This window comes from Oncorhynchus mykiss, chromosome 2 (assembly GCF_013265735.2).
Source record: "Oncorhynchus mykiss isolate Arlee chromosome 2, USDA_OmykA_1.1, whole genome shotgun sequence".
NCBI classification, from domain to species: domain Eukaryota; kingdom Metazoa; phylum Chordata; class Actinopteri; order Salmoniformes; family Salmonidae; genus Oncorhynchus; species Oncorhynchus mykiss.
The window spans coordinates 57,370,282-57,442,370 of record NC_048566.1 but is presented as its reverse complement, the minus strand read 5'-3'; the positions used below and the strand labels follow the sequence as shown (position 1 = coordinate 57,442,370).

At 41.7% G+C, this 72,089-nt stretch overlaps 3 protein-coding genes across 7 annotated transcripts in view; all 3 read right to left on the bottom strand.

The window, feature by feature from the left end:
• Nucleotides 1-1,728, bottom strand: part of LOC110492347 (zinc finger DHHC-type palmitoyltransferase 7) — an 8,622-nt gene extending 6,894 nt beyond the window's left edge. For 2 of the 4 annotated variants that reach the window (XR_005037332.1, XM_036951389.1), the window contains exons 1-3: nucleotides 1,456-1,728; nucleotides 474-583; nucleotides 19-324 (exon numbers count right to left, since the gene is read on the bottom strand). Coding sequence is in view for 3 of the 4 variants with exons in the window: in XM_036951389.1 (XP_036807284.1) it covers nucleotides 19-318 (300 nt within the window). In the remaining variant the exon portion in view is untranslated. The remainder of the gene's footprint in view (nucleotides 1-18; nucleotides 325-473; nucleotides 584-1,455) is intronic. The other 2 variants (XM_036951386.1, XM_036951388.1) reach the window with 2 other exon arrangements.
• An 8,535-nt stretch (nucleotides 1,729-10,263) lies between these two features.
• LOC110492386 (pro-adrenomedullin-like) lies at nucleotides 10,264-12,184 on the bottom strand. Of its 2 annotated transcripts, XM_036951419.1 has the most exons (5): nucleotides 12,042-12,184; nucleotides 11,672-11,752; nucleotides 11,434-11,549; nucleotides 11,164-11,286; nucleotides 10,264-10,989 (listed from the first exon to the last, which is right to left on the bottom strand). In XM_036951419.1, the coding sequence occupies exons 3-5, from the start codon at nucleotides 11,535-11,537 to the stop codon at nucleotides 10,620-10,622; spliced, it is 597 nt and encodes a 198-aa protein (XP_036807314.1). In that variant the 5' UTR covers nucleotides 11,538-11,549; nucleotides 11,672-11,752; nucleotides 12,042-12,184; the 3' UTR covers nucleotides 10,264-10,619. The 2 variants fall into 2 exon arrangements, with proteins under 2 accessions (XP_036807314.1, XP_021422334.2); XM_021566659.2 differs by lacking the exon at nucleotides 11,672-11,752.
• Nucleotides 12,185-44,184: 32,000 nt separating this feature from the next.
• swap70b (switching B cell complex subunit SWAP70b) lies at nucleotides 44,185-70,795 on the bottom strand. Its single transcript, XM_021566512.2, has 12 exons — nucleotides 70,608-70,795; nucleotides 66,433-66,573; nucleotides 62,349-62,522; nucleotides 59,717-59,944; nucleotides 59,191-59,337; nucleotides 58,930-59,038; nucleotides 58,310-58,491; nucleotides 51,492-51,599; nucleotides 50,473-50,639; nucleotides 49,749-49,947; nucleotides 49,279-49,375; nucleotides 44,185-49,063 (listed from the first exon to the last, which is right to left on the bottom strand). Exons 1-12 carry the CDS (start codon nucleotides 70,701-70,703, stop codon nucleotides 48,945-48,947), a joined length of 1,767 nt encoding a protein of 588 aa, XP_021422187.1. The 5' UTR covers nucleotides 70,704-70,795; the 3' UTR covers nucleotides 44,185-48,944.
• Nucleotides 70,796-72,089: the final 1,294 nt, after the last annotated feature.

The window sequence follows — 72,089 nt, the reverse complement described above, 5'->3', positions numbered from 1 at the left end:
AGTGGTCAGTTCACTCACCGGGTCGGTGAGCATGGTGCGCAGGTGCGAGCTGAGTGCCAGCACGGCCAGGCAGTTGAAGACCACGCCGTTGACCACAGCGTACCAGAAGCTCTTGGAGGGCAGCAGCATGACAAAGGTGACCACAAAGTCGGCGTAGAGCACCAGGAACCAGGTGATGAAGGCACAGACCATGCCACAGCCGTCCTGGATGAACCACACCCGTTCCGCCTCCCCTACTGCGGAACCCGCTGCAGCCTCCTCCCTGTCCAGCAGGGGGTGCTGTTGCTCTACATCTCGCAGCCGATGACCTGAAGACATGCTGCCCTGCAGGGAGAGACAGAAAATGGGAATATGAAAGCCCAGAAAGAAAAATGTAGTATTTGTTCAAATAAAACGCTTTGGTCTAATTGTGGACATAGGTTATTAAGCCCTACTTCGTGCCCATTGACTAATTAGGCGTGCTTTGTACTCACTTTTTGTTAGTGTCCTTTAGAGTGCCATTGTGTCCAATCTTCAGCACTACTGATGAGAGCATCCAGGGCCTGACTTCTCAGGCCACATAGTTGAAAGTGAAACAGCCTTGCTGTAACAGGGGTGTATTCATTACAGAAACCATTTACAGTTTAAGAATCAAAAGGTAGCAAACAGAGAAAATGGATCAAAAGGGCGAGTGCCCTACCTGGGGTGTATTCATTACAGAAACTGTTGACCGTTTAAGAACCATACGGAAACAAACAGCAAAAATAGAGTTTCTATTGGACACATTCAGGTAGGTCCCGCCCAGTTTCGGTTGCTTCTGTTTAAGCGGAATGAATACAACCCTGAATTTGTCCAATATAAACTATCGATTGCGTTTCCATTTGTAATCATTTCGCCAAACAGTTGCAAAACTAGCGTTTCTATTAGACAGATTCGGGTAGGTAACAGCCTGTTTGCGGAACCTGTCCAATAGAAACGGACATTTTGGTTCGATTGGCAACTGTTTTGTGTAATGATTACGGTGACAGTTCAACAATCCATATCTATAAATCAGAGGTCAACATCTGATCCAGTAACAAATGTTGTGTGCACAGCAGATGGAATACCATTTGCACATCCCTTTTAAACAAACACCTTTGAGAATATGGCATTGTGCAGCTTGCTAGCTAACGACGTCGTAAACACATATAAAGACAGCTAGCTATTAGCATGTCTAGCCCTCCGTGGTGGTTGACGTTAATAGGTTGTGCAGTAGCAAAGTTCACTCAACTACTTACTAAACAAACGATTAACATCCGACAGTAGTAAGCTAGTGGTGTCGTCAAACTTCTCTTTGACTGATAAACGTTAGCTAGATAACGTTAGCCGACAGCTGGCTAGAAGTGCTAACATTTACACCTGTCTAACATTAGTGAGCAGCTGTAGGCATTTGCGCTAGCATTATTAACGTTAAATATTAAGTAACTCAATTCTTACCCTCAGACAGTTTACAAGTTTCCTTCTGATGGAATAAGGCTTCGACTTCATTCATGACAGAGCCCCACTCAAGGCAAGTAGCTAGGCTAACGCTAGCTACACAACAATGTTTGGGAAGGTGCATTTCCGGTATGGTAGAATATTTTGAGAACTGTCCAATTTTGTTATGATCAGATTTCTATATGTTTTAAAATGTTTTAATCATTTAGCTACTTATTTACTTATTTACTTTATTAAATCAGAAGTTTTTGTGCAACAGGCAAACATAAACCTACCTGTGTACTGTAGGGTTTAGCCACTGGGCCCCTCCCATATTTATGTTACCTATGTTACTGCAGGCAGTACTAAATAAGGTGCCATACAATCTTGAATAAAGAACATTTGTCATTTTGGAGGATCATTCCTGTAAGAATGTGAGAATGCATAAAGCAATAACAAGTTTTGAAACAGGCCCTGAAAAAGTTGGAACATACAGTGCCTTGCGAAAGTATTTGGCCCCCTTGAACTTTGCGACCTTTTGCCACATTTCAGGCTTCAAACAAAGATATAAAACTGTATTTTTTTGTGAAGAATCAACAACAAGTGGGACACAATCATGAAGTGGAACGACATTTATTGGATATTTCAAACTTTTTTAACAAATCAAAAACTGAAAAATTGGGCGTGCAAAATTATTCAGCCCCCTTAAGTTAATACTTTGTAGCGCCACCTTTTGCTGCGATTACAGCTGTAAGTCGCTTGGGGTGTCTATCAGTTTTGCACATTGAGAGACTGACATTTTTTCCCATTCCTCCTTGCAGAACAGCTCGAGCTCAGTGAGGTTGGATGGAGAGCATTTGTGAACAGCAGTTTTCAGTTCTTTCCACAGATTCTCGATTGGATTCAGGTCTGGACTTTGACTTGGCCATTCTAACACCTGGATATGTTTATTTTTGAACCATTCCATTGTAGATTTTGCTTTATGTTTTGGATCATTGTCTTGTTGGAAGACAAATCTCCGTCCCAGTCTCAGGTCTTTTGCAGAATCCATCAGGTTTTCTTCCAGAATGGTCCTGTATTTGGCTCCATCCATATTCCCATCAATTTTAACCATCTTCCCTGTCCCTGCTGAAGAAAAGCAGGCCCAAACCATGATGCTGCCACCACCATGTTTGACAGTGGGGATGGTGTGTTCACGGTGATGAGCTGTGTTGCTTTTACGCCAAACATAACGTTTTGCATTGTTGCCAAAAAGTTCAATTTTGGTTTCATCTGACCAGAGCACCTTCTTCCACATGTTTGGTGTGTCTCCCAGGTGGCTTGTGGCAAACTTTAAACAACACTTTTTATGGATATCTTTAAGAAATGGCTTTCTTCTTGCCACTCTTCCATAAAGGCCAGATTTGTGCAATATACGACTGATTGTTGTCCTATGGACAGAGTCTCCCACCTCAGCTGTAGATCTCTGCAGTTCATCCAGAGTGATCATGGGCCTTCTTGGCTGCATCTCTGATCAGTCTTCTCCTTGTATGAGCTGAAAGTTTAGAGGGACGGCCAGGTCTTGGTAGATTTGCAGTGGTCTGATACGCCTTCCATTTCAATATTATCGCTTGCACAGTGCTCCTTGGGATGTTTAAAGCTTGGGAAATATTTTTGTATCCAAATCCGGCTTTAAACTTCTTCACAACAGTATCTCGGACCTGCCTGGTGTGTTCCTTGTTCTTCATAATGCTCTCTGCGCTTTTAATGGACCTCTGAGACTATCACAGTGCAGGTGCATTTATACGGAGACTTGATTACACACAGGTGGATTGTATTTATCATCATTAGTCATTTAGGTCAACATTGAATCATTCAGAGATCCTCACTGAACTTCTGGAGAGAGTTTGCTGCACTGAAAGTAAAGAGGCTGAATAATTTTGCACACCAAATTTTTCAGTTTTTGATTTGTTAAAAAAGTTTGAAATATCCAATAAATGTCATTCCACTTCATGATTGTGTCCCACTTGTTGTTGATTCTTCACAAAAAAATACAGTTTTATATCTTTATGTTTGAAGCCTGAAATGTGGCAAAAGGTCGCAAAGTTCAAGGGGGCCGAATACTTTCGCAAGGCACTGTATGTTCACATAATTTAATTACAACATGTGGGACTTTAATTCAATCATTCCTTGGTTATGGAAACCTAGTTCTAAAAACATGAAGTGATGATATTGTGTGGAAACTTCAGTTTTAGGCCAATACCTTGAATCTGTGTATGTATTTTTCTAGTCAGTAGATCCGTTATCACTGAATCTGATTGTGTGTCGAAACCTGCTTGGGATCTGCTTTTGTTCGGTCAGTGGCATTGGGATAGCATACATTTTTCACTGCCTGTAATTATTATCTTACATGATGTGTGCTCTGGCAGTGAGCTAGCTCGAAGGACAAGATTAATGTCCTAACGACAAGACCTATGTACTGCATGTATTGTAGCCTAATTTTCTTATAAATTGTTAAACAAATATGTGGCATTTCCTGTCTGAAATGTGCTAATTATTGTTTTCCTAAATTAGTGTCATCCCAAACTAATGCAATATGGTGTAATTACAGATCGCAATTCAGGGCATTTCTTGATGTGGTCGTCCCTTGGTATTAGGAAACACCCATTGGTGCTTGCCATTGGTCAGTTCCGGTGTTTTGAGGGTGATGGTTTCTCAACACTGATGATTTTTGTACATCGCCGGTTAGGATAATTAATGTGGCAGGTTAGGATAATTAACATTGCAGGTTAGGTGAATTAGGATGGCGGGTTAGGAGAATGAGGTTAAGGTTAGGAAAAGGGTTAGGCTTAGCTACAACGATACAGTTGTCCCCGATGCGAAAGCAATGACCACGGACCAATGGCCAGCATCAATGGGTGTAACTTTATATTAAGAAATGCCGATATCAGAAAATGCCCCTAATTGCAGTCTGTAATTACATCCTTCTCAACTAATGTGCTAACTTGGTTTGAAAGAATCAGACCTGGGTTCAAATACTATTTGAAATCATTTCAAATAATTTAGCTGGGATAGTTTGAGCTAGCCTGGTGCAATGGAACCAATAGAATAGTCTTCCCATCTGGGACTCCAGGCAGGAGTTAGTTAGGCAATCGCTTAAAGTATTAGAACATTTGTATTGAACACATTTCAACCCAGATCTGTTAAAAATAAATAGAAGGGAGTATGTCAATCACAGGAGGTTGGTGGCACCTTAATTGGGGAGGATGGGCTCATGGTAATGGCTGGAGCGGAATGGGTAGAATGGTATCAAATACATTCAATTAGCATCATTCCGTCCGTTATTATGAGCCGTCCTCCCCTCAGCAGCCTCCACTGAATTGTCAATGGGTAATATTAAAATCCTGATAAACTGGTAGTCATTTCATAACACAATGGCATAAGGGGACCACGCTGTTCTGTGTCAAAGGCCCAGCTATGTTGACTGACTAAAATCACAGTCTCTATCTGTCTCAAATTCCAATAAACTGGTAAAAGTCCTGCATAGTCAAAATCATGTTTTTCTTTAAATTCGATAATATTTGGATGAAACCAGATCAAAGTAGGATTACCAAAGTATGAAAAACGACTATTGCTGGTACATTGATAAAGTTTGATCATAAAGTTACTGGTCCCCTCCCCCTGTTAAAACCTTGAATTCAGGAGGCGGGATTATAGGGGCTTTATGTAACATCACATAAAGCCTCTCATTTTAGTTCACAAATGGTAACGTCTTATTCTCATACATAATTTAAATAAGTACCATCTTGTAACCAGAAGGTGTGTTGTAGGGTAAAACCTAGTCAGTTGTACAACTGAAATGTGTCTTCCGCATTTAAGACAACCCCTCTGAATCAAAGAGGTGCGGGGGGCTGCTACATCCATGTCTTCAGCACCCGGGGAACAGTGGGTTAACTGCCTTGCTCAGGGGGCAGATGACAGATTTTGACCTTGTCAGCTCGGGGATTCCATCCAGCAACTTTTCAGTTACTGGCTCAACGCTCGAACCACGAGGCTACCTGCCACACTGTGTTCACAGAGGGGCCCGGTTTACATAGCTAGGTAGCTAGTCTACTGGTTCCAAAAATGTACTTCAGAATATCAGCAATTAGAATTACAGATTTTTCTGTAATTTAAGGCATTTAAGGCAAGGATACTTATAGGTCTCCCCTTTGTCTGGTGAGTTACTGGTTAGCTAGGTCTTCAGCCAGCGTGGAACAAAAGAGGGGGAAGAGTCGCTCAAAACTCAGATACAGTTATGTCAATACATGAAGAGATGCCAAATGGAAGAAGTATAAAAGTTCTTGATATCATTGATAGTCATTGTTTATGAATATTGTCTGGCAGTCTATATAGTACCCAGACCTCATCCTGTCCAATTCTTACTGAAAAAGTCCCAGATTAAACATGGCTGACATTTCCATTTGGGCAAGCTAGCTATGTTAAACAGACAACATTGTGTCTATATTGATTATTTTATAATAACCAAACAGTTGCATAAACCAACACAAATAATTTGTGAAACCATGATGTGATGTGGATTTTGCATTCTAATTTCAATGTGCTTGAGATGACCTCAATGTGTCCATGTCACTTGTTGACATAGGTGTCTCAAAGAACTGTCAGTCAAGGTGAGCTCCCTGCCCACTCAGCTATTAGCTCCCCTCCCACTCAGCCTCTTTTCAGACTTCCTGATAGTTAGACATGAGAGAAAATTTACATTTTCTCAAATTCATAGAATTTGTATTGGGAAAAATGTTACGGGGGATGTTTTGGTCACTCAAAAGGCTATTTTACATAGAAATCAGGATGACTGTGCGGGACCTTTAAACCATATTAATCATCAATCAATGCAGATTAAGTAAATACATGCCATCTTGTATATAGAACTTGTTGTGATTGTCTCCAAGAGCTTGTTTTTTTTTTAAAGCAAAGATGGATGGTGGATTGATGGGGGTCAAGGTTTTTTCACAAAACACACAGGAACATGAGGATGGCTGAAGAAGCGCAATTACATTACTGTAAGTAGTCACAGAGGAAGATAGATGGCAGTAGAACACTTCTCAAAATCTCCCTTGCAAGCTGCCTTCCCTCATGCTTTACTGTGAGATAGCTACATAACAATGTAGCACCACAATTCCACTGGCTCCTAACCCAAATCTTCTGAGAACTGCCAAACAAAAAGGCTGCATTTACATAGGCAGCCCAATTCTAATATTTTTTTTCCATTAATTGGTTCATTGACTGGTATGTGATTGGTTCAGATCTTTTCACATCAGATCTTTTTTTTTAGAGCTGATCTGATTGGTCAAAATACCAATTAGTGAAAAAAATATCAGAATTGGGCTGCCTGTGTAAACGCAGCCTAATTGACCCCTTCTCTCCACTTGCGTTTTCAGTAACCATGTTTAGATTTGGTCAGCCAAACAAATGTCACCACTTTCCAAAGAGCAGGATCATCACAGTCTGTTTACCATGACTTAAAATATTCATAACGCCACTGAATGAAACCGCTGAAGCGAAGGGAAAAAAATGTATATAACTTTAGGTGTATGGATATTTTAATGTTTGACCGTGTTGCTTAGCTTCACATAAACATGATACATGACCAAGTACCTATTGACACATTAAACTGCAGTACTACACAACTGCTAATCGTACACGTTACAAAGCCGTTATACTCTATTTCATATCATACACAGAAAATTGGCCAGGGTTACCTAGTCTTGATTTTTCAGTGTAACATTTCTAGTGTTAATTCAGGTGTTCAATTATCACCGTAAGTGTTAAATTAATCAAATCAAATCAAAATCAAATTTATTTATATAGCCCTTCGTACATCAGCTGATATCTCAAAGTGCTGTACAGAAACCCAGCCTAAAACCCCAAACAGCAAGCAATGCAGGTGTAGAAGGTGTAGAAGCAAATTAACTTTTCATTGGTGTAAAAGAACCCCACTGTTGGTGTTAATAAACAGAGTTGAATGTTAGAGTGCGATTTTGTCAGTTTTACTCTGTGGGGAGTAAAATGTTCCCATCAAAACCACACCCATCATTATCATATTTCCCAGCATTTAGGTAGCTATATTTTTTGGATATATTTAATTTTCGTTTTTTGCATGTGCATGGTTTAATGATAAATCATATGCTATACACAGATAAATAACATACATTTTTCTGAAATGAATACAATCAGTTAATTAGATTTATTACACCTGTTACTGAAACGGTTGTTCCAGTTAGGTGGTTTCCTTTCTCAATGTTTTTAATTCTGATAGTAATTCTAAATTCAGGTTGCAGGTAAATCGGTTGGGATGGCTTAACTCTAGCTGGATTCCGATTGAAATTGCACATCACTTTGCAAGCCAAAATAATGTTGTTTAGCGGCCTGATGTAGCCTGTAAACAAGGAGTGTCAGGCCACTGTACTAGGGTAAAACTAGGCCTCAAAATAATTCCATATGAGATATGTAATGTACAGTGCATTCCGAAAATATTCAGATCCCTTGACCTTTTCCACATTTTCTTACGTTATAGCCTTATTCTAAAATGTACTAAATAATTTTTCCTCCTCATCAATCGACACATGATACCCCATGATGACAAAGTGAAAACAGGTTAAAAAAAAAACCTGACAGAAATGCCTTATTGACACAAGTATTCAGACCCTTTGCTATGAGACTCGAAGTTGAGCTCAGGTGCATTCTGTTTCCATTGATCATCCTTGAGATGTTTCTACAACTTGACTGGCTGGAGTCCACCTGTGGATAAGGGTACCAAAACAATTCTGTGGATCCAATAAGACTCTTCCTAGAGCTGGCCGCCCAGCCAAATTGAGCAATCGGGGAAGAAGGGCATTGGTCAGGGAGGTGACCAAGGACCTGATGGTCACTCTAACAGAGCTCCAGAGTTCCTCTGTGGAGATAGGAGAACCTTCCAGAAGGACAACCATCTCTGCAGTACTCAGTTAGAGTGGCCAGACGGAAGCCACTCCTTAGTAAAAGGCACATGACAGCCCGCTTGGAGTTTGCCAAAACGCACCTAAAGGACTCAGACCATGAGCAACAAGATTATCTGGCCTGATGAAACCAAGATTGATCTCTTAACCTGTATGCCAAGCGTCATGTCTGAAGGAAACCTGGCACCATCCATACGGTGAATCATGGTGGTGGCAGCAACATCATGCTGTGGGAATGTTTTTCAGCAGCAGGGACTGGGAGATTAGTCAGGATTGAGGGAAAGATGAACGGAGCAAAGTACAGAGATCCTTGATGAAAACCTGCTTTCGAGTGCTGAGGACCTCAGACCGGAGACAATGACCCTAAGCACAAGCCAAGACAATTCAGGAATGGCTTCGGGACAATACTCTGAACGTCCTTGAGTGGCCCAGCCAGAGCCCAGACTTGAATCCAATCGAACATCTCTGGAGAGACCTGAAAATAGCTGTGCCAACCTTGTAGCGTCATACCCAAGAAGACAAGGCTGTAATTGCTGCCAAAGGTGCTTCAACAAAGTAAAGGGTTTGAATAATTATGTAAATGTCCATTTTTTATTTTTAATACATTTGCAAAGATTTCTAAAAACCTGTTTTTGCTTTGTCGTTAAGGGGTATTGTGTGTAGATTGATTGTGGGGAAACAATTTAAACAATTTTAGAATAAGGCTGTAACTTAAAACATTTTGGAAAAAGTTAAGGGGTCTGAATACTTTCCGAATGCACTATGTACTTGTATTTAAATTGCATTTCTCTCGATATGTACACAAACTCAAGTTCAAGTACAGTATCAATGAGCACAAAATACAGAATCCAAGGCCTTGATAACCAAACATTGTAGATCTTTGTAGTCCCAAATACAGTATTTCTGGTACAACGCTTCTCTCACCACCATTGATTTAGTTTTGAACTGATATTGGTGGTATATGTTGAATTTGTAAGTCAATAGCATTTATATAGGTCCTCTTTTCCTGTTAGGCTCCAGTCCCAGCCCAAGTCCCAAGGTAAGAGAGGTCACTCTTTTACAGTAGTTGACATTAACAGGCTAACTACACCGCTCGCGTCGCGTGCGCTGAAAAATACATTTCGAAATCTGTTATTCAATTATTGCACCCACACTGCTCGCGCGTGCCAACTAGCGTCTGCGTTGCCAAGGGCTAAAATAGAAGTCAGTTCTATTTCTGTTGCAGTTCCATCTCCTCATTGGTTATACCCACGTGGGTGACTGAAAGACAAACAAAGTCGGTGGCGGTAATGCACCTAATTTATGAAAGTTGCCAATCGCAAAATAAAGTCAAGAGAAGAAAAAGCCTGGAAGGAGGAGAAATGACTAGGAACGATTCGGTTGACTGTTTATGTGGATTAATTGGCGGAGTAGAGGACCTTGTGCATTTCAGGTAAAATAACTCAAGGTTTATATCCCAGGACAAATTAGCTAGCAACAGCAAGCTAGCTAAAAGGTACAAACTAGCTAGCAAGTGCAAGCTAGCTAGCTTGCCATAAATGTTTACTGCTTTTCAACCTGTCCCCAAATTAATATAATTGGTTCAGAGTTTGTTTTGATGTTTTAACCTGCATGTCGTGATCGCGTTTGGTGTGGGGGGACAAAATACATTTATGCACGATGGCGCACGCGCGCAGCCGGTTTGGGTTCCATGTAATTCCAATTGGAATCCAGCTAGTGAGAATATCCAGCATTTGGAATTTTTATTCACCTGCAACCTGAATTAAAAATGACAGCTGGGTTGGGAAGATAAACATATGAAACAAGGAACAACCATTTCAGTAACAGGTGCAATAAGACCAAGTAACAGATTGGATTAGAAAAAATGTTATTTATATTTGAGAAGCATAAGATTAATTAATTAATGTACATGCAAAAACATAGCTATTGAAACAATAAAAAATGAACCTGCAATAGAGCATGCTAGGAAATATGATAATAATGGGCGTCGTTTTGGTTTAACTCTGGCTATTAAAATCAACACTTGGTGTTTTACACCAAAGAGTGTTAATTTATGGCCTGAATTAACACTAGAAATGTTGGACTGAAAAAAATCCAGACACTTCTTATCGCTTCCCTCTTTCACTGCTTTCTTTCATCCACAGTGGCATGAAATTCATTTCCTACTCCATTGACTATGTCCATCCTTTCCCCCACACAGGAAGGGAATGGTCAGGAATAGGACCTCAGCAGTATCTCAGCCAGCCAAAAAAAGCACCTGGCGTTCAGTAGATTGACACTCCTCTTCTCTGCCTGACTCAAGTTTGTCTGAACAGGGTGGCCTGTAGATGGATTCCTTAGCGGCTCTCGCTGCTCCAGCCCAATCTCAATCTCCCCGCTTGGAGAGTTAGCAAAGCATGGAGCTGTGGGAGACCTGCGGCGGCGGCGACCGTAACCCTGCGAGCTGATCTTATCCTCCGGGGCTCTGTTGACCTTTAACCTGTTGTTGAGGATGTGCAGCCGATGGACCAGGTTTTGCAGGGTGCATGTTCCCAGAGAACAGCCAGGTCTTTTCACTGAGGTCACAATGGATCTTCTGGACCTGAAAGAGATCGAAGGAGATGAGACAAGAAATCAGAGATTTACGAAGATTTCTAAAGATGACTGAAATGTAAATGGGCTTGACCAAAAAAAAAAAAAAAAGTTGAATGTGACATTTATAGCAGTAAAACCAAAACAAGCAACAGTGACCATTATTTAAATAAAATGTGATTACCTGGAATTAAATACAGAGGAGTCTGTCTCCTCTCTCTGCCCTGGTCCACTGAGGATCCCTGAGTCTAAGGCAGAGCTGCTGTGGAGAGCTGCTCTCAAGCGACTCGGTAGCCAGCCTCTAAATCTACCAAACGAGAAGGCATGGTTAATGCAGAACTAACCCAGTTCTCCCGAGACATATCAAAGACAGAGCACACACCCTATCCAATAATCCTGTACACTCTATTGAATTAGATGGTGGCCACTGTTTGTCTTTCGTCAATCAGCTTACCTCTTTTTCAAATTGGAGTTGAGGCCAACTTTGGTGCCTTTCACCAGAGGTAAAATTGTGGCTAGAACACACAAGCAGATGGTGGTTTGAAGAGCCACTTTCATATTGGCTAGAACCTGTGAATAACAATGGAATGAATTAGCATGATTTCCAGAACAGTACAATTCTCACCTTTCCCCACAAGTAGTTGAGACAATCTCCTGGCTCCAAAAGTATACCTGGATTATACCATGCTTACATAAGAGGGTCCAAAAGGCAGGTTCCCTCCAGCCCCTGGTCATTCCTTTATTGCAGGGTTACATTTTGCCTAATGTAATAGCTGGACAAAAACTGTATTAGCTAGAATTCCTCTGTGTTCAGGAATGCCATACATTCTAAATGGATGAGACTGGGTTATTTCCTTCAGTAAGAACAATATATTAAGAAAGCTGCACCTCTGTACACACACACACACACACACAAAACTGCTTATCTTGGACAACAAAGACAGCACCCCTGTCTATACATTCCTGCCGTGACATCAGCAACAACAAAAAATATATGTTTTACCTAATACAAGTCAGAAACAAAAGATACATTCACAAGTTCAAATGACAGAGGTGACTTACCTCAGTCTCAAAACAATTTTACTTCACCGGGAGGTTGTGAGGAAAAAGAGTAGTATGTATCCCAATGGCTCCCAGTTGCATACATTCAATCTATCCAGTTGGCTAGGTGTCTTTTTCAAGGCTATAGAGTTACCTATTAGTCTGAGTGTACACAGCCAAATGAGAGGCTTTATAGGGGGGATGGGAGGGACTTATACCTGAGTGACAGTCAATGTGGGAGGGGCTTGTGTATGTGAAAGGTTCTCTCATCCCATTCTCCAGCAGACAGCGGGATAAGCCATTGTCAGGCTCGTGAGGCCCATGTAATGTAGCACAGCTATACACTGAGTGCACAAAACATTATGGACACCTGCTCTTTCCGTGACATAGACTGACCAGGTGAATCCAGGTGAAAGCTATGACCTCTTATTGATGTTACTTGTTAAATCCCTGTAGGAAATTAGGGTTAAGTGCCTTTTCACCTTGCCGGCTAGGGTATACAAACCAGTGTTTTTTTTTGCCCAAGCATCAGCTGTAACTCATTGCTGATCAGACTCCACACTTGTCCTCACTCTCCTTAATCACCACTGCCACCCTACTTGACCAAACTAACCTGACCAAACTAACATTCCTCCTCTTTGTTCTGCAGTGCATGTCACATTGCACAACGCTGCGGTGCTAGCCGTATCAAGTTTTGCATCTCCATTTTTGTGCATATGGAATATTTTTTTCCGATTTTTTATTTCAGCTCATGAAACGAACACTTTACATGTTGAGTTTATATTTTTGTTCAGTGTAGTTTTGTCCCGTGGAATAGATATTGTCGATCTACAGTTAATGTTTCTCCTTATAATCCTGGACCATGGGACCACCATTTTATTACATTTGCAATCGCAAAATAAATGATTTGCTTAGATTCCAACCAAAGATGATCAAAAGCCGCGCTATAAATTGTTGGACGACCCAAAGATTCCTTGATGCCCTTCCAGACTCCCTGACTCCCTCCCGACCAAGAACCCGATGATCACTCTGACAGTGCTCCAAAGTTAATCTGTGGAGATGGGAGAACCTTCCAGAAGGAAAACCATCTATGCAGCACTCCACCAATCAGGCCTTTATGGTAGAGTGGCCAGACGGAAGCCACTCCTCAGTAAAAGGCACATGACAGCCCACGTGGAGTTTGCCAAAAGGCACCTAAACACTCTCAGGATTCTATGATGTGATGAAACCAAGATTGAACTCTTTGGCCTGAATGCCAAGCGTCACGTCTGGAGGAAACCTGGCACCATCCCTACGGTGAAGCATGGCGGAGGCTGCATCATGCTGTGGGGATGTTTTTCAGCGGCAGGGACTGGGAGACTAGTCAGGATGGATGCAAAGATGAACGGAGCAAAGTACAGAGAGATCCTTGATGAAAACCTGCTTGAACCCGATCGAACATCTCTGGAGAGAATTGAATATAGCTGTGCAGCAACGCTCCTCATCCAACCTGACAGAGCTTGAGAGGATCAGCAGAGAAGAATGGGAGAAACTCCCCAAATACAGTTGTGCCAAGCTTGTAGCATCATACCCAAGACTCTAGGCTGTGATCACTGCCAAAGGTGCTTCAACAAAGTACTGAGTAAAGTGTCTGAATACTTATGTAAATGTGATATTTCAGTTTTAATTTGATAAATTTTTATAAATTATCAAACATTTATAAGAACCTGTTTTTGCTTTGTCTTGATGGGGTATTTTGTGTAGATTGATGAGGGGCGAAAAACGATGTAATCAATTTTAGAATAAGGTTGTAACGTAACAAAATGTGGAAAAAGTCAAGAGGTCTGAATACTTTCCGAAGGCACTGTATACAGTGGCGCAACTAGAGTTCTCTACATGGGGTGGCCAGGGGGTGGTCAAGGCTACTTCATGGGGTCCATAGACCATGACAGAACATTTGTGTGTAACCCTAACCTGGCATCTGAGGAGCATGAATTAATCCTATGATTGCTGATTAGAGGTAGAAGTGATAATTCACTTAACCCGGAGTTCTTCAATGTGACAGATAGGGTGGTCCAAAAGGGTTCACTAGAATTCTTTAACATACTATGAATAGTCAGTGTCTACCTTGGAACTGCAGCTCTCACTCTCACACACACACACACACACACACACACACACACACACACACACACACACACACACACACACACACACACACACACACACACACACACACACACACACACACGGGTCACTCTCTATTCTTGAATATATAATCTGGTGTTGGGCATCCAAAGTATTTTTTTTGGTGCCCATCAATATTACAAACTAACAGAATTATATTTACGCTCATATATATTATGTTTTGGAATTGGCCTAATCAAGACCAAATTAAATCTGTGTGACATGACACGTTTTGGATTTATATTTTTAGAATGTCAGTGTACCAGTTAGTACACAGTGCAGGTTTTTAATCATGACCAGAGGGAGTGCCTAAGTGCCAAATTATCCTAGGTCAATTTAAAACAGCATAATTATGCGGTTCTGGTGAGAACTGGCAAAATGTTTCACAAACTCAATCATGTTGAGGGATTGTGCCAGCCTTGACTCAACACTGAGAATTCCGAGGTGACTTAACTTGTCATCAACCATTGTTGTCCTAAGGTGGGTTTTAAATCAGTTTTAAAGCTGAGAAGCTTCTCTCGCAAGAAGCACTGCTGACTGGTGTAACAACAGAAACCTTACAAAGTCGAAATAGCTCATGGAAGACCTCTTTATAAAGGGTCTGGAAACACAACAACGTCAAGGAGAGTATACGGTCTGTTCCTTCCACTTCCCTCTCTCCTATCAAGAAGCTGCTTGGTTTGATGAACCTCATGTTTGAGGTCCTCTAAATCTGCCTTAAAGGTCTGAGCAACGGCAAACAGAGGCTCTTCGTTCAAGAATGTTGTACACTTTTTGTTGGGAGACAGGACCCCTTGCATTATCTCGCAATTCTTCTTTGAAAAACGCTTCTGCAGCTCAGCTGTTAGACTGTCAAGAACCTGATAAAAGACAGCTCTTTGGAAGCTCTCACCATCACTTTGGTCACTATTTTTCTATCCTCAATGAGTCGTGAAATCTTAAGCTTGTTTTAGGCTGTCTTTTACACACTGTTTGTACACTTATTTTGCAATGCTCTGCAATCTCTTCAACCTCTTTCCATAGTTCTCCATAGTAACCCTCACTTCTGTAGTCCTGTGGTGTGTCTGTAAGGGCACCTACTAGATCCACAGCCCTTGCTAGATCAAGAGAGCTTGATTGGAGCAAGTCAGAAAGACATTTGGCATCCCCAAGCACATTACAAAAGGTAACCAAAAGCCCTATGAAGTGAAAATCTATCTGAGAAAGAAGGCCCCTTGACTCCACTGATCTATCACCACTATTTTCAAGTGTGATTTTCTGTAGCACTCTCAGAACTGCTGGAAGCCTGTCCCTCAGATCACAGCATGCCATGTATCTGCATGCCCTCCTTACGTAAGTCTCTGTCATTCCCTGGGCTGCTGCTGTGGATACAGCTCTTTCTGAACTGCAAGCCACTTGAGATGAACGTACGAGCCAGATACAAAGTTATGAAGCTTCTGCAGGAGAGCAATAAAAGCTAACTGCCTCGGGTTCTGATTTTACAGCATCAACAAGAACCAAATTTAAACAATGTGCAATACAGTGCACGTCAAATGCAAATCTTGCACTGTTGGCGTATTCACCGTCGTAGCCTTGCCCCACAAGATTATTTCTGTAGTCCAGACCATGTTTTTCAGAACTTCCTTCTGGATTTGGTGGCTTGTGTACTTAGCATTGCCACATGCATTCCTCCTTTTCTCTACGAGAGGGTCATGATTTGCTATTTCTTCTAAGATTGTCAAAAATGTACCCTTGTTGTGAGAGTCATTAGACTCTCGGTGACCTCTCTGCGCTATATTTCGAGTGGCAGTTAATAGGAGCACATCTGCAATTGTTTTAATGTAAGTACAGTTTTCCTCCACTTTCTTTTTCCGGACCTCATTTATGACATCTAACATTGATGAGTTGCTGTCAATAGCCCTTACATGCTGATTCCAAGCATACATAGCATTGATATGATGCTCTGCTCCGAATGGAGCTTAAACCCAGAATCTTTCAACAGCGTCTTTTTCCAGTTACAAAAACCCTGACTGTGATGTGAAGGCAGATTCAGGTGAATTGGGCAGAGAAACCTGACTGTGATGTGAAGGCAGATTCAGGTGAATTGGGCAGAGAAACCTGACTGTGATGTGAAGGCAGATTCAGGTGAATTGGGCAGAGAAACCTGACTGTGATGTGAAGGCAGATTCAGGTGAATTGGGCAGGGGAAAATGCCTACAGGCGAAACAATAAGTCGAATCTTGAGTTACAGAATGGTAAAGCCATGAATCGTCCTTATACCAGGAGCTGCTGAAAGCCCTTTTCCTAGTACCATGCTGAGTTCTGGGAAGTGTTTTCAAACACGGCTGTACGGGACCCTCCTTCTCTGGATCTTGAAATGTCTGAAATGCACGTTAAATAATGTGTCATATCTCTATGGAAATGTATAATTAGGGGTTCCACAATATTAGATACTAACAGCTGCTAAGTAAAATGTGTAGTAAAGTATAGGCCTGGCCTACCATTGGGTCCTTCTGGAACAGCATATCTGGTGCTTGGTGCAGTTGGGTGGGGCTCGATGACACCTCCTGGCAGAGGTCTCAGTGTCATCCCCTGATACATCTACTACGTTAAAATCACACAAGAACCATTAGTGTATAAACAAAGTAAAAATTCCACAGCCATCAAAACAAGAACACACATGAATCAACAACCAACTTTTTAAAGTGAGTCTTAATTTGACAAAATCATCTATTACAAGCTGAAGCTAAACTTACATTCTGAACTGGGCATGTGACTGACTGCCTGGTAGATGCTCTGACCTGGTGGTGGTAGACTGGGTCCTTGTGAAGTCTGACCACACTGACTCTGACTAGCCTCAGGTAGGGAGCTGCTCTGGGGTCCAGTGGTGATGCAAGGCCTGGGGTCTGTTTGCACCTGATCTGCCTGTTTGTGCTTCTTTAAAAATAAGTCTGATATCTCTCCCTTTCTTTTCGTGTTTAATTGACCCTATGCAAAAACAAGACAGTCTATGGTTACATCGAAGCATCCAATTACCCAAATGTTAGTCCAATCTCAATCTTAATTACAAATCTCCATTATCCTAACTATACCTTAAAATCAACTACCAGCCAAAGTTACTAGTTAGATCATGGCTAGCCCTACTCTGCAGTAAGTAACTTAGCTAGCTATAATTCCTTACACCTTTACGATAGCAAACAGGCTATCTGCAAATTGTGGTAATCTTTTGAGTAGCGTTAACAGATTGATGATAACAATTGTTCGTTTTGAGTTCAAGTACGAAAGTCTATCGGAGTTAATGAATTTCAAATTGCTGGATGTTAACTTGCTGAACACTGACAGCTGTAGCCTACTAGTTACCCCACATTAGCTAAACATTCATATACTCTAACTTACAACCATGCACTGTACATGCGTGTATTAACGTTACTAGCACAGACGTAAACATAATGTTAGGCTAAATTGGGAAACGATCTCTCTTATCTGATTAACTGTCTGTTAATTAATGGAGCCAAAGGTCTAACATTAATTTACACAGCGACTCAACTCTTGAAAAAGTTGTTCAGAAAACCTAAACCCAATGCTAAACCTTAAAACTTCCTTCAAATATGATGCTTTCGCCAATCGCGAAAAGAGCTCATGGAGCTGTGGAAATATTTTTTCTTCTTTTTCTGTATGTTCTTGTTCTTGTTCTTCTGTATGTTCTTGTTCTTGTTCTTCTATATGTTCTTGTTCTTCTTCTCATTATTTTGTATCTCTCAACCAACATTAATATTCTCTCCTCCTAGACGTCGATTTGAAAACGTCAAAATAAATGCTTCTTTCAACAAGAGGTGAAAATGAGATGTCAATCAGGATCAAACTGCCAGTAGCGAATGAAATGTTGGGGTGGCATCCGGGGTGGCCAATCAGATGTCAGATGACTAAATATTCTATCAGATCAAGCGTTAACCGGCGATAGCTGACACCCGCGTAGCTGCCGCTCGTTCAGCACAAAGCAAAGTTTTGGAACGTTCAGATAGAAATAGGCTATGTAGAACAAACATGCAACTCTGACGTAAAATAAGGAATCATGTCAGCTCTATTCATGGCATTTCTTTGTGCAAATTTCGAGAATGTTTGGCAACTGAACATGACCCTGATCTTTTGGCGGTGTCGGAGGTGTAACTGCATTGGAGCTATCAAATCAGTGAGAAGCTGCTCTTGATCATTGTCACGAAGCCACACCCGTCCCACTCACGTGCCCAGTGCTCCATCGGGGGCACAGGGGCACATGCCCCCTAAGATTTATCCTGTTTAAAAGTGATTATATATTTATTTTTTTATTAAAGTGGCTTTTATTTTAGTTGGCATTCCTGCTGGCAAGGTTGGTAGACTTTAGAAAAGCAAGCAATAACTAAATGTACTGAATAAGATACATTCCTTTCAATCTTTTACCCAGTTTTTTTTAGCAGCGATGCTGATGGTTGAAAAAATAATAATAATCACAAGTCAAACAGATACAGACAGCCCATGAAGTATGCTTAGATATGCAGACAAATTGACATATTTCTGGCATAGAATTCAGCATAATGAATATGGCTCTAGATTGCAGGAAAAAAGTTGTTTCAGGTGTTTGAAAAATGCAAAATGATACAAAACGGGAGGCCTAGTACCCCTCTGGACCACCCCCAGCCATCTTCATGTACTTTGTGCCCCCTCAGATGTTTGGGGTGCATGAACCCCTGCGAGAAAGTGTAGGCGATATAGAAATAATGATGCTCAAATAGAACAATTTTATCAGCCTAATCGAGATGTAGTAGATGACATCTCACATTCCAGTGTTTGAACTTCTAAACAAAGCTGCATGGGATGTATCTTAATGTGATTCCGTGCAGCCAATGGCAATGTCAGCTTTAGGTATAATGCCCGGAGCCGCTTGTGGATTTGACAGCTGTAACGCAGTCCCACCTCCGACACTGCCAAAACAACCACTATGTGGATGTTGGCTAAAGCTTGTCTGATTGAATAGAGCCCTTAATCCAATTAGTCAAGGACTACATAGCCCAGAAATTAGTACTCTGTAGTCAATGTCTCAGAATTATTTTATTTATTCTGAATTTATTACAATTAGGCCTAGTCCTGATTTAATTGAAGCTCTGTCCAAGAAATTGCACCCATGTATACCCAGAAACATAACGATTTAGTTCAAAAGATGGCAGCGACATTCACTGCAACATTGCAAATAGGCAGTTCATTAACTGTGGTTATGACAATGGCACTTTAAATGGTCCATTAAGTATTATGGATGTGTTTTAAACAGGCGATAAGAAGCTGTGAACGTGCCCAATTGAGATGCACTGCCAGTCTGCACAGTTTCCACTAAATAAAAGTGCTTTGAAACCAAATTGCATGCACCGCGTTTCTACAGAATGGAGATGAAGGACCTTTGGGCAGGATAACCACTGTGGCTTATTTCATTGGGTCGTATTATATTAGTCAGGATTCGTAGCATTGAAAAATGTCAACTCACTTAATGAATCAATCAAATGTATTTATAAAGACCTTCGTACATCAGACGTCACAAAGTACTCTTCAGTAACCCATCCCAGAACTCTTCTGTTGACCAGAGCAGTGTACATTTAAAGCAAGCCAATGTGTTCACTAGAAAGTTGCCCAAAGTTGTTGAAAAGCATTGGGATGATAGATTATGATAGTTACGGGGAATTGAAAGTTCTGCAAATGAGAAATATGGCCAAAGAAGCTGGTTGCCAACAGGTAATATGATCTGATATCGGAAGACAGCTATCCGTGTTTCGAAGCCGGAGAAAAAAAATCTAGATTAACTAGACACATGAACTGCCTATTTGCAATGTTGCAGCGAATGTCGCTTGCCATCTTTGTGTGCTTAACAAGTCACATACATTAGAAACTTGCAGGACTCATTCTATGTGCAATAATAGTGTTTAACATGATTTTTGAATGACTACCTCATCTCTGTACCCCACACCTACAATTATCTGTAAGGTCCCTCAGTCGAGCAGTGAATTTCAAACACAGATTCAACCACAAAGACCAGGGAGGTTTTCCAATGTCTTGCGAAGAAGGGAACCAACTGGTAGATGGGTGAAAATAACAGACATTGAATACCCCTTTGAGTATGGTGAAGTTATTAGTAACACCCAGTAACTACAAATATAAAGGTGTCCTTCCTAACTCAGTGGCCGGAGAGGAAGGAAACCACTCAGGGATTTCACTATGACGCCAATGGTGACTTTAAAAGAGTTACAAACAGAATCGAGCTAAGCATAAGCATAGGCAAAATCCTAGAGAAAAACCGGGTTCAGTCTGCTTTCCAACAGACACTGGGTGACAAATTCAACGTTCAGCAGGACAGCTAGTTTCCGTCCTCCTCTGGGTACATTGACTTCTATACAAAACCTAGGAGGCTCGTGGTTCTCACCCCCTTTTCACTTTCACTTACTTAGCCAGCAAATGCAGCTAGCTAGTTTAGACTACTCAAATACGCTCAATCTCCATCAATGTAGAAGCAACAGCCATTTTTCACACTTTGGTAGTCCTGGTTTCTTCCAAATATCATCCAATTTCATGAAAAAGTTGATTTGACTGTTTGGGACTTTTAACACAATACCCTACCTGTTTCATAAGGCCCTTCATAAGGCCTTAATTTGATGGCCTAGTCTTTAACCTAATGCAGTGGCCTCAAACTCATACACATCACTTAGAACCAAAACCACACCCCAACCCCACCACATTATTATATTTCCCAACATGCTCTATTGCAGGTTGATTTTGAGAAGCGTATCTTTGTGCATGTACATCAATATGATGAATTAATTCATATTATGCTTCTCAAAATGTAACTTTTGCGTGGTATCCAGTAGGTAGTTACAGTCTTGTCTCATGGCTGCAACTCCCCTACAGATTCGGGAGAGGCGAAAGTTCGAGAGCCATGCGCCATCCGAGAACACAACCCTGCCAAGCTGCACTGTTTCTTGACACTGCTCGCTTAATGTCCAATGTCCAATCGGCGAGTCAATTGCAGGGATGCTTGGATTGTACTACTGGAGTGAATTTGAAGAATCATCAGCTGACCTGAACAAGTTGACTAACGTAATATCTGGCTATATTGAATTCTGTGTTGATTTAGTGATCCCAAAAAAAACATGTAAGATATTTCCTAACAACAAACCATGGGTGACCAAAGAATTGAAAATGGTGCTTAGCAAGAAGAAACAAGTGTTTGTCTCCGGGAATCTACTCTAAAGAAAAGAGGTACAGAGAGAGGTGAACAAAGAGATAAAAAAGGCGAGATGCCGGTACAAGGATAAGGTGCAACAGACACAGCGAGACTCTCGGTCTGCCTGGTTGGGCATTAAGAATATGGCAAACGCCCCCTTCAAAGGGAGGCAATGTACTGATCCCTGCCTGGACGAGACAGCCAATGAAGTAAATTGGTTATTTGCCCGTTTTGAAACAGGGGTGCCCCCGCTCCCCTGGACTGTCTGGAGGAGGATGTCATGCCAACCGAGAGCGCACTTGTCATCAATGAGGAAGTCGTACAACGAGTGTTCAAAAGCACTGGAGCATGAAAGAGCCCGGGGCTTGATAACATAAGTGGTCGTGTCTTGAAACGCTGTTCCACTCAGCTGAGCAGTGTCTCCTGCTCTGTCTTTCAGCGATCCCTGGATACCTTGGAAATTCTATCTCTGTGAAAAAAATCTGTTTGTTGTACCTGTCCCAAAAACCTCTCATCCATCTGCATCAAATGATTACAGACCTGAAGCTCTTACCTCTCTCTTGATTAAATCTCTTGAAAAGATCATCAAGGCATACATAATCAACACCACCAGACACCTGCTTGACCGCCTCCAATTTGCATACCGTTCAGAGAGAGGGACAGATGATGCCATCCTCCTTTAACACAATCAATCCGTTGGTCCTCGCGGACAGACTGAGAGGAGACTTTAGACTTGATGCTATGCTTATCACATGGATCACCAACTTCCTAACTGATAGGTCTCAGCAGGTACGAGTTGGCAACACACTCTCTTGAGGTGTGCACTACTTCAGTTGGAACCCCCCAGGGCAGTGTTCTTTCACCAGTACTATGCATACTGTATACAGACAGCTACTCACAATACCCCATAATGACAAAGCAAAAACAGGATTTAGAAATGTTTGCTAATTTATTAAAAATAAAAAACTGAAATATCGCATTTACATAAGTATTCAGACCCTTTACTCACTACTTTGTTGAAGCACCTTTGGCAGCAATTTCAGCCTCGAGTCTTTTTGGGTATTACGCTACAAGCTTGGCATACCTGTATTTGGGGAGTTTCTGCAGATCCTTTCAAGCTCTCAGATTGGATGGGGAGTGTTGCTGCACAGCTATTTTCAGTTCTCTCCAGAGATGTTCAATCGGGTTCAAGTCCGGGCTCTGGCTGGGCCACTCAAGGATATTCAGAGACTTGTCCCGAAGCCACTCCTGCATGTTGCCACCACCATGCCTCACCATAGAAATGGGGCAGTTTTCATCGAGACATGACGCTTGGCATTCAGACCAAAGAGTTCAATATTGGTTTCATCAGACCAGATAATCTTGTTTCTCATGGTCTGAGAGTCCTTTAGGTGCCTTTTGACCAACTTTAAACAGGCTGTCATGTGCCTTTTACTGAGGAGTGGCTTCCGTCTGCCCACTCTACCATAAAAGCCTGATTAGTGGAGCGCTGCAGAGATGGTTGTCCTTCTGGAAGGTTCTCCCATCTCCACAGAGGAACTCTAGAGCTCTGTCAGAGTGACCATCAGGTTCTTGGTCACCTCCTTGACCAAGGCCTTTCTCCCCCGATTGCTCAGTTTGGCCGGGCGGGCCAGCTCTAGGAAGAGTCTTCTTCCATTTAAGAATGATGGGGGACACTGTGTTCTTGAGGACCTTCAATGCTTCAGACGTTTTTTGGTACACTTCCCCAGATCTGTGCCTCGACACAATCCTGTATCGGAGCTCTACGGCAATTCCTTTGACCTCATGGCTTGGTTTTTGTTCTGACATGCACTGTCAACTGTGGGACTGTATATAGACTGGTGTGTGCTTTTTTCAAATTATGTTCAATCAATTGAATTTACCACAGTTGGACTCAAATCAAGTTGTAGAAACATCTCAAGGGTGATTAATGGAAACAGGATGCACCTGAGCTCAATTTCGAGTCTCATAGCAAAGGGTCTGAATACTTATGTAAATAAGGTATTTCTGTTTTTTATGTTTTATAAATTAGCAAAAGTTTCTACAAACCTGCTTTCACTTGTCATTATGGGGTATTGTGTGTAGGTTAATTATGAATTTTGTTTATTTAATACATTTTAGAATAAGGCTGTAAAGTAACAAAATGTGGAAAAGGTCAAGAGGTCTGAATACTTTCAGAAGGCACAGGTTTTTAGAAATGTTTGTTAATTTCTTTTTTTTAATAAAAAACCGAAATATCACATTTACATAAGTATTCAGACCCCGTTACTCAGTACTTTCTTGAAGCACCTTTGGCAGCGGTTACAGAATCGAGTCTTCCTGGGTATGACGCTACAAGCTGGGCACACCTGTATTTGGGGAGTTACTCACATTCTTTCTGCAGATCATCTCAACCTCTGTCAGGTTGGATGGGGAGTGTTGCTGCACAGCTATTTTCAGGTCTCTCCAGGCTCTGGCTGGGCCACTCAAGGACATTCAGAGACTTGTCCCGAAGCCACTCCTGCTCCATTTTAGAATAAGGCTGTGACATCACAAAATGTAGAAAATGTCAAGAGGTCTGAATACTTTCAGAAGGCACTGTATATGTCACAACAGGTGTAAATATGACAGTGTTATGACCATATTATGACAGGTTATTATGACAAGTTATGTCAGCTGTCATGACATTTTATGACATTGTTATGTCAAGTAAAGCGTTACTGAAAAATGTGTTATTTCTCTTCGCGTATTATAAGATTAATCAATCAATCAATTGCACAAACATAGATATTAAAATAAACAATAAAAAAATCTACCTGCAATACAGCATGCTGGGAAATATGATAATGTTTTTGGTTAAAAGTGAAAATGTTTCAGGCCCCTGCATTAGGGTAAAACTAAGAAATACATATAGCATTGTGATAAAACATTTAAATAATGTATGATAACATATTCTCTTAGCACCGAAAATGGATGAGTGCAACAACCATGTCTCTGTCACTAACTAATACAGTAATGGGTAGTAACCAATTATTTATATATACACTAGATGACTGACAGGGGGGCGCAATTTTGAAGCCACCACGCTTCCGCAATCCCTAAACGTTGTAAAAATATTTTAGAAACTATAGAAATGTTTTATGTCTACATTTGTTTTTGCAACATTTATTCTATTTCAGACACCTTAATGCATACTTTGAAATTGTATTATGTTATTTAAACATACAGATTAATAATAAACAAATATATAAAAACATTTTCCTTAAAGTATCATTTTTAGAATGTACTAATGTCATGGTCCCCACTACAGCTACAAAATACTAAAATACATGTAATTTTGGCCTTGAAAGAATTAATGGGGGACTCAAACATCTATGGAGGACTCCCTTGAAACGTCTATGGAGGACGACTCCTTCTGGGGAGTGCCAATATGGCCGACCTGTGGCTTCAAAGCCTCTCATTGGCCAATACATAGCATCAGCACACATGTATACACTACATGACCAAAAGTATGTGGTCACCTGCTTGTTGAACATCTCATTATAAAATGATAGACATTAATATGGAGTTAGTCCCCCTTTTGCTGCTATAACAGCCTCCACTCTTCTGGGAAGGCTTTCCACTAGATGTTGGAACATTGCTTCGGGGACTTGCTTCAGCCTCAAGAGCATTAGTGAGGTCGGGCACTGATGTTGGGCGATTAGGCCTGGCTTGCGGTCGGCGTTTCCATTCATTCCCAAGGTGTTCGATGGGGTTAAGGTCAGGGCTCTGTGCAGGCCATTCAAGTTCTTCCACATGGATCTCAACAAACCATTTCTGTATGGACCTCACTTTAGATATCACATGGGTGTTGTCATGCTGAAACAGGAAAGGGGCTTCCCCAAACTGTTGCCACAAAGTTGGAAGCACAGAATCGTCTAGAATGTCATTGTGTGCTGTAGCGTTAAGATTTCCCTTCACTGGAAGAAGCCTAGCCCGAACCATGAAAAACAGCCCAAGATCATTATTCCTCCTCCATCAAACTTTACACTTGGCACTATGCATTCGGGCAGGTAGCGTTCTCCTGACATCTTCCAAACACAGAACCGTCCGCTGGACTGCCAGATGGGGAAGCGCCATTCAATCACTCCAGTGAACGTGTTTCCACTGCTCCAGAGTCCAATGTGGGCGAGCTTTACACCACTCCAGCCAACGCTTGGCATTGCACATGGTGACCTTAGACTTGTGTGCGGTTACTCTGCCATGGAAACCCATTTCATGAAGCTCCAGATGAATAGTGCTGACGTTGCTTCCAGAGGCAGTTTGGAACTTGGTAATGAGTGTTGCAACCGAGAACAGACAATTTTTACCCACTATGTGCTTCAGCACTCAGCGCTCCAGTTCTGTGAGCTTGTGTGGCCTACTATTTTGTGGCTGAGCCGTTGTTGCTCATTGATGTTTCCACTTCACAATAACAACACTTTCAGTTGACCGGGGCAGCTCTAGCAGGGTAGACATTTGACAAACTGACTTGTTGGAAAGGTGGCATCCTATGACGGTGCCACGTTGAATGTCACTGAGCTCTTCAGTTAGCCCATTCTACTGCCAATGTTTGTCTATGGAGATTTCATGGCGGTGTGCTCGATTTTATATACCTGTCAGCAACAGTGTGATTGAAATAGCCAAATCTACTAATTTTAAGCGGCGTGTCCACATACAATATCAGTCAAACGTTTGGACAAACCAACTATTTCAAGTTTTATTTATTTTTTTACTACTATTTTCTATATTTATACAGAATAATAGTGAAGACAACAAAACTATGAAATAACACATATGGAATCATGTAGTAACCAAAAAAGTGTTAAACAAATCAAAATATATTTTATGTTTGAGATTCTTCAAAGTAGCCATCCTTTGCCTTGATGCCAGCTTTGCACCCTCTTGGCATTCTCTCAACCAGGTTCACCTGGAATGCTTTTCCAACAGTCTTGAAGGAGTTCCCACATATGCTCACCACTCTGATGCAGCACTCCATCACTCTCCTTCTTGTCCAAATAGCCCTTAAAACCACCTGTAGGTGTGTTGGGTAATTGTCCTGTTGAAAAAAAAACTGATAGTCCCATTAAATGTAAACCAAATGGGATGGCGTATCACTGCAGAATGCTGTGGTAGCATTTATTTGGGCTGAAAATCTAATGGTAACTCTAATGAACTTATCCTTTGCAGCAGGGGTAACTCTGGGTCTTCCTTTCCTGTGGCGGTCCTCATGAGAGCCAGTTTCATCATAGCGCTTGATGGTTTTTGCGACTGCACTTGAAGAAACTTTAAAAGTTCTAGAAATGTTCAGGATTGACTGGCCTTCATGTCTTAAAGTAATGATGGACTGTCATTTCTCTTTGCTTATTTGAGCTGTTCTTGCCATAGGGCTATCTTCTGTATACCACCCTTACGTTGTCACAACACAACTGATTGGCTCAAACGCATTTAGAAGGAAAATAAATTCCACAAATGAACTTTTAACAAGGCACAACTGTTAATTGAAATGCATTCCAGGTGACTATCTCATGAAGCTGGTTGAGAGAATGCCAAGAGTGTGCAAAGCTGTCTTTATGGTAAAGGGTGTCTACTTTGAAGAATCTCAAATATAAAATATGTTTTGATTTGTTTAACACTTTTTAAGGTTACTACATGATTCCATATGCGTTATTTCATGGTTTTGATGTTTTCACTATTATTCTACAATGCAAAAAATAGTAAAAATAAAGAAAAACCCTGGAATGAGTAGGTGTGTCCAAACTTTTGACTGGTACTGTACTTTTGAATATACAGTTGAAGTCAAGGTTGGAGTCATTAAAACTCGTTTTTCAACCACTCCACAAATTTCTTGTTAAACAAACTATAGTTTTGCAAGTCGGTTAGGACATCTACTTTGTGCATGACACAAGTATTTTTTCCAACAATTGTTTACAGACAGATTATTTCACTTATAATTCACTGTATCACAATTCCAGTGGGTCAGAAGTTTACGTACACTAAGTTGACTGTGCCATTAAAAAAATCCAGAAAATTATGTCATGTTTTAGAAGCTTCTGATAGGCTAATTGACATCATTTGAGTCACTTGGAGTTGTACCTGTGGATGTATTTCAAGGCCTACCTTCAAACTCAGTGCCTCTTTGCTTGACATCATGGGATTTTAAAAAAAAATCAGTCAAGACCTCATAAAATGAATTGTAGACCTCCACAAGTCTGGTTCATCCTTGGGAGCAATTTCCAAATGCCTGAAGGTACCACGTTCATCTGTACACACAATAGTATAAACACCATGGGACCATGCAGCCATCATACGCTCAGGAAGGAGATACGTTCTGTCTCCTAGAGATGAACGTACTTTGGTGCGAAAAGTGCAAATCAATCACAGAACCACAGCAAATGACATTTGTGAAGATGCTGGAGGAAACAGGTACTAAAGTATCTATATCCACAGTAAAACGAGTCCTATATCGACATAACCTGAAAGGCCGCTCAGCAAGGAAGAAGCCACTGCTCCAAAACCACCACAAAAAAGACAAACTACGTTTGAAACTGCACATGGAGACAAAGATCATACTTTTTGGAGAAATGTCCTCTGGTTTGATGAAACAAAAATAGACCTGTTTGGTCATAATGACCATTGTTATGTTTGGAGGAAAAAGCCGAAAAACACCATCCCAACCATGAAGCACGGGGGTGGAAGCATCATGTTGTGGGGGTGCTTTGCTGCAGGAGACACTGGTGCACTTCACCAGATGTGAATAGATGGCATCATGAGGGAGGAAAATTATGTGGATATTTTGAAGCAACATCTCATGACATCAGTCAAGAAGTTGAAGCTTGGTTGCAAATGGGTCTTCCAAATGGACAATGACCCCAAGCATACTTCCAAAGTTGTGGCAAAATGGCTTAAGGACAACAAAGTCAAGGTATTGGAGTGGCCATCACAAAGCCCTGACCTCAATCCTATAGAACATTTGTGGGGTTAAAAAGTGTGTGCGAGAAAGGTGGCCTACAAACCTCACTCAGTTACACCAGCTCTGTCAGGAGGAATGGGCCAAAATTCACCCAATTCATTGTGGGAAGCTTGTGGAAGGCTACCCGACATGTTTGACTCAAGTTAAATAATTTAAAGGCAATGCAACCAAATACTAATTTAGTGTATGTAAACTTCTGACCCACTGGGAATGTAATGAAAGAAATACATGCTGAAATAAATCATTCTCTCTACTATTATTTTGACATTTCATATTCTTAAAATAAAGTGGTGATCCTAACTGACCTAAGACAGGGAATTTTTACAAGGATTAAATGTCAGGAATTGTGAAAAACTGAGTTTAAACGTATTTGGCTAAGGTGTATGTATATTCCGACATCAACTGTATGGTGTACATCATTGCTGGTAACTCTTCAATTTACTTGAAAGGCAAGGCACTGGGAAATATTTGAATAAGGCTTTAGACTAAGCATTGTGTTCATTTAACATTGTTCTATTGTCTATATGGGTCCACAGACTCAACACTTTCAGTGTTGTTTTAACACAAAAAAGTACACTGTGGAATTTGCTGTGCAGTATGTCAAGATACAGTATTAAGGTTATAGTTAGAAAATAATTTCATATGCAAGGGATAATTTCCATTGTGTATAACCAGCATTGACTTGATGAAAACTGAGACCATTTTTTGGGGAGGTAGTGTCTGCTCTCTGCTTATCTACAAGGCTATCATCATTATTAATTGTCAGGGAAGGTGTGGCGTGTGCATTGTTGGCACAGGAGCTTAAGGCGGAATTAGGTAATGCTACAAATGTCAAGTGTGTTTTGATAGCATTTTGAACGACCTGACAGTAAGTCAAGTCCTCTAGAATCTATACAGAGACAAGGCCGTGGGTGATTGATTGGACACATGCCAAAACGTAGGCACACTATGCTGTCATGGTAAAAAAAAATGTGTTCTTTGGAATAGCCAAACCATGATTCAATGGTGTGTGTTCAAACATGACTGTGCAGTGTCTTGATTCAAAAAAAATGTTTTCTTAATCAATACTGCTGATGTAATCTGTGTTCCTTTCCTCTTGGTCCATTCATCAATGGGGTGGCAGGAAGCCTAGTCGTTAGAGTGTTGGGCTAGTAACCAAAAGGTTGCTAGATCAAGTCCCTGAGCTGACAAGGTAAAACATATGTTGTTCTGCCCCTGAACAAGGCAGTTAACCCATTGTTCCTGGGCTGTCATTGTAAATAAGAATTTGTTCTTAACTGACTTGCCTAGTTAAATAAAGGTAAACAAAATCCCCTCTCTCTTCCTCATTCACCTGCTGCTTCTGTTGATGTTCTCTTCACACTCTTGGCTGTGGCTTTCAGTGACTTATTGAGTTTTTGGATGAAGCTGTTATTATTTTTTTAAACAACAATGACATAGTGGATCATGTGATTCTACATAACGGACCGCATTGGCCAGGCATGCGTGGGTCTTGTGTTGAATCAGATCCCCCAGAAACCTCCCTTGGGATGCATCATGGTAAAAGGGCTAATTAAACCTCAGCCCATACACTATATTAAGGAACCGCACATCAACAGCCAACTGATTTAGGTGATACTTTCTTGTTCCCTTCTCTTTTCTGTTACATGCATTTAAGAAAATAATGTCAAGGCCCCAACATTCCACCTGGATACACTCCAAACAATGGAAATTCACTGGGTCGGATATGCTCCGTGGAAAAATACAGATCTGAACGTTTGGGGGACAGGGTTCGCTTCTGGATAATCCTGTTTATGACTCTGTAAGTAGGGCCAATGGAATAAAACTAAATAGTGGATTCATTTCTGTATTGGTGGTTTCGATCTACAAAACACTGGTCGGTCAGAATTACATTTGTTTTTTAGAACAGTATCATACACTATATATACAAAAGCATGTGGGACACCCCTTCAAATGAGTGGATTGGGCTATTTCAGCCACACCCGGTGCTGACAGGTGTATACAATTGAGCACACAGCCATGCAATCTCCATAGACAAAACATTGTCAGTAGAATGGCCTTACGGAAGAGCTCAATGATTTTCAACAGGTCAGTTCATCAAAATTGCTGCCCTACTAGAGCTGCCTGGGTCAATTGTAAGTTCTGTTATTGTGAAGTGGAAATGTCTAGGAGCAACAACGGCTCAGCCGGGAAGTGGAAGACCACACAAGCTCACAGAACAGGACGGCAGAGTGCGGAAGCGTCTGTCCTCGGTTGCAACACGAACTACCGAGTTCCAAACTGCCTCTGGAAGCAACATCAGCACAAGAACTGTTCGATGGGAGCTTCATGAAATGGGTTTCCATGCCATCTTATGTTGATTAATGGATGGAGCCAAAACGCTCTCCAGTGGTCTTCTGGAAAGGTTTCACTGAGAGCATGGAAAGCATGTGAAGAAGAAAATTGAAATGTTCTTATACTAGTTCTGTGTAGGTTTCACTGAGCACATTTTTCCTGACTCTGACCCAATGGCACAGATTAACATCAGCCTTGGGAAAGCATATCTATAACATTTTGAGTAGCAAATCCATTTCTTTTGAGATACTGCTACTCAGATGTATGAAACTCATGGTTTGAGGACTACATCGGGCTCGTGGAGCTCATGTGAATTTAAGTGACAGCCACATTGCAAATGGTCAACTTTGAAGCCACAGATCAATAAAATCAACTTTTTTATAAAAAAATATATTTTGAAATGATCTTCCAACTATTGGGTCATGGAGGAATCCATCACAACACCATTTGGGTACAATATTTGTCACTAAGGCAATAAGCGGCACAAATGCGTATCACATTTCCCAGATATTTAGGACTTGACTCTGAGGGGTACACTACAAAGCAGGATCAAGGAATTAGCTAGCTAACTTGCCTAAATATCATGAAATACATATGGAGCATCAGCATCTGTGGGTTCGATTACAGGCTCAAAATGGCCAGAAACAAAGACCTTTCTTCTGAAACTCGTCAGTCTATTCTTGTTCTGAGAAATGAAGGCTATTCCATGCGAGAAATTGCCAAGAAACTGAAGATGTCGTACAACGCTGTGTGCTACTCTCTATTCTTGTTCTGTGAAGGGAGTATCACACAGCGTTATATGAGATCTTCAGGTTCTTGGCAATTTCTCACATGGAATAGCCTTCATTTCTCAGAACACGAATAGACTGATGAGTTTCAGAAGAACCTCTAAAAAGGTTTTGGGGTGTTGTTTTAACACTTTAGGGTTTAAAGCTTTATTTGCATATTTCCCAGGGTGCCTTTTGCGTGAATTTTACAGTTACCAGTACCACACATGACTGTGTTTGCTAGTGACAGAGATATTCAGTGACTTCCAGTCCCATAGCCTTCACCAAGTGAGTGCTTAAGTTAATATTTTATAACTGAAAATAAATACATCTTTTTTAATTTTGTTTATATGTTTTACAAAACATACACATACAAATGACAGCATACACAGACACACAAACATCAATGACATCACACCTGTTCACACCCCCATCTCCAGCGCCCGCATCTCTGCCACATGGGCTTAAACTGCACCATTTTGTTTCTCTCCATCGCCCACGCATTTTCAACATTTAGATAGTAAAGCATTTTACCTTTCCATTGTGTTAACGATGGAGGATTGGTTGATTTCCAGTTTTGAAGTATATGTTTTTTCAAGGCAATTAAAGAGAAAAATATTGTTCAACTCATCGGGTATCTCCCTGCACCCTCATAAAATAAACTCTTTATGACAATACATTACATAAGGCCATACTTTGCCAGCCTAGTTTTACCCTATCCCAGTGGTCTGAAACTCCTGGTTTGCAGGCCACATCGGGCAAGTCACATTATGCTGGCTTGCAAAGTGACATGTAATTCCTATTGTAATCCAGCAAAATGTGACTTTTTTATCTCCCGCAATCCACTTAGGATGACTGCCAAGGTAGGAAAAATGTATCAATGAGACTACCTTAACCATGTAAACTGGAACAAGTTTAACTGATAACAGATTAGATTCAGTGGAGTGGGTGTCTGGGTTTAAGGGTCTCTTTCCTGAGCTTAAAAGGATAAACATTCAACATTGGCCATGCTCTCAAACCAGCATGATTTAATATGATGAGATGAGACATTGTTTACTTTACTGACCACTGGATATTCACTCAGTCGTGCTGGTGTGTAGTTCACACTAGGTAGAATTCAATGCTGTATCTGACTTCAGTGGGCAAATGCTCACCTTCAATGGCCACTGGCACACTAGAGAAGGGTGCTCTTCACGGATGAATCTCGGTTTCATGGCGTTGTGTGGCGTTGTGTGGGTGAGCGGTTTTCCGATGTCAACGTTCTGAACAGACTGCCCCATGGTGGCGGTGGAGTTATGGTATGGGCAGGCATAAGCTACGGACAACGAACACAATTGCAGTCTGAGCTGGCATGGTTACAGGTGGTCTACGGTTGTGATGCAGGTTGGACATACTGCCAAAATCTCTAAAACAAAGTTGGAGGCGGTTTATGGTAGAGAAATTAACATTCAATTATCAGGCAACAGCTCTGGTGGACATTCCTGCAGTCAGCTTGCCAGTTGCATGCTCCCTCAACATTTTTGACATCTGTGGTGTTGTGTGACAAAACTGCACATTTTAGAGTGGCCATTTATTATCCCCAACACAATATTTATTTGCATTTTTTACAATTTAACAATCATCAGAAAAATATGACACAGGTAATGCCACGTTATCCCCCCCACCTACACAAAACAGCAGGCTACATGGGAGCACATCATGCAAAACCCTCCCCAACCCATGAACACCCCCTCCCTCCCCTCACCCAGTGTTAGCTTCAATGATTAACAACAAACAAATGAAACAGAATGACCTTCACATCCAAAGCTAGAAAATAAATGATTATTAATTATTCAACGCAAAAACAACTAAAAAATACATGAATGAAGAAAAGAATCATGAGGCAGCTAAGGTAACTCTAGAAACTGCTGAAAGTCACCCTAGACGTCAGTAAATTCAAAGGGTTTATTATGTAAATTGTACATTGTTTTTCAGATGGAATAGGAAGTTAGTTCTTTAGCCACATCTGCGTGTTTGGCAGAGTGTCACTCTTCCATATAAAAGCTGTGCATTTATTGGCTGCAACCAATATTAACTGGTAGAACGGAGTTATCTTCAAGAAAATGATGGATCTAGTGGTAAAGTCATATTCGTGACCTGTGATAAGATCTGAATAATGTCTTCCCAATAATTGCCTAGTTCAGGGCAGGACAAAAACAAATGCATAAGTGTGCCCACGCCGGTTTCACGCCTTGGGCAAGATTTTAAATATTTAGAATTGATCTTATACAGTCTCTCTGGTGTAAAGTAGACCCTATGTAAAAAAAATATTGAATTGCATCAACTTGTGCCTTGTGTTAAATGAAAGACGCTGACCATCTAAAAAGAGCTTTCGCCATTCTCCTCCTCAAAAAGGAGACCACGGTCATCCTGCCACTTCATGCAAGCCTTCAGAGCTTGAAGACTAGAATACATGTAAGAAATTAAACCTTTTACCTCTTTCCTCTCGAACCACAGTTAATCAGTTGTAGATTTACTCGTAGACTGAATCCTACCTCCCTGTTGATTGGCAATACAATGCCTAACCTGTTGGTACTTGAAGAAATTGAGGTAACTGAAAATGAGATGCCATTTGTTGAAAGGATAGTTGTTCACCTTCTCTGTAGAGATTACCAAATGTTTTAATTCCTTTGTTGAACCAAGAAAATGTAATACCATCTCTCAGGGCTTTGGGTAAGATGGGGTTATTATAGAAAAGTGTTTGTTTATATATAGATCTATGCCCTTCTGTTTGTTTACAGATTTTAAATCAATATATTTAAAGTGTTTTTAATGAAAGGGTTGTTTGTGAGACCTAGCAAAGCTTTAGGTGGGCTAATACAAGGTTTAGATGCTAATGAAACAGGGGAAAGACACTCTTCCTCTGTCTGTCTCCAAGAGGGTGAACTCGTTGTATTTTGCCATACTCACACAGCCTTTAACTGAGATGCCCAGTAATACACCTGGAAGTCAGGTAGAGTAAGCCCTCCTTATTAGTATGGTTTGTATAAAGTTGTGAGTTTCAATATGGGGTTTTTTTCCTTTCCATAGAAATTAAGAGACCTTCCTATTAAGTTGTTTGAAAAAAAACTTTGGGAATATGAAAGGGCAAGGTTTGAAAAAGGTACAAGAATTTTGGTAATATATTCATATTTTCAAAATGTACCTGCCCAATAAGAGAAGGCTGTAAGCAAATTGAAGTGGGTCTAGGGTGACAGGTAAGGTGGAGGGGGAGGTGATATGATCCTTGACTAGTCTCTCAAAGCACTTCATGATGAACAGAAGTGAGTGCTACGGGCCGATAGTCATTTAGTTCGGTTACCTTTGTATTCTTGGGTACAGGAACAATGGTGGCCACCTTGAAGCATGTGGGGACAGCAGACTGGGATAGGAGAGATTGAATATTAACACACCAGCCAGCTGGTCTGCGTATGCCGTCTGGGCCGGCAGCCTTGCGAGAGGTAACACATCAAGTGTGCATATGAAGTGGATATGTGGAGCGTAAAAGTGATCATTTGCAAAAGGTCCTATAGGCTAGATTTAGAGTTATTTGGCAACGTTAGTTGCATGGTGTGACGATAGGCTATTGATGATTTGAAAGAGTAGTAAAAGAAAGCTTGAGTTCCTTGCCTCAGGCTACGGGCTGCACAGCTGATCATATTTTCACTCATCAGACTATTCTCAATTTAATCTTGTATTTACCATTTAGAATGACCCATTATCAAAATGGGCAGGAACAGGGGCAGGGGAAAAAAAGTATTGTCATCTGTTGGATATTCCGCCTAAACTCTGTATACCATGCATGGGCTCTCAAACCTTGTTCCTGCAGCTACCCAGTGCTTAATTTGGGAAACCAAGTGAAATCTGTTCGGGAACATCAACAGTAACATGTTTTGGCAACAAGTTATAGTGCACTAAACTGTTGACAGCCCGTCTGCGCGATCAAGAATTCAAGGATTCTCTATTTACTAGGCCATTAAAAATCAAATACAAATTCAATATTTTTAGGCTAACTGTAACCTGCTCTGCACAACTAATGAGTAAACAGCCTTGCCTAGGGTTATACATTCTCTCCCACTCATGCATATACATTTTGAAGTGTAGCATAAGGTAACCAGTCCATCCAGTAAGCATAATAATACAGTCTACATTCAAAGGCGATTAGTCAAATTTGTTTACCATTTGGAGTTATAGGCTAGACCAATTATGCACCACAGATATCTTAAATCAGTTTTATGTTTTTCTGCAATGCACAACGTGCGGTAGGCTATGTATTGTATAACAGCACAATCATATTTTTAATTCAAGGTTTCTTCCCCCCCGGGGCTTGGGCTCATAACTTTATACATAAGCTCTAATATGAATTTGGATGTTTTGAATTAATCATCACCTTAGATAGCGCTGCCCATTTCATTAAGGCTTTGAAACAACATCCACAACAACCATGTTTTAACCCTGCGGTTGAACTTCTTTCTTCAAATTGATTATCACAGTGAGGTAAAAGTATGATAGGTCTACTGTTTTGATGGTAAGTGTTTGATGTGATTTTCAATTGCATTGAAGTCAGTGGTTAGAGGGACAACAGCAACCTGAATACCAGGCCATTAAGATCCGATGGTAGTTAGCAAGTTGGGTACTACCAGAGCCTGTCCATAGTGCATAAAAGGAGATTACCATACCACCGGTCAGCTGTAATTTTACTGCGACCATGACTCATCACTGCCGTTGTGGCAGTAATACGGTCACCACAACAGCCCTAGTCAGTGCTAAAACTTGACATGTGATAACAATACAACAGATGAAACTGAATGACATTTACTCTCACGGTTGGCCAAAAGGAACTATCTGAAAGCCACACCCCTACTAAGTCATGCCACCAGTCTTAAAAATACAAATAAACTATGTGACCAACTGGCTGGGTCAAAATAACCCAACGTGTGTTCTGTCCACTATTTACCCAGTGCTGGGTTGTTTTTAACCTAGCATTTGTTGGAGTGCTGGAGGGTTGTCAACACGTGTGAGTTAAAGGAAAGCCCAAAAAACAAATCTTCCATTGAAAGTACTGTCACGACTCCCACCGAAGGTGGCTCCTCTTCCTGTTCGGGCGGCGCTCGGCGGTCGTCGTCACCGGTCTACTAGCTGCCACCGATCCCTTTTCCCTTTTCTGTTGGTTTTGTCTTATTGGTTACACCTGTTTCTTGTTTAGGTTTTAGTTGGGCTATTTAAGCCAGGAAGGGGCTGAGCACACGGCCCTGAGGGGCCCCTGTATTGAGGATCAGCGTGGCGGATGTGTTGTTACCTACCCTTACCACCTGGGGGCAGCTCGTCAGGAAGTCCAGGATCCAGTTGCAGAGGGAAGAGTTTAGTCCCAGGGTCCTTAGCTTAGTGATGAGCTTTGAGGGTACTATGGTGTTGAACGCTGAGCTGTAGTCAATAAATAGCATTCTCACATAGGTGTTCCTTTTGTCCAAGTGGGAGAGGGCAGTGTGGAGTGCAACAGAGACTGCATCGTCTGTGGATCTGTTGGGGTGGTATGCAAATTGGAGTGGGTCTAGGGTTTCTGGGATAATGGTGTTGACGTGAGCCATTACCAGCCTTTCAAAGCACTTCATGGCTACGGATGTGAGTGCTACGGGTCTGTAGTCATTTAGGCAGGTTACCTTAGTGTTCTTGGGCACAGGCACTATGGCGGTCTGCTTAAAACATGTAGGTATTACAAACTCGGACAGGGGGAGGTTGAAAATAAGTGAAGACACTTGCTAGTTGGTCAACACATGCTTGCAGTACACATCCTGGTAATCAGTCTGGCCCTGCAGCCTTGTGAATGTTGACCTGTCTAAAGGTCTTACTCACATAGGCTGTGGAGAAAGTGATTACACAGTCTTCCGGTACAGCTGGTGCTCTCATGCATGTTTCAGTGTTATTTGCCTCGAAGTGAGCATAGTAGTTTAGCTCGTCCGGTAGGCTCGTGTCACAGGGCAGCTCTCGGCTGTGCTTCCCTTTGTATTATCTAATGGTTTGCAGGCCCTGCCACATCTGACGAGCGTCAGAGCTGATGTAGTACGACTCAATCTTAGTCCTGTATTGATGCTTTGCCTGTTTGATGGTTCGTCGGAGGGCATAGTGGGATTTCTTATAAGCTTCTGGGTTAGAGTCCCGCTCCTTGAAAGAGGCAGTTCTAGCCTTTAGCTCAGTGCGGATGCTGCCTGTAATCTATGGTTTCTGGTTGGGTATGTACAGTATGTACGGTCACTGTGGGGACGACGTCATCGATGCACTTATTGATGAAGCCAATGACTGATGTGGTGTATTCCTCAATGCCATTGGAGGAATCCCGGAACATATTCCAATCTGTGCTAGAAAAACAGTCCTGTAGCTTAGCATCTGCTTCATCTGACCCCTTTGTTATTGATCTAGTCACTGGTGCTTCCTGCTTTAATTTTTGCTTGTAAGCAGGAATCAGGAGGATAGAATAATGGTTAGATTTGCCAAATGGAGGGCGAGGGAGAGCTTTGTATGCATCTCTGTGTGTGGAGTATAGGTGGTCCAGAGTTATTTTCCCTCTGGTTGTACATTTAACATGTTTATAGAAATTTGGTAAAACAGATTTAAGTTTCCCTGCATTAAAGTCCCCAGCTACTAGGAGCACCGCCTCTGGGTGAGCGTGTTCTTATTTGCTTGTAGCGGAATACAGTTAATTCAATTCTATCTTGGTGCCAGCCTCTGACTGTGGTGGTATGTAAAACAGCTACAAAGAATATAGACAAAAACTCTCTCGGTAGGTAATGTGGTCTGCAGCTTATCATGAGAAACTCTACCTCAGGCGAGCAATGGCTCAAGAATTCCTTAGATATGGTGCACCGGCTGTTGTTTACAAAAATACATAGACTGCCGCTACTTCTCTTACCAGACGCCGCTGTTCTATCCTGCCAGTACATCGTATAACCAGCCAGCTGTATGTTGATATTGTCGTCGTTCAGCCATGACTCCGTGAAGCATAAGATGTTAGTTTTGAATGTCCCGTTGGTAGTTTAATCTTCCCAATAACTTGACTATTTTATTGTCCAAAGATTGCATGTTTGCGAGCTGAATTGAGGGGAGTGTTTTTTTTTCCGACCGCCTCCTACTCCTCAGAAGGCAGCCTGCCCTCTGGTCTCTCTTTCTCCGCCTCCCCACCACGCAGATCACTGCGGTCGCGGCCTGTTCCCTAGAGAGCCATATATCCTCCACCTCGGGCTCGTCAGAGTCGTGAAAGAAGAAAAAGGATTCTGCTAGTCCGAGTAATCGCAGTCCTGATGTCTAGAAGTTATTTTCGGTCATAAGAGACGGTGGCGGCAACATTGTGTAAAAAAAAAAGTTACAAACAACGCAGATAAACAAACAAAAAAAACACAAATCGGTTGGGGGCAGGTTAAACGTCTAACTTCTGTCCCGGCACCATTAAGGAATGGCAATTAAGGAATGACAGAGCAGTAACAGATAAATCCTGTTAATTTGACATTGTTAAACACTGGGCCAGAGTCCGTCGATAGAAGGGGGAATCGGGGGACATTGCGGTCAAGGTTATGTGTAATTCCCTTCTCTGGCACAAGAACAAAGCAGTCAATGTTGTCTTAATTCGTAAATAGCAACTGCTGCTCTACCTGTATGACACACTACTCCCACAGGGCACAATACATACAGTGCCTTGCGAAAGTATTTGGCCCCCTTGAACTTTGCGACCTTTTGCCACATTTCAGGCTTCAAACATAAAGATATAAAACTGTATTTTTTTGTGAAGAATCAACAACAAGTGGGACACAATCATGAAGTGGAACGACATTTATTGGATATTTCAAACTTTTTTAACAAATCAAAAACTGAAAAATTGGGCGTGCAAAATTATTCAGCCCCCTTAAGTTAATACTTTGTAGCGCCACCTTTTGCTGTGATTACAGCTGTAAGTCGCTTGGGGTATGTCTCTATCAGTTTTGCACATTGAGATACTGACATTTTTTCCCATTCCTCCTTGCAAAACAGCTCGAGCTCAGTGAGGTTGGATGGAGAGCATTTGTGAACAACAGTTTTCAGTTCTTTCCACAGATTCTCAATTGGATTCAGGTCTGGACTTTGCCTTGTCCATTCTAACACCTGGATATGTTTATTTTTGAACCATTCCATTGTAGATTTTGCTTTATGTTTTGGATCATTGTCTTGTTGGAAGTCAAATCTTCGTCCCAGTCTCAGGTCTTTTGCAGACTCCATCAGGTCTTCTTCCAGAATGGTCCTGTATTTGGCTCCAAACCATCTTCCCATCAATTTTAACCATCTTCCCTGTCCCTGCTGAAGAAAAGCAGGCCCAAACCATGATGCTGCCACCACCATGTTTGACAGTGGGGATGGTGTGTTCAGCTGTGTTGCTTTTACGCCAAACATAACGTTTTGCATTGTTGCCAAAAAGTTCAATTTTGGTTTCATCTGACCAGAGCACCTTCTTCCACATGTTTGGTGTGTCTCCCAGGTGGCTTGTGGCAAACTTTAAACAACACTTTTTATGGATAGCTTTAAGAAATGGCTTTCTTCTTGCCACTCTTCCATAAAGGCGAGATTTGTGCAATATACGACTGATTGTTGTCCTATGGACAGAGTCTCCCACCTCAGCTGTAGATCTCTGCAGTTCATCCAGAGTGATCATGGGCCTCTTGGCTGCATCTCTGATCAGTCTTCTCCTTGTATGAGCTGAAAGTTTAGAGGGACGGCCAGGTCTTGGTAGATTTGCAGTGGTCTGATACTCCTTCCATTTCAATATTATCGCTTGCACAGTGCTCCTTGGGATGTTTAAAGCTTGGGAAATCTTTTTGTATCCAAATCCGGCTTTAAACTTCTTCACAACAGTATCTCGGACCTGCCTGGTGTGTTCCTTTTTCTTCATGATGCTCTCTGTGCTTTTAACGGACCTCTGAGACTATCACAGTGCAGGTGCATTTATACGGAGACTTGATTACACACAGGTGGATTGTATTTATCATCATTAGTCATTTAGGTCAACATTGGATCATTCAGAGATCCTCACTGAACTTCTGGAGAGAGTTTGCTGCACTGAAAGTAAAGGGGCTGAATAATTTTGCACGCCCAATTTTTCAGTTTTTGATTTGTTAAAAAAGTTTGAAATATCCAATAAATGTCGATCCACTTCATGATTGTGTCCCACTTGTTGTTGATTCTTCACAAAAAAATACAGTTTTATATCTTTATGTTTGAAGCCTGAAATGTGGCAAAAGGTCGCAAAGTTCAAGGGGGCCGAATACTTTCGCAAGGCACTGTATGTGCTAGGAAACTAATGATGATACAGTGGCACACAGGTAATTCTACCTATAGGCACTGCCACATCAAGCTCACAGACTTTCACCCACTAAAAGAGTGCTTTCTGAAACGGTTAACTTCTTCCTCTTCTCCCTTATACTGCTTTCAGGTATTTTTTAAGACAGATATTCAGGTATTTTTAGAGAGTCTACTTTTTTAAAAGGATGCTGGTATAGAATGTGTTGGTCAACTCAACTTCGGCTTACTCAGCCCCAGCCAGAAGAAATCAAGAGAGAAGTGAAACAGATGTATATCGTACTCTACCTGCGTGGTGTTTTGTCCAAGTAAATCACATCAGCCAGTGGTCCCAGTTGAGCATCATTTATTTCTGTTGCTGTTGTTAAATAGGAAACAGCACGCTAGTTGTGCAGGGCTTAACTGTATTGATGGCTGTCGATGGCAAAATCTGTAGTATCAAGACAACTGTGTTAGCAGTGGGCTTATGTGACCATGACGTCGGTGTATGCTAGCTAACACACTTATTTACAGCAATCATATGCCAAAGCACATCCCAGAATGGCCCTCAATCCCTAACAGGTACCATATGCACACACATGTATAAATCAGTAATGTACAGAAAACTTGTGCACATTGTAAAATAGAAAACAGTATTCAGAACGTGACCTACCCCTTGCATCACATTTTCATACTGGGAAGACCTGACGTTCGTGATCTCCCCCTATCTGCAAGCGGGGCCAATCACAACACGCCTTATTGTCATCAGAGTTGAACCAACCAACAAGAATGCTCAAACATTAAATACACCTTTCTTTAGAGGCAAGTGGAAAGATAACCAACCCTGTTACAGAAGCATAAACTGATGTGCTGATTGGTTAGAGTGCAATACTGTCCATGGTACGGTCCATGGGGGGTGTTGATGCAGGTCCTTTTTGCTGAGACACATTTGCACACATTCCTCAGTGTTCTTGGGGGAGGATGAGGAGAGAGAGTCTCGCTTTTAAAGCTCTGTGTCTTGTCACGTATACAACATTCCACACACAGATACACAGCAAACAGAGTAGCCCCCCATTCCATGTCCACTTCAGGCTGCACACTTACCTGTACCTGTGTGTGCATGTGTAACCTCTAGCCATAAACCTAATAGAAATCCTGCTGTAGAAGGGGGGATGGCACACCACTCACCTTTTACTTGGCTCAATTGAAAAAGATGGGTTTCATTTTCCTGCAAAGGCCTTTGGCATGACCTTCCTGTAAGAGAGCAGGGTAGACTGAAGTTAGAAACTCTGATTGAAGCCAGATTCCTTTGTCCCAAACGTTGAATCTTTGCCTCCTCACAAATTCCAATTCATTTAAAAAATATAGATATATATTTCACCTTTATTTAACCAGGTAGGCTGGTTGAGAACAAGTTCTCATTTGCAACTGCGACCTGGCCAAGATAAAGCAAAGCAGTTAGACACATACAACAACAGAGTTACACATGAAATAAACAAACATACAGTCAATAATAAAGTAGAAAGAGTCTATATACAGTATGTGCAAATGAGGTAGGATAAGGGAAGTAAGGCAATAAATAGGCCATGGTGGCGAAGTAATTACAATATAGTAATTAAACACTGGAATGGTAGATGTGCAGAAGATGAATGTGCAAGTAGAGATACCGGGGTGCAAAGGAGCAAGATAAATAAATGAATACAGTTTTGGGATGAGGTAGTTGGATGGGCTATTTACAGATGGGCTATGTACAGGTGCAGTGATCTGTGAGCTTCTCTGACAGCTGGTGCTTAAAGCTAGTGACGGAGTCTCCAACCTCAGTGTTTTTTGCAGTTTGTTCCAGTCATTGGCAGCAGAGAACTGGAAGGGAAGGCAGCCAAAGGAGCAATTGGCTTTGGGGGTGACCAGTGAGATATACCTGCTGGAGTGAGTGCTACGGGTGGGTGCTGCTATGGTGACCAGTGAGCTGAGATAAGGCGGGGCTTTACCTAGCAGAGACTTGTAGATGACCTGGAACCAGTGGGTTTGGCGACGAGTTTGAAGCGAGGGCCAGCCAACGAGAGAGTACAGGTCGCAGTGGTGGGTAGTATAGAATGCATCACTGCCTGGTACGGTAACTGTACGGCGTCCGACCACAAGGCACGACAGAGGGTAGTGCGTATGGCCCAGTACATCACTGCCTGCCATCCAGGACCTCTACACCAGGCGGTGTCAGAGGAAGGCCCTAAAAATCGTCAAAGACCCCACTCACCCCAGTCATAGACTGTTCTCTCTACTACCGCATAGCAAGCAGTACCGGAGCGCCAAGTCTAGGGCCAAAAGGCTTCTCAAAAGTGTTTACCCCCAGGACATAAGACTCCACCCGGGAGGCCCGTCATCAGGTAATCAAATGGCTACCCTGACTATTTGCATTGTGTGCCCCCCCAACCACTCTTTACACTGCTGCTACTCTCTGTCTACCAAATATGCATAGTCACTTTAACTACACATTCATGCACATACTACCTCAATTAGCCCTACTAACCGGTGCCCCCGCACAGTGGCTACCCGGGCTATCTGCATTGTGTCCTGCCACCCGCCAACCCCTCTTTTACACTACTTCTACTCTCGGTTTATCATATATGCAGTCACTTTAACCATACCTCAATTAGCCCGACTAACCGGTGCCTGTATATAGCCTCACTACTGTTATAGCCTTGCTACTGTATATAGCCTCGCTACTGTTATAGCCTTGCTACTGTATATAGCCTCGCTACTGTTATAGCCTTGCTACTGTATATAGCCTCGCTACTATTATAGCCGTGCTACTGTATATAGCCTCGCTACTGTTATAGCCTTGCTACTGTATATAGCCTCGCTACTATTATAGCCTTGCTACTGTATATAGCCTCGCTACTGTTATTATTCACTGTCTTTTTACTGTTGTTTTTTTATTTCCTTACTCATCCATTGTTCACCGAACACCTCTTTTTTACTTAAAATTGCACTGTTGGTTAGAGTCTGTAAGTAAGCATTTCACTGTAAGGTTTAAACCTGTTGTATTTGGCGCATGTGACAAATAAACTTGAAAAGGCTCATCTCAATAGATGATCCAGGTGTCCTCTGACATGGCGCAAGTTGGGGGGGGGGGGCTTTCCTCTTTTGTTCTCTTTTGCTTCTTTATTCCTCAAGGAAGGGGGAGGCCGATGACATCAGAGGGCACCATTAGGTCAACTCCTTGAATGGCCTACTCCATGCAGTTTTAACTTGTCTAAAAAAATATATATATATTTTGCTCAAAACATTTTTTACCCTTAAAGTACAATTCCACCACTTTTCAACCTCATTTCCCATTCTCCAGCACAATACCAGTGTAATACTGTGTATTACCAGACAAAGGTTTGGACACACCTACTCATTCAAGGGTTTTTCTTTATTTTTTTACAAATTTTCTAAATTGTAGAATAATAGTGAAGACATCAAAACTATGAAATAACACATGAAATCATGTAGTAACCAAAACAAAGTTAATGATATGCTGTAATATATAAACACATTACCTAGCAGTCTATCTGCTTGCACCAATCCCATGGATGTATGGTAAAATACAAACCCCATCTCCCCTCAATGAATGTCATTTATTAATTCCTTCATTACAATGACCGTAATACGATAAAAGTAACGCACTGCATTTTTGTATATTTTGGTACATTTAGGGTATTTTACATTTTGTACCAAGATACAGTTTGATGAATTGATACTCATCTCCGTTTATGAGCTGAGCAAGGACATATGAATCATTGACCTGAACAAAAATTCTCTGCAGACCTTTTAACCTAAACCTACCTTCGAGACTAATGATGTACAGATACTCTGATAAACTGTGTGTCTCGCCAGATGCTTGGTTAAGGTCACTCAACTTTTACTAAACCAACAATGCCTGAGAGGTTCATTGTCTCCAAGGACACTATGGCGTAGCCCCTTTAGTTGAGTATTATAAACTCAAAACAAACAGCATTTCCAGAGACACTTAAGGCTCCTTAACTTGGAGTACCCCTTCACAGCAAATACCTGAAATTCCTTCGTTTTTACATTTGCAGGTATTTGCAATACCTGGGAGTTTCGTTTTCTGTTAATTAAGGTGTCTTTACTTTTACTCAAATGTGACAATTGGGTACTTTTCCCACCACTGATAACCATCATATCGAAGTAAAGTTCTAGTCACGCAATGACGTGTGGTCCTCTCACTATGGCTCGTGGGGAAAGCGTGCAGTTTATTAGGCTACAGATGAAATAAATGACGATGAATCTCATAGAGTGGTGAAAGTTCAAAAGGATGAGCTTGATGCACCTTTCCAAATAAATATCGAGGGTCTTATTCTGGTGACTTTATCGATGCTTGGCTGCCGCTCTTTTGTCCATAATAGTCTCAGGTCATATCTGCGATCTGTTGGCTAGTTCGCATGTGCCAATACTAGGGTGGGAACACTCGCTGTGTAACACATCATCAGTAGAGTTGAAAATGTGATGGAAACCCATTTAACTTGCATTTTTTTATTTAGCACATGGGAATTTAACCGCAAAATGTATTTTTACGTGCACTACATCATAACGGCACAGCATTTTATCCACAACAGGTCAATTTGATAAACATGTCGCTGGTGGGACAAAGCGAATATTGTTTTTAATTCGGACTTGTTGATATTGCCATGAAAATATGTTGCCAATTGGATGGAAACCTAGCTACAGACTAGAAAAGATAAACTTATAGTTCAGAGATTTGGCTTCTGGTGGAAAAAGTACCCAATTGTCATATTTGAGTATAAGTAAGACACCTTAATAGAAAATGACCCGAGTAAAAGTGAAATCACCCAGGAAAATACTACTTGAGTAAAAGTCTAAAAGTATTTGGTTTAAAATATTCTTAAGTATCGAAAGTAAATGTCATTGTTAAAATATACTTAAGTATCAAAAGTAAAAGTATAAATTAATTCAAATTCCTCATATAAAGCAAGCTAGAGGACACTCCGACATTAATTATAAAGGAACAATTTGTGTTAAGTGAGTCCGCCAGATCAAAAACAGTTGGCATGATCAGGTTTGTTCTCTTGATAAGTGCATGAATTAAACCAGTTTCCTGTCCTGCTAAGCACTCAAAATGTAACGAGTACTTTTGGGTAAAAAGAACATTATTTTTTTTAGGAATGTAGATAAGTAAAAGTACAAGTTGTCAAAAATATAATAAGTAAAGTACAGATATACACAAAAAATACTTTAGTACTTTAAAGTATTTTTTACTTAAGTACTTTTTCACCACTGGATTTGGCCAAAAAAGCTATAAAAACTATTTATTTCAATATGAACGAAAGTTAAAGTTGTTCGGCAGATAAATACAAAACAATGCAGATAATCTTGGTTTACATCTCACTGTAGATTATATTTTATTTTAGAAAGTGGAGGGTTTATGCAGTGAAGTAATGGAAATAGGGACCCCAAACACACACTGTTAATTTTAACAGCATAACATGTTGTATTATCCATTGCATAAGTAAATTATGTTTAGGAGATGACCAAATGAAGGATAACCTGCGTTTTCTAAATCTATAGTGCCCCCTGGAGTACATAATTTGAAAGTAACATACCATTCCTCTTGTTTCAATGGCAGCATCATATCAATTAGAGACTGGGGTCTTGTGTCTATTATGTTCTATTGTGAATATTGTTACATGATATATCAACAATCAGTTCTCTACTTACGTGTGCATCCTTGCAACAACGGCATACAATTATTGTTTAAGACTGAACCCTGTAATAAAACATGACACCAGTCTTCAGCTATTTAAACACATTAACGACTACAAAACACAAAAAGTTGTATACTGACAATTTCACAAATGACAATTCCATCCCCCACCATGAGCGTGGTTCTGGCACCGTGCTACAAAGCCCTGTAATTTGCTACACTGTAAAGGGGTTGCTGTGAATTTGACAGTTACAGGCAATTCAGTGGCAGGTAAAGAAATTCTGCATTTCATTTTCCAGTACACCTACAGTAATATAAATACGGTATCAAGTACTGTGTAATGACAGAGTACAATACCTTAAAATGTACTATTATAAAATAAATTAAATGCTACTGTAATCGGAATGAATGGATGATTGAAGGGAGGGGTTTGAATTTACTTTTCGGTAATTACAAAGGATTGGTGCAAGCGGGTGGTTGCTAGGTGAAGTTTACACATTACAGCATATTAATGAATATTTGAGTGTCTTATATCACGCATACTTCTAGGGGCCAACAAAGGCTTTTAAACTGGCCGGAACTACAGGGCAAAACAGACCAAAAGCACATGAAGATACAACGCTTAACCATTTTTGTTCCACTCCAATCTGTCCCCTATAGAATTTAAATAGAGAGCAATAGTAATGGTGTCTTTTAGTAGGCGCCAACACCGCCATGGCTCGTTGGCCAAAGTCTTTCGGGAAATGAAATCAGGTTTTTGTAGGGGTTTTGGATAAACGCTGAAAATAAAGTCTGTGGTAAACACAGGTTTACGACCTTACACGTTTTGTTCTATGAGATATTCTTCATCGGGAAACATCGCTGTGAATTTTGAAGCATTTCTGTAATCAAAACAAGCATGAAAGCACATAGGTTATGGTACCTGACTGATATCTCATAGATTAAAACATATAAGATCTCCGAAGCCTGTGTTAACGTCAGACTTTATCCCAAAACCCCATTAATTTCCCCCATAGGGATGGCAGTAAATCATTTTCAGTTTTTAGGACTACAACATGGGGAGTTCTATTGATGGGGAACTATAACCACGTAGGAGTTAAAGTGATAGGGCACTCTTACTCACCAGGTGCAACAAATACAGCCTTTACAAGGCATTCCTCAAAATATTTGAATGAGCCAGAAACAACGATACCATGCATCCACTAGTGGCCGAGGGCTGTCGAGTGGCGCAGTGGGCTAAGGCACTGAATGTCAGTGCTAGAGGCGTCACTACAGACCCTGGTTCAATTCCAGGCTGTATCACAACCTGATTGGGAGTCCCATAGGGCGGCGCACAATTGGCCCAGCGTCGTCCGGGTCAGGCTTGGCTGGGGTAGGCCGTCATGGTAAATAAGAATTTGTTCTTAACTGACTTGCCTAGTTAAAGGTTTAAAAAAAATAAAAAAAATAAAGGGGTTTTGGTGTGCCAAAGATATGGTAGGGTACTGTATTCTATGTGGTGAAATTACAGTAACATTTGAAATACAGCAATTCTTTCCTAGCCCATAACATTCTCCCACAATGTTGCCGTAAATCGTTTATTTTAATGTTGATAATACCTCCGATTACTGTACAGTTTTTCATTACAGTGTAGCAGCAATGTTTCAAGTGTAACACCGCAAATGTCCCATTTCTCACAGTATGTGTACGCAAAAATGACATTTAATAAAATGGGAGTAGTACAGTATGATGGCTAGTTATTTGATTATTATTTTCATAAGTAATGAAATTTGATGATGTTAACGTGGAGTTTTGTTCATACTACTTTATGGGTTATTAAGTGCTATCACTTTGGCAATGGAACCAAAAACGGTAACCCACAAACGGATAAAAATTATGCAAGCTGTAGTTTTACATTTACAAAAGACACAAACAATTGTGAAATCCCTTAGGAAGAAAATGTATAATCAAAACACGGTCAAAAACGTTTTGATAAAAGGAATCTAACGTTTCGGACCACACTCCACCTTCCTCAGACATTGAATTACTAGTGTCAAGTGCGCAGCTCCTTCAGTCCATCATATGAAAGCAATTTGAATCTGGCTGTTCATTTTACTCTCAGGCTATGCAGGTAGTATCAAGATCTGTGCAGCACCTGGGTCGAGTTCATTAGGGCACGAAACAGAAAACGTTTCAAATCGATTTGCAACGGAAAAATTAAATTTGCCTTTCCTATTGGACAAAAAGCCTAGGTAGGCCTTCTCTGTTTCAGTTTGTTGACTTCCATTTGGGGCCTAATGAACACAACCCTGGTATCTGTAAAAGTGAGCCTGCCTTCCCTGTTCCCTTTTGAGTTAATGAATGCTGAAGACGCAACATTGCACACTGAGGGCAAAGTTGCATCAATGTTCCATCAATGATTCAGCAACCATGAGTGTGTTGAATGGGGGCTCTACTGGGTCTGGGCGGGTCGGTTCTTCCTCTCCTGCCAATCTTTCTTCCTCAGGCTTAGTTCTGCATCAGTGAAGGCTGCTGGGCCCCAGTTAGTGATCTTCTGAGGCCCCTTTGAACCTGAGAAAACAAAAATCATAAAGGTCTTTCACATCACTGCAGACAAAGGAAAGGAAATGAGGAAGCCACTTTAGATTATTGAGATGTGCCCAGGCCACAGACGGTGAGAAAGCAAAATACCAGAACAGACAGAGAGGGAAGATAACTAAATGAAGAGAGTATTGATAAAAAAGGAGGAGAGAGGGAAAGTGTGCAGTAATATAGTGTTGTGTTACCTGGTTGAATGAGGCGGACCAATCCCTCATGGTGGGCCACTTTATGTTTCCAGGTCCTGGTGTTGTTCGCTGCGTCCTCCAGTTTCTGCATTACGTCCTGTGACAAACAAAGAAGAGACGATCTCAGTCGATTTGTACAAGTAAGTCATCCCATTTTCAAATTAAGTGGAAGTTAGTTTTTAATACTGAAACAGGACAACCCACGGCTCACCTGTAGAACTCTGGTGCCCCCTACAATTGCCGCCTGGTAGTAGTTGCCAAGACACCGCTCTAGCACCCCCTAAACATCTAATTAGGCATCATTCTAGCACCACAACTCAAGCACCCTAGTTCTAACAGACCCAAATTTAGTCCCTACTCCTGAACTGAAAAGCAGGCTCAATGAAGAACCTCTGTCGAAAGTACATTTTAGTCCAGAAGCAGGCCGTGAATCTTCAATCCTGGAAACCGACCCCTAATGCATGCCTCACCTGGTATTGCTCCAGTGCCCCCTGCCTCTCACTCTCTAGCTGCTCCAGCTGCAGCATGGCGGCCTGCAGGGCATTCTCCTTGGCCGTTCCCTCCTTCTCCAGCTCCTGCTTCTCCGCCTCCGTCTCAGAGATGGCCCTCTGCTGGTGGAGGTGGATCTGCTCCAGCTCAGCCCTCTTGGTGGCCTCCTCCTCCAGTAACCTGGAGAGAGGACGCGGACAGAAAAGTCCAGGGAACAGATGCGTGTGTCACATTCAAAACAGGGGAAGAAAAAAAAAGAGATGCGTTGATCAAAAACACAATTACGCTGCAAACATAAATCCACCCGTAGCGTATACACGCGCACGCGCACCCGCACAAATTCCCTACTCAGAACACAATGTGAGAAATTGCTGGAGCCCAGAGAAGCACAAGTGTCAGCAGAGAGGAAGGAAGGAAGTGTTTCTGTACTGGAGGGACTGTTGCCCGCGTGTATGTAGCCCCCACGTGAATCCATTGATGGGGGCTTTGTGTGTGTGTGTGTGTGTGTGTGTGTGTGTGTGTGTGTGTGTGTGTGTGTGTGTGTGTGTGTGTGTGTGTGCACGCGTTTCCCTCTTCCTCACTGACAAACTCCACTTGTCAGACAATTACAGTGACTCAGCCAGAGAGACAATGAAGTCCATCACCGTACATTCATCTCAAGAGTGCATGCGTATATGCCTGCTTTTCTGTGTGTGGAGCACTGACCGGGCCTGGAGCCTGCGAACCGTCTCCTCGTCCTGCCTGGCGCTTCTCTCCTCCTCCAGGGCGTCCTCCAGGCGGTGGTACATGTCCTCCAGCTCGCGGACGCGCTGCAGGTACTGCTCCAGCTCAGTGGACTTCTGAGCCACCTGCTCCTCCATCTCCTGTCGCACCTGAGGACCGGCGAGAAGACAATTGTATAAAAAGAGCACTACAGGTATCCAAGACTAAATCTAGTGGTGCTCATGGACCGGACGACCCATTCACTAGGAGTCAGCGCTTAGTAGGCTGTAGCACTCATTTAACTTACTTAAAATGCATTAAACTCTACTTTGGGCGAACTATCCCTTTAAAATCACTCATTTAACCCATTGTGTACCACTCGCTTCCTTTTCTATCTTAAGCTCACTAACTTCCTATCATTCAGCCCTACCATTCAGACTATGACAGTTAATGATTGGAAACACTTGCCATTGCGAATGCCAATCTGTAAAAATGACGTTCATTTTATTTTTTTTTTAATAACAGGAAGAAAGAAAAAGGACGCAACCCTTGTGGGTACATCCTGTAACAGAGCAGACATAGACTTGAGAGAATAAAATAAATGGAAAACCTCATTGATAGATGGTCCTATAAACAAATGTCATTTATAAAGTCTGCCAGTAGGATGTTTGGACTAAATGTCAAAGGTTATGAGCTTAAGAGAATAAACAGGGGGACAAAATAACTAGAAAGTTTAAATCCTTTTTCATGGACGCAGGAATTAACTGAATAAATGAAGAGAAACAGCTGATAAAGCTGTATCACTGGTTAGGGACAACTTGTACCTACACCTTGAAGTCTCACAGGGTGCAGTGGGTCGCTGAAAAGCCAGCGTAATGAAATAGTAGCCAACTAAAGGGGTGCGGCCCAATTTGTTGAAGTCAATTAATTAGCTGGCCACATAGGGGTTAGTAGTCAGCTGTTGGTGTAGCTTACAGTCTAAACAATCTATTTTGGTCACTAAATTGTGTGTAGGTAGGTACCATTTTCTCCCTCTCAAGGTCCACCCTGTAGCGATCCTGTTGTTCAGTCTGCGTCTGCAAGAGTCTCCTCTCCTCCTCTGCCGCGTTGGCCGCCGCCTCCTCCAGTTTCTGACAAATAGCGGAGGGAACAGTCATTACATAATTGAGCATAATTGACGACAGATACACCTGACGCAACGGTACATCTTTGCACTGGCGGAAGGGCTATAGGTCCAGGGTTGTGTCAGAAATATATTTTTTTATCATTTTCACTGCATGAATTATGGGACTGCAGCTGATGGTAGCGCGAAAGGGCTGGGTTTTGATGAATAAAAGTTAGAGGCTTGCTCCTCACTGGCAAATTAAAATGTGCTCCATGGCTAAATATGTGGTTGCTTCAAATTGTGTATTTACGGTCTTATGTCATCAACTCCAATCTGAATGTTAGTCCATTATAGCCTAGTTTGTTAAATAGCCTACAGAAACAAAATGTAGGCCATATCCCATCTTTGTTAAATACGTTGAACATGTTTGCATTCCACATTGTTCTAAGTTACTGCGGCAGGCAGCCTAGTGGTTAGAGCCGTTGGGCCAGTAACAGAATGGTTGCGAGATCGAATCCCGGAGCTGAGAAGGCAGTTCTGCCCCTGAACAAGGCAGTTAACTCACTGTTCCTAGGATGTCATTGTAAATAAGAATTTGTTCTAGTTAAAAACAATTTAATGGTTTCAATATGTAAAACATAGCATATAGTAGCCACCCTTTGCCTTGACGACAGCTTTGCACACGCTTGGCATTCTCTCAACCAGCTTCATGAGGTAGTCACCTGGAATGCATTTCAATTAACAGGTGTGCCTTATTAAAAGTTAATTTGTAGAATTTCTTTCCTTCTTAATGCGTTTGAGCCAATCAGTTGTGTTGTGACAGGTAGGGGTGGTATTCAGAAGATAACATTTACCAAATAGGGTCATGGCAAGAACAGCTCAAATAAGTAAAGAGAAATGACAGTCCATCTTATTCATCGTAAGACATGAAGGTCAGTCAGTCCGGAAAAATTCAATAACTTTGAATGTTTCTTCAAGTGCAGTCACAAAAACCATCAAGCGTTATGATGAAACTGGCTCTCATGAGGATCACCACAGGAAAGGAAGACCCAGAGTTACCTCTGCTGCAGAGGATAAGTTCATTAGAGTTACCAGCCTCAGATATTGCAGACCAAATAAATGCTTCACATAATTTAAATAACAGACACGTCAATATCAACTGTTCAGTGGAGACTGCATGAATCAGGCATTCATGGTCAAATTGCTGCAAAGAAACCATTACTAAAGGACACCAATAAGAAGAGACTTGCTTGGGTCAAGAAACATGAACAATGGCCATTAGACCGGTGGAAATCTGTCCTTTGGTCTCATGAGTCCAAATTTGAGACTTTTGGTTCCAACCGCTGTGTCTTTGTGAGATGCAGAGTAGGTGAACGGATGATCTCCGCATTCAACTCACACTTAACCAGCATGGCTACCACAGCATTCTGCGGCGATACGCCATCCCATCTGGTTTGGGCTTAGTGGGACTATAATTTGTTTTTCAGCAGGACAATGACCCAACACACCTCTATGCTGTGTAAGGTCTATTTGACCAAGAAGGAGAGTGATGGAGTGCTGCATCAGATGACCTGGCCTCCACAATCACCCGACCTCAACCCTATTGAGATGTTTGGGATGAGTTGGACTGCAGAGTGAAGGAAAAGCAGCCAAACAGTGCTCAGCATATGTGGGAACTCCTTCAAGACTGTTGGAAAAGCATTCCTCATTAAGCTGGTTGAGAAAATACCAAGAGTGAGCAAAGCTGTCATCAAGTCAAAGGGTGGCTACTTTGAAGAATCTCAAATATAAAATAGATTGATTTGTTTAGCACCTTTTTGGTTACTACATAATTCCATGTGTTATTTCCTAGTTTTGATGTCTTCACTATTATTCTACAATGTAGAAAATAGTACTTTTTTATAGAAAAACCCTGGATTGAGTAGGTGTGTCTAAACCTTTATGTAAAAGCGATATTTCTCCATTTCATTTTCAAATAAATTTGCAAACATTCCCATCACTTTGTCATGAGGTGTTGTGTGTAGATGGGGTGAGAGAACATCTATTGAAGCCATGTTTAATTCAGGCTGCAACAACAAAATGTGCAATAAGTCAAGGGGTATGAATACTTTCTGATGGCACTTAACTTATAAAATGCCTCATACGTACAAAATAATTTGAAATCAACATAAGAAACAGCAGCTGAATTGTTCAGGACCCTGTAAAACAGCTGCTATCCACGACAGTGGCATCTTCAAAACTGGCGATTAATCCTAATTTGACTCTTTCCGTGCAGCCGTGACTTGTCAATTGACCTAACTCGTTCGTTACTCACTCACTACCTACCGCAGGTTAGTGTGAAGTGACCAACCGATCACAGAATGGCTAACGTGTACAAGTGAACCCAGGGTTAAAGGGTTAATAAAGGGCGCCGACCCCTCACCCTCCAGTCCTGTGTGTACCACAGACCTGTCCTGGACTGGGGAGCTTGAGAGACGGGAACTTGTTGCACCTCAATGGGAGATTGTTGTTCATTCATTATGCATTGAGTACTAGGGGCACAATGAACGTTCAGACACAGGGACATTGTTGCCCCAATAAATCCAATGATTGTCCACAGCTACACTGCATGTGTTACATTGGACAATAAAGTTTTATGGTATTGTCGTATGGCTCATTTGAGCTTGTCCAGATGACTAGTCATGGGTCTCATCTATAAGAGCTCTGCTACAATGGGTATTGAAGAGAAGCACTGGTATGTACCGGAACTTAGAGCGCCATCTTCCTTACCAATCTCTACAGAAAATAGAGGGCGTGAACATATTGAATATGAAATGTTGTTAGTACAATAACACCGACCAGTGAAATAACATTTCCGAATGTTTTTTTCACTCATAACCCGAACTGCTTTGTGAATATAAAAATCAGCTCAATACGTGTTAAAGAGATCAATGGAATTCAACCAAAACAATGGAAACGCCACGAGGGGGAAAGATTCAGAATCTCCTCATTGCCGCCCATCAAAATCAGCCTACAATTTAAACAATAGTCCCGGTGTATTTCACATAATGTTAGGGTAAAAAGTATAATACTAGTATGGATGTCGTCGCAAATCAACGGCATTACACTTTTTAAAAACGGCTTCAAATACCCACCAATTTCTATATGGCTAGCTATGCAACCAGCTTATACGAATGGGAGTTAGCATTTTGCAGACATTTTGTCTGAACCCGAAAAGAACAACTTCTAAATATTATGCAGCGAAAACAAACAAATACAATCTACCACATTGTGGGCCTGTTAGAACACAAATTATGACGAATATTCACTTTCTTAGATCCGATTGAATGGTCGCGAATGGCCTCCATCCCATTAACCTCTTCACCGCATGTATAGGAGAATATTGCCATCATGTATTTGATTTTAACTGTCCATGTTGTTTTCTGCTGCCGAGTGAAATGAGGAAACATCTCATTTAAGTGACATTTCATCTGTAATTAAAAGACCCAACTGAGCAGTGATAATTGGACTTCAACTGTGAATAAACGGCATCAAAAGGCCAGACTAAAAGAACTTTCAAATCGGGATTAAGAGAGTTGACTGGGAAAAGTGAAAGTGACAAAAAGCTAAGCTAAGCTAAACACACACACACACACTTCATTCCCCTGAACAGCGCAATCCACACTCTCACATTGCGAAACCATTGAGGAAACCAGAAAGTGGGGCTATTCTATTGTTAACATTCAGAAGCACACGTGGCAACGAATCTACCACCAACGGTTTCTGTGGGAGGAACTTCACACATGTAAAGTTACAGTCTTTCAGGTGACCTACATCCCGAAGTAGCACTGTCTTTTCACTTTCATAGGTCTTCTCTTCATTTAAGTGATGACGGTGATGAACCACTTTCCCCCCTGCCCCCCCCCCCCCCCCCCCCCCCCCCTCTGACTGTTTTAAACGTGTTCCAGCAACTAGCCTCGTGACTTCCAGACTAGACTAAGAACAGTGGAGATAGTAGGTGACTACATTTGGTAACACTTTACTTGACACCCATAACCATGTCATAATATGACATAACCTGTCATGATATGATCATAACACTGTCATTGCCCATATATTTACACCTGTTGTGACGTGTTATTTTATGGCTGGTTATGACACCTACACTAGAGTGTCAAAACCCACATTTATTCCCCCCCCATAAAAATCTTTGCCAAGAAGTATCCTTTTGTTTGAACGTTTGTTTATAAAATCCTTTTTCATTTAAAAAAAAAAAAAATCATCTTCATTCATATTTGAAATAACTTGTACAGATATACACTTTATGATACTGTCATGAAGCATTATGACCATCCTGTGTCACTTTACTTGGACTAAGAAAATACACTTTATGACACTGCCAATAAGCATTATGACCATCCTAATCACATAAGCCAGATAGGCCTATCACGTACATGCCCTTACTATCAGTCATCCGTCTTGTCTTGCTCCTGAAATCTGCTCCTGCATTCATCCCAGTCTTCAGCATATATACAGTGGGGCAAAAAAAGTATTTAGTCAGCCACCAATTGTGCAAGTTCTCCCACTTAAAAAGATGAGAGAGGCCTGTAATTTTCATCGTAGGTACACTTCAACTATGATAGACAAAATGAGAACAAAAAAATCCAGAAAATCACATTGTAGGATTTTTTATGAATTTATTTGCAAATTATAGTGGAAAATTAGTATTTGGTCACCTACAAACAAGCAAGATTTCTGGCTCTCACAGACCTGTAACTTCTTTTTTAAGAGGCTCCTCTGTCCTCCACTCGTTACCTGTATTAATGGCACCTGTTTGAACTTGTTAGCAGTATAAAAGACACCTGTCCACAACCTCAAACAGTCACACTCCAAAATCCACTATGGCCAAGACCAAAGAGCTGTCAAATGACACCAGAAACAAAATTGTAGACCTGCACCAGGATGGGAAGACTGAATCTGCAATAGGTGAGCAGCTTGGTTTGAAGAAATCAACTGTGGGAGCAATTATTAGGAAATGGAAGACATACAAGACCACTGATAATCTCCCTCAATCTGGGGCTCCACGCAAGATCTCACCGCGTGAGCAAACATCCCAGAACCACACGGGGGGACCTAGTGAATGACCTGCAGAGAGCTGGGACCAAAGTAACAAAGCCTACCATCAGTAACACACTACACCGCCAGGGACTCAAATCCTGCAGTGCCAGACGTGTCCCCCTGCTTAAGCCAGTACATGCCCAGGCCTGTCTGAAGTTTGCTAGAGAGCATTTGGATGATCTAGAAGAAGATTGGGAGAATGTCATATGGTCAGATGAAACCAAAATAGAACGTTTTGGTAAAAACTCAACTCGTCGTGTTTGGAGGACAAAGAATGCTGAGTTGCATCCACAGAACACCATACCTACTGTGAAGCATGGTGGTGGAAACATCATGCTTTGGGGCTGTTTTTCTGTAAAGGGACCAGGACGACTGATCCGTGTAAAGGTAAGAATGAATGGGGCCATGTATCGTGAGATTTTGAGTGAAAACCTCCTTCCATCAGCAAGGGCATTGAATACAAAACGTGGCTGGGTCTTTCAGCATGACAAGGATCCCAAACACACCGCCCGGGCAACGAAGGAGTGGCTTCATAAGAAGCATTTCAAGGTCCTGGAGTGGCCTAGCCAGTCTCCAGATCTCAACCCCATAGAAAATCTTTGGAGGGAGTTGAAAGTCTGTGTTGCCCAGCAACAGCCCCAAAACATCACTGCTCTTGAGGAGATCTGCATGGAGGAATGGGCCAAAATACCAGCAACAGTGTGTGAAAACCTTGTGAAGACTTACAGAAAACGTTTGACCTCTGTCATTGCCAACAAAGGGTATATAACAAAGTATTGAGATGAACTTTTGTTATTGACCAAATACTTATTTTCCACCATAATTTGCAAATAAATTGATAAATTTATTTTCTGAATTTTTTTTCTCATTTTGTCTGTCATAGTTGAAGTGTACCCATGATGAAAATTACAGGCCTCTCTCATATTTTTAAGTGGGAGAACTTGCACAATTGGTGGCTGACTAAATACTTTTTTTGCCCCACTGTATATAGACCCTGTAAAATTATCATTGTAATTGCTCACACAATGATATCAGACATGCACCTACCCCAATGCACTGTTGCTGATGATATATATACATACACACAAAACGTTCCATTACACAACAGCCTACTATATATATACATACATGGATACATATATATATATATATATATATATATATACACATATATATATGTATACATATATATATATATATATATACACATATATATATGTATACATATATATATATATATATATAAACATATATATATATACATAGTAGGCTGTTGTGTAATGGAACGTTTTGCGGGTTTTGACACTGTTATGTAGGCGTCATAACCAGCCATAAAATAACGCAATACGTGTCGCAACAGGTCTAAATATATGTGTCATGACAGTGTTAGGACCATATTATAACAGGTTATGACAAGTTATGTCAGCTGTTATGACGTATGACATGGTTATGAACGTGTCATAATGTGTTACGACGCTGAGTGTCAAGTAAAGTGTTCACCTCCCATTTTCACACTACCTTACTGTGCTGACTTCAAGGTTTTCTTTTCACATTGTGGATGCATAACTAGGCCAGCACAGGGCAGCTCAACTCAGTAGTTTGAAAATGGAGGACGTTGACCGGTGTGAGTGAGCTCACCTTCCTCATGGCCTCCAGTTCCTGCTGCTTGTCCTCGTTGGCCGTCTGCAGCTCCTTCATCCTGAGCTCCAGCTCCTCCTGCTCCGCTTGCTGTTTCTGCCTCAGCTCCCTCCGCTTCTGGCGGGACTCGCGGTGCGGCGCCGGCCGGCCCAGCTTCAGCAGACTGATACACGTCTGGATGGCTGAAATGGAGAAGAGACACCAAGACAGGGGTCAGGTCCAAGGCTGGGCCATGTTCAGTATAGGAAAAGGTTGTGGAATGTTGCAGGTAGAAATGCGATGAGTAACGCTGATATGACTACTTATTAATCGTGACAGAGGCGCGTGACTATTCTACGTAACATATTTCTATCTGAATGTTCCACAATGTTGAGCTCTGCTGAACGTGCCCCTGTACTTATACCAATGAAAAAAGTCTAGATGTCCAGTCCTATACTTTCCATAATAACAACAGGAGATCAAATGCATGGTGAGAGAATTGCGAACTAGAGTTACATTACACAACAGGATTCAAAACACAAAAACTATATACATTTGTAATCTATGAATACGGTATGAGCAATGTACAAGTGCTTTCATTTCTGATGATTACATCCAAATGAAATGCGTCCTCTTCCTACCTTGTATCCATTCCTGTTTCCTCTTCTTATCCGACGCGCTGATCTCATAGCTTTTGTCGGAGCATTTGACGTAGAACAGGCACTTCTTCCCTTCCTTATCCGGTAACGACTGTAAAGACAATTTCATTTACATTTTTTTTACACTCTTCCAACAACATGCATTTTATAGTTCGGTTAAGGGTTCAAATGAATGAATGAGCATTGGTCGTTGTCGTTTACTGTTGTCGTTTGTGTTTGTTGATGTCGTTTAGTGTTCCTTGCCTCCACACAGCAGTTTCCATCCAGCAGGATGTCACCCTTCTTCTCTGCCAGGTCCTCGCTCACGTAGTAGGATATGGAGTTGGGCTTCAGGAGGAACCAGCGCTCTGTCCAGTTCTTTCTCTTGTGACCCTTTTTCATCATGTAGCCCTGCAGCAAGCGAAAAACAGGAAGGCTCAGACAGTTGTGTTTCTGTCTTTTGTCGGTTTGTGTTAATATCGGTGTTGAAAAACTAGCAGTATAATTGCTTAGTTGACCGCCGCACAGCCACCATGATGAGTTTGTGGTGTTGCATTTGAGATTCTAAAATCGTCAATATTCATGTGGTCCATATAAAAAAAAGCGACATTACACTCAGCCAGACATTGTTTTGGTGTGTGGTGTTTAAAAGCTCAATCCATGCTACAGTATTGCTGGTACATAACACTGGTCAACGCTATCCATCGACCATGGACACGTCACATGACGGTAGTTTGGTTGATATCAACATTTGCCAAGGCATGGAGATCTAAATGGCTCTGAGGCCGACCTGTTTGAATACGTCAAGGATGAGCTCGTGGAAGACCTCGGTGATGCCCATAGAGAGGGTCTGGCGGTCCATGCCCTTGCTGAACGTGCCAGTGCCCACCAGGGTGATTATCTCCCAGGCACTCAGGCACTGCTGCTTGGTGCAAAGCTCAAGCTTGTAGTCCTCAAAGCGCTCCTCCACCCAGCTGCCACCCATGGCCTCCGTCAGCTTGCGCAGGAAGTACTCGATCTGAGGGGAGGGTTGGGGGGGGGGGGGGTTGGGAAGAGACACAGGTGAGTACACAGACATACGTCAGCACGCACGGGCACGCTTATTGTGTTATGTAGGTGGGTGGACTTGCACGAATCCTTGGCTTATGCGAGCCGGTGCGGCTCATAGGACAGGAGCAGCGGCATGGATCCCAATAAATACTACTACTACCACCACCACCACTACTACTTCAGGCCCTCTCCAAATACTACCGCTGCACCATCGAGAGCGTCCCGGAATTGCTACGTTCCCGACCGCAAGGCCCTCCAGTGGGTGGTGAAGATGGCCCAGTACATTAATAGGACGGCGCTCCCACCCATCCAGGACATCTTGAGGAAGCCCCTCAGCATCATCAAGGGACCAACACACCACCGGCCACGAGCCGTTTACTCCCTTACCGTCAGGCAGACGGTGTCGGAGGATGAGGACTGATACCAACAGGCTCTACCTACAAGCCATCAGACTGCTGAACACTTGAACTGGACTGACCACCTGCTCTGGTTCTCCACACCTTAGCACACAAGCGCGCACACATCACAACTGCTGCTACCATACTATTATTGGGATTTTCTAAATAGTGCACAATTTAAAAACACTTGCTCCCCCAATTCCCCCTTCCCCAAAACACATGCAAAGAAATTGTGCCTTCCTGTGTTATACTTATGCTAAAATGTTTACTCTAGTCAGCCATTTACTTCATGTTCGTATTCTTATCTTTTATGATTTCTTATTGTTGTTGCATTGTCGAGAAGCCCCACACTCTTCTAAATTTACATCAACAACATAGCTCAGACAGTAGGAAGCTCTCTCATCCATTTATAGGCAGGTGATACAGTCTTATACTCAGCTGGCCCCTCCCCGGATTTTGTGTTAAATGCTCTACAACAAAGCTTTCTTAGTGTCCAACAAGCTTTCTCTACCTTTAACCTTGTTCTGAACAGCTCCAAAACAAAAGGTCATGTGGTTTGGTAAGAAGAATGCCCCTCTTCCCACAGGTGTGATTACTACCTCTGAGGATTTAGAGCTTGAGGTAGTCACCTCTTACAAGTACTTGGGAGTATGGCTAGACGGTTCACTGTCCTTCTCTCAGCACATATCAAACCTGCAGGCTAAAGTTAAATATAGATTTGGTTTCCTCTATTGTAATCGGCCCCATTTCACCTCAGCTGCCAAACTAACCCTGATTCAGATGACAATCCTAACCATACGAAATGTATAGATTGGCAGGTAAGGGTGCTCTCGAGCGGCTAGATGTTCTTTCCCATTCAGCCATCAGATTTGCCACCAATGCTCCTTATAGGACACATCACTGCACTCTATACTCTTCTGTAAACTGGTCATCTCTGTATACCCGTCGCAAGAACCACTCGTTGTTGCTTAGTTATAAAACCCTCTTAGGCCTCACTCCCTCCTATCTGACATATCTACTGCAGCCCTCATCCTCCACATACAACACCCGTTCTGCCAGGTCCCCAAAGCACACACATCCCTGGGTCGCTCCTCTTTTCATTTTGCTGCAGCTAGCGACGAACGAGTGGCAACAAACACTCAAACTGGACAGTTTTATCTCAATCTCTTCATTCAAAGACTCAAATCACGTCTCTACCTTCTTGCCCTTTGTGCTGTTGTCGGTGCCCAATAGTGTTCGTACCATGTTGTGTTGCTACCATGTTGTTGTCATGTTGTGTTGCAACCATGCTGTTGTCGCCATCCTATGTTGTCGTCTTAGGTCTGTCTTTATGTAGTGTAGTGTTATGGTGTCTCGCCTGTCATGATGTGTGTATTGTCCTATATTAATTAATATATATTTTTCTTATCCAAGCCCCCGCAGGAGGACGTTTGGTAGGCCGTCATTGTAAATAATAATTTGTTCTCAACTGACCGGCCTAGTTAAATTAAATTAATAAATAAAAAAAACAGGAAGTTGCTAACTTCCTTTTCTGTGAGAGCGGATTGGGAGTGGCGAGGGTGTTTCTCCAAAACGGTATGTAAAATGCAACGGTGGATCAGAACAATACTTCTTTACCCACAACCCACTCCCTTCTTCTGTAGTCCACTGTGACAGGAGGTAGAGGTTTCATTGATGTGCACTACGGAGCACGAAAATAATGTTGTATCATGAGTTTGACTAATTAGCTTTACAACTGATGACTGATGTAGTTGGTAATGATCAACCCAGATGTTGCACAAAGTGAGGTTTGTGTCAGGGCTAATTGTGCCAGCATCAGAGCCCTGGTCATGTTCATTAGGACACGCGCCGAAAATGTTTTAAAACATTTTGCAAAAGAAATCAGAAATGAGCGTTTATTGGACAGTGCCTGGCCGTTTCAGTCCTTTTTCTTCCATTGGGTGCCTAATGAACACGACCCCTGTCCAATCTTACCTCCTCAGTGACTATGGCCAGTGGGTATTTGTCTTCGGACAGGAAGTTGAAGATGCACCAGATCTTGAAGGCGTCTTCATCCGAGATGAGGAGGTGTGTCCTGTTGAGGTTCTTCCGAGCACACAGGGTCCAGCACATTCTGTTAAAGTCCTGCCGATTAAAGTTGTCCTGGACCTGAAATCAGGCAACATTTCTCAGTTCACTTGGCTGGAGACAGACATTTTTCATATGAGGAAAAACACAAATTAGACAATAGGCTGGTCCTGTACTCAGGACATCTTCAATGTTCTCTTTATGCCACACTATCATTAATTTAAAAGTCCAAAAATGGATCTCGGGTTGCCCCTTTAACTCAAATTCGACAACAGAAAGGGAGGAAAACCCTTGGAAACAGTACAATCAGTGCTGTAGAGGGGAAATGTTTTCTTCCAGCAGTGAATGAACATACACTGGCGTTTCCATGGGAACTCTTGGCAAGCGTTCTGCAGAATCATGTAGATTAGGAGCACCCACAGTGGCACTGGACTAGAATACTGTTCTAACACAGGACATCCTGACACCACATTCACATTAACCTCAGCTCACTTAGCCGTTTATGCAGATGTAGGACTCCTCTGCATAAACGGAGCAGTCATGCTAAAACACAACAGAGAGATGGGCCTGATATTGACAATCAGCCATCTAAAAATAGCAAGAGATAACCAGCAGATAAACAAACAGAGATACTATTGAAATGCAAGCTGCATGTGTCTCATCATCATCATCATCATCATCAGGAGCCTGGACATCTTAAGGAGTGTTTAAAACATCCTCCTTAATGAATAGATGGACATATATCCACAACAATGGCATACATTCATACATTTCTATCATTGTTGAGTAATCTGATGGATAGTTTCACAGTAACACCAGTGAGGTTAGCAGATAGAGGCGGAGGGAGGAGCAGTAGAAAAGTTGTGAAAGTTGGATTGGTATGAACTAGCAGCTCTCGCTCTTTGTCCTCACAATGTCATGTCATTGCTCGGCTCGTTCTCGCGCCGTACTAGCCGGTCCAGACTGAGGCAGTGGCTCCCTTTCCCTCTACCTCAATCCCTGCCATTCTCCCACTCTCTGCACATCAACAATGGGGGGCTTTGTCACGGCCCCTCCAGCACCCAGCGCTGCCTCTCCACTGCCGATACACGTGTTCATTAGTATTCTCTGCAGTGGAACATCCTAAGTGGTTTACAAACAGTCTTATCACTGTCCTTGGGTCCTCCAGGAGGCTGAAACATCCTATCATTAAATGATCACACCACACAGAGATGCCCGTTTATATACTGAAGTCAAAAGGAAAAAAAAAGAGAGAGGGAACAAATGTAATTGTGAAATTAAATGACAAAAAAAAGTACATCTATCAAAAATATGATAGCGCCAATGGATTACTCGATCATGAAAGCTGGATCGAAATATGTTGAGGTCTAGGCAAAGGCTATGCCTATGACTGATAAAGGGACAGAAGTTGAATCATCATACTAACTTCGCAAACAAAGCAGAATGACACGGTGAAAAACGTCGTCAGCATACTATAAATACAGAATTATACAGAAGCAAGACATGAAATTAGGAAATAATTCTGCCACAGCAGCCTTAAAATGTTGAATAAAAGCCTTGAACTATTTTGGTGCTCTTGATGTTTGTGTAGCCTTGCTTTCTTTCATTCCCCTTCTGACATCAGAGCGCCCAATGAACAATTGCATTCCAGGTTTCTACAGGGTTAGTCGACTAGAAGGAATGCTGTGCTCCACATAGTGAGCGACTGCAGAGGTCCACATGGGAGAATGGGGAATTCTGTGGAACAGTCAGTGATGGACTTGATTGTCTCTCCGGCTGAGTCATGGTCATTGTCTGACAAGTGGAGTGAGTCAGTGAGGAAGAGAGTCACACACACACAACCTTTAGGGTGGAGTATCCCTGGGGAGTGGGGGCAGTGCCCCCAACCTGTGTGGTAGGGTCATAGTCACTTGGGGGGGGGGGCTCTTGACATTTGTCTATGTCATACCTTGGTAACTGAAACCTTGTCTAAGTACTTGAGCAATGAGAACTTGAGGAAGTGACAGAAGAGAATATAGCGCTACATCGGATACGACGTAGATACGATGCTCATTGTATGTGGCAGGGCTTGCAGATGATAAAGGATTACATAGGTGTTCCTTTTGTCCAGGTGGGAAAGGGCAGTGTGGAGTGCAATTGAAATTGTGTCATTATGCGAATTGGAGTGGGTCTAGGGTTTCCGGCATGATGGCGTTGATGTGAGCCATGACCAGCTTTTCAAAGTACTTCAATGCTACCGACGTGAGCGCTACGGGGCAGAAATCATTTAGGCAGGTAACTATGGTGGTCTGTTTGAAACATGTTGGTATTACAGACTCGGTCAGGGGGAGGTTGAAAATGTCAGTGAAGATACATGCCAGTTGTTCCGCATATGCTTTGAGTACACGTCCTGGTAATCCTTCTGGCCCCGGACTTTGTGAATGTTAACCTGTTTAAAAGTCTTGCTCACATCCACTACGGAGAACATGATCACACAGTCATCTGGAACAGGTGGTGCTCTCATGCATGCTTCAATGTTGCTTGCCTCGAAGCGAGAATAAAAGGAATTTAGCTCGTCTGGTAGGCTCGAGAGGCAGGGCTTCCCTTCGTAGTCCGTAATATTTTTCAAGCCCTGCCACACCCAACGAGCATCAAAGCCAGAGTAGTAGGATTCAATCTTAATCTTAGTCCTGTATCGACGCTTTGCCTGTTTGATGGTTCGTCTGAGGACTTCTTAAAAGCGTCCAGATTAGTGGTGGCTGAATCATGTTATGGGAATACTTGTAATCGTTAAGGACTAGGGTGTTTTTCCAGGATAAAAACATAAAACTGCTTTCCACCAGATACCGGGAGATTAATTCACCTTTCAGCAGAACAATAACCTAAAACCCAAGGACAAATCTACACTGGAGTTGCTTACTAAGAAGACAATGAATGTTCCTGAGTGGCAGAGATAGATTTTGAAGCAGATTTAATTCAAAACTATGTCAAGACTTGAAAATGGATGTCTAACAATGATCAACAACTAACAGAGCTTGAAGAATTCTGAAAATAATAAATGGGCAAATCCAGGTGTGGAAAGCTGTTACAACGTTTCCCAGAGAGACTTATTTGTAATCGCTGCCAAAGGTGATTCTAACATGTCTCATGGGGTTGAATACATATCTAATCAAGAGGTAACTCAGGCAAAAATGTAGTTTAGCTTTAAAAAACAAATACAAAAACAGATTTGAACACAAATATAAACACAAAATGTAAAAGGTGTTGGTTCCATGTTTCATGAGCTAAAATAAAAGATCACATAAAATTCCCATCAGCACAAAAAGCTTATTTTGCTCAAATTTTCTGCACAAATATGTTTACATCCCTGTTAATGAGCATTTCTCCTTTGCCAGTGAAGCTGATTAAACAGCATGAGCATTACACAGATGCACCTTGTTCTAGGGACAATAAGAGGCCACTAAAATATGTGATTGTGTCACAACACAATGCCACAGATGTCTCAAGTTTTGAGGGAGAGTGCAATTGGCATGCTGACTGCCAGCCCCTCCACATCCAGCTGATTCACCTGCGGGATCGTCCGCGGTGGTGCTGAGGAGTATTTCTGTCTATAATAAAGCCATGTGGGGAAAAACTAATTCTGATTGGCTGGGCCTGGCTCTCCAGTTGGTGGACCTGGCTCCCAAGTGGGTGGGCCTGGCTCCCAAGTGGGTGGGCCTATGCCCTCCCAGACCCTCCCCTTGACCAGTCATGTGAAATCCATAGATTAGGGCCTAATTAATGTATTTCAATTCACTGAATTCCTTATATGAACTCTAACTCTTAGAAATTGTTGCATGTTGCATTTATATTTGTTCAGTATATTTGAATGTAATATCTTGTTGTTCTTGTTTATAACTGTTCTTTACTTTGTCATGTATTTGTATGTTTTATGTAGACCCCAGGAAGAGTAGCTGCTGCATGTGCAATTGGTGATGAGGATCCTAATAAAACTACTATATGTGGGGCTCACCTTGTCCAAAATGAACTTGTTCAAGTAGGGCATATAGCCCTGTGTAGAGACGGGGCCTTCGTCATCATCTTTGAAGTGCTCCTCAAGGGCCACTGGGTCATGGGGGATCCTCATCACAGTGCACAAGTTATGAGAGAGCACCTGCAATGGGTGAAAATTATTATTATTATTTTTAAATTAATTTTGTCATTGTTTTGTTGGGGGGGGTTTACAGGTACCATATACAACTATTATAAACATGAAGTAGTGAGTCTCCACCCCAAACTTCCCATCCCATCCCCCAAGCAACCAGAGAAAGAAAAACTCCCCATACAATTCCTTCCCCGTGGGCCTGAAAGCAAAGACATTTGTAGACATGTATTACGTTTTATAGATTGTTTGTATGTGTTGGGCTGAGATTATTCTTTACAGAGTCAAGTTTATTTGTCACTACTTATTAACATCTATCATCTAAATATATGTTCAATCCAGCAACAACGCTCAATTAACATCCCTCTCTCTCTACGTAGTGAGTCAGTTGAACACGTCGGTCACTGGAAGGGTTCTAGTCAACTACACCTGACCTCACTTGAGGCACTGATGGCCTGAGTAGAAAAGGAAACTATTGATTTATCCCATCAGAGTCTGTGACAGTGCCCTGAATGATTTCAGCACTAGGATACAAATACCTTTAAGTGCCCTTCTCACAAAGATAGTCCTCGACTTCGAATGTTCTGTACTATGCATTATGCCATTTTTTTTTTAAACTTAAGATATACTGTACCAAACACCTTAATTCGATGACAAAAACATCTAAATGACTTACAAATTTCTTGCGTCACAGATTAATTGTGAGGATTTTGAGGAAGTCAAAAAGGCTTCCATGTCTACATTGTCTCATGCGGCACAAACATTAACCAAACGTGGAATCTGTCAGGAAACACACCTCCAAGACTAAAATCGAATGTTTCTAATTAGCAGCAGAAGAACAAAACGTGGCAATCGGCGTATTCAGTGGCTCTTCAATTACGGAGCATTTTTAAAGTTAGTTGTTACATCTACTCCCGCTCCCTCTCTCTGGCGTACGTTGTCACCAGTGTAAATTGCAGCGCGCTTGTGGTTAGCCATCTCTTTGAAAACAACTTGTGTGTTAAACATTGTTGCATTTAAAGTGGAACTGAAAGAATTTTAGCAACATTAAATCTTATTCAAATCTGGTTATATACACCCCCAGGAAGAATGACATTTTTTTTATTTAATATTTTCTGACCAGCAACCACTTCGATTTCATTGTTACATTTTCAGAAATTCTTAGAATGTTTGGGAATAACGTATACTAAGGAGTGTGAAAATTATATAGTAATATACAGTGGGAAAGCAGCCTTGCGTTTGGCCAATTAATAGACACTTCAGTAAATTCAACCTAATAAAAACATCTGTCTTGTCCAGGACCGGAGTCTACACAGACCGATGCACTTTAGCCAATCAGAGCTACAGTAGGCCTTTATACAAACAAGCCATTTGCCACCCGGGCCTGCCATCATTCACTTTGAACGGGACTGTGTGTTTACAGGCAGTTAGTTACAACAGCGTGACTTTAGATCATTAGAACGCATTCACCAAATGGCACAAAATACACCTGAATGGATTTCTGCAAATACATAAATGATGCACATCAACAACTAATGCTAGAGCAAGATTAGCTAAAATCTAACGAAGGAACATTAGATAAACCCTCTCAAACTTTTTCAGCTAGTTGGCCATCAAAATGACACTGATAAATGATGGGGAATTGTTGCCTCCTCGTCCTTCTGCAGCTTGTCTGCCAATGCATGCTTGTCCCAACCAAGCACCCAAGCTAACTAGCTAAAGTTGGCTAGTTTACTAGCTAGCTCCTCCCAGAAACAAATGAGAGAACACCTCACTCTGACCATTTTACTCGTCGTAGCAGAGCTGGTTAGGCTGTATACATGTTATCTAGAGCGTTCTTGATGATTGACTTTTTTTTGCCTATGTTTACTGACACTGGTCATATTCAAGGGTGTTGCGCATTAGTAAGAGATATGCTAACTGGATAAAAGTAATTCCAGTTCTTGCTAGTTCACCAAATAACACCTGCATCTCTACCTGTGTATAGCCACCAAAAAATGATATGAGGGGAAATAGTCAGTCCCTCACCCACTCATCCAGTGGCATGACATCCTCCTAGCAGCTAGCTAGCTATGTAGCTAATGTTAGGCTCCGGGTTTTTAGCTTGCTACATAAATGGATGTTTTTTTTGTCTGTTTTTGTCCAGAATATTGAGTCATTGAAAGTGAAACAGTGCATCCCAAATGGAGCCAGCAAAAATGTACCAGGCCAGCTGTGATTTACAACCTGACAGCAATATTTTTTGGACTACCAAGAAATGTATTGGTGAATTATATTAATCATGCATTGAACTGTATCCATCTATTGTGCCAACAATGCCTTAGTGTACGTCATGGAACGTTGAGTAAAATAAAACCTATTTTTAAAACCTCTAATAAAGTTTGTTTTGTAGCATAAATTGGGAATTTGATATTTATGACTGATATGACTGTTTCATATCTGCTACGTAATTAAAACACTGTCAGTTCCACTTTAATTAGGTCACCGGTTACTTTGTGTGCTTAAACATGAAGAAAAAACACTGCAATAGGAAGTAATAGTTGTACATTTCAATTGGGAAATGCTTAATTGTTGTGTTTTTGCATTATTATTATGTCTGAGTTTACGGACTGCTTATCCTTTAACATCACGCAGTGTGACTGCCGTCTTTCCATCGGCCCTACGCAGTGGCGTATTGGTGCCTGGAGAAGTGGATATGCCAAAAAGTTCCCAAACAGCCCGCCCAGCGAAGGAAAGGCACCCTGTGTGGAAAATGTTTTCCAATGGTTTGCAAGTTTTCTAATAGATTATTCAAATTTTCACTCTCAAAATCACACTTTTTAAAATAGAAAAAATACCAAAATGTGACGGTCTAAGTGTACAACAATGCTTAAACCACATCAATCTGATTGGGTGGGCCTGTCAGGGCCTGGCTCCCCAGTGGGTGGGCATCTATCCACCCAGGCCCATCCATGTCTACGCCCCTCATGCATACATCCCATGATGACAATTGCGCATCACAAATAGCCTACTAACCAACACTTTGGACTAAAAACTTTTATAATACCTAGTTTGTATACCCATTGTTGCCTTAGTTAGCATTTACTGGTAGATATAAGTTGAAACGTATTTCCTATCCTACCAGCTACCAATGTTATTATTCTGTGAGCTGCTCCATGCCAAAACCAGTTGAGCGCTGCATGCACACTCTTGCTGCCTGCTAATGATTTTCTGTTAAAACTAGGCAGTGTGCGCAGCGCGCATGATAATTACAATCGCAAACTACTTTGTGCATGACTTCTCTATTGTACTACATAATTGATTCATCGTATACCCCCACTACTTTACTTTGATACACATCAGTAGGTATTACAAAGTGGGTATAGGGTTTATACCTGCATATACCCTCCACTACACCACTGGCCCTTTGTGTTATACAAAAGGTGCACTCTCCTTCACGAGTACGACGCTATTACGGTTGCTGTCACACACTGAAGCCCGAAAGGTTCGCCACTGCGCAAACATGTCTACAATATATATAAAGGCTGTTAAGATACTGTATTAATGTTTCAAGAAAGGAGTGTGTATATTTGGCCGGTTTCCAGTAGTACAACACTGCTTTCCTGTGTTTATTTTGTCTCAAAGTATTTCGACCAGCTAGCTGAAGGACAAACCACACAGACAACCGATAAGAGTACATTTAAATGTAACTTCATTCTACATTCTAGCTTGTAAGGAACTTTTACACGATTTGGCAGGCATTCGTTTCAGGCTGTATATAGGCTACCAATTAATTGTGTATTACAGCCTGATTAATCAGACTACCACCGGATCTGAGCTGTAACAGACTGGCAAATGATTTGGGCGAAAATTAAATAATCCCAAACTCATCCTCTACGACTAGTAAAAGGGTCCGTCCAAAATCAGATGGCCTTCACTTTGATGCCAACTTCTCTGTTCAGGACGAGTTTCCTGCTTGAGCATGTCAACATTGTTTAGTCAAATAAAGAAAACGACGTGCCTGGGTTTGTTTGACAAAAACACAGTATATAAATATACTTTCATACCTTTAACTGCGACTTGGACACTTTCCCGCTTTTGTCCACGTCCAACGCTGTGAAAGCATGCCATATTGACTTTAAAAGTTCGTCCCGTAGTGCCATTGCGCTTGCTACTTGGTTGACTGCAGCAGTTAGTATATGGGAAAGTTGATCATACTGGGACACAACGAGACAGTCAGTCACCTGACAAGCTCCACAGCAATGTCATGAAAATGCTTGCTTGTAGCACCGCTCAGCGCCGAGGGAGAGCGCAAACGTTTCTTCTTCTTCCGTGAGTTTTCACCGCGGCTGGCATCCAATATGTAACATTACCGACCCAAACTGAACTATAGTATAAATCCATTACACTTTGTGATACAACATGGGAAAGGGGAAACAGGAAACATTTTAATATATAACGAATTAACCCGACACTCATTAAATCGCAACACCTTACTTCACTACTTTAATAACCCTATCCAGCCCAGCCCAGCATATGTATCAGAGTCGGGTCTTTTGCGGGCATTTTAAAGTTTGTTTCTAGTATTAGGCATCACGGAGTTAAGGATTAATTGTTATAAAACGCTTCATATTATCTGGATACTTAATTATTAAAAAGTAATGCTAACCATTTTTCATTTTCTTTAAGAAAGGGTATGGCATACCCTCACTCAATTTGAGCCCTGGTTTTAACCAAGCTATAAAGACTGCATGGTGACAGTATTGGAGGATTTGGCTATACTGACATATACTGGCTATGCTGACAATTAAATCTATATGGATAACATAATTGCGTCTGTTAAACAGGTATGCCTACCTCTTTTTTTTCACATGAAGAAATGCGCTCCCTCTTGTTAGTGAAGTCAAATAAAAATTAAGACAATTGTTGAAATGAATTACTTTCAAGGCCCTTTGATTACGCCGCAGCCGTTCCAAAGCTGGTGTCTGCCCGTTGGCTTTTTCAGTCGAGTTTCTCTTGCACTCTCTCTCCACATTAATTTTATTGAATCTTTATTTAACTAGGCAAGTCAGTTACGAACACATTCTTATTTTCAATGACGGCCAAGGAACAGTGGGTTAACTGCCTTGTTCAGGGGCAGAAGGACAGATGTTTACCTTGTCAGCTCGGGGAGTCGATCTAGCAGCTTTCGGTTACTGGCCCAACGCTCTAACCACTAGGTTACCTGCCGCCCAATTAATAAGATAATGCTTTAAAAAAAGTGTCTGTCTCTTTGACATTGTAATATATTTGGTCTATGGGCTACATAAAACACACATAAGGCATTACTCTTATTACCGTAGGCTACATCATTTATATTAAATTAATTGGATGGAGCGTTGATGGCGAGCCGCAGCGTCGGGTCTCTACAAAAGACCATTGGAGAGGCACGCTGGCCATGGACAAGCTAAATATTTTGGGCACTGCTTATCATAGGGCCGCATCAGCGCTCATCTTTAGCCCTAATGCCACTGGATTTTGTTGGAGATGCGTCTTGGACAGTTTAGCTC

Bases quoted from the DNA above. Each gene is read 5' to 3' on its own strand.
- LOC110492386 (XM_036951419.1), bottom strand. From the start codon at position 11,537: ATGAAAGTGGCTCTTCAAACCACCATCTGCTTGTGTGTTCTAGCCACA. The intron at 11,287-11,433 runs GTAAGCTGATTG...CTCGTTTGGTAG, and splicing joins AACTCCAATTTGAAAAAGAG to ATTTAGAGGCTGGCTACCGA. The intron at 10,990-11,163 runs GTAATCACATTT...GATCTCTTTCAG, and splicing joins TCCTCTGTATTTAATTCCAG to GTCCAGAAGATCCATTGTGA.
- swap70b (XM_021566512.2), bottom strand. From the start codon at position 70,703: ATGGCACTACGGGACGAACTTTTAAAGTCAATATGGCATGCTTTCACA. The intron at 66,574-70,607 runs GTATGAAAGTAT...CACCCATTGCAG, and splicing joins TGTCCAAGTCGCAGTTAAAG to GTGCTCTCTCATAACTTGTG. The intron at 49,064-49,278 runs GTAACACAACAC...TTGTTTTCTCAG, and splicing joins GGTCCGCCTCATTCAACCAG to GTTCAAAGGGGCCTCAGAAG.